This window comes from Triturus cristatus, chromosome 1_2 (assembly GCF_964204655.1).
Source record: "Triturus cristatus chromosome 1_2, aTriCri1.1, whole genome shotgun sequence".
NCBI classification, from domain to species: domain Eukaryota; kingdom Metazoa; phylum Chordata; class Amphibia; order Caudata; family Salamandridae; genus Triturus; species Triturus cristatus.
Genome location: NC_140580.1, coordinates 556,854,426 through 556,926,514, shown reverse-complemented (window position 1 = coordinate 556,926,514; position 72,089 = coordinate 556,854,426). Strand labels below are relative to the sequence as shown.

General features: G+C 44.9%; 1 protein-coding gene across 1 annotated transcript; it reads left to right on the top strand.

Moving 5' to 3' along the window:
• Positions 1 to 15,444: 15,444 nt before the first annotated feature.
• LOC146867620 (caveolae-associated protein 2-like) lies at positions 15,445 to 50,583 on the top strand. Its single transcript, XM_085623321.1, has 3 exons — positions 15,445 to 15,942; positions 50,072 to 50,203; positions 50,398 to 50,583. The coding sequence occupies exons 1-3, from the start codon at positions 15,460 to 15,462 to the stop codon at positions 50,581 to 50,583; spliced, it is 801 nt and encodes a 266-aa protein (XP_085479447.1). The 5' UTR covers positions 15,445 to 15,459.
• Positions 50,584 to 72,089: the final 21,506 nt, after the last annotated feature.

Here is a 72,089-nt window from a genome sequence, read left to right as displayed (position 1 = left end):
AATTACAATTGGAAAAGCAATCTAAATCCCTCCTAAGAAGATACTCAAGGATTCTCCCAGTGCAAATCTCCCCTCCCTTTCATTAAACAAAATATTTGTCCACAGGCTTTAACACAGTGATTTATTAATTCAGCATTAATGGCCTATTGGCTTTAGCATTTACTTTTCACAATGAATATGTTAGCCATATTTCTTTTTTGTAATGTTTTATAATAAACAGATCAACCCTATAGCATTTGAAATAACTTTTCCAATTACCCAGTAAAGCATATTCACTTTATTGTTGGCTTGTCACCATAACCATCTCAGATCTACTGTTTTGAACATAACCTTTCTCAAATGGCAACCTTCAGGCATACAGCCATAAAATAGAAAAATATGTATAACATTACAGTTGGCAAAACAATATAAAATCCCTTCTAAGAAGATCAACATGGATGATCATGGTTCCAACTTTCTACCCCAGGTTGTGTCAGTGGGGTAACCAGCAACATAATCCTTGTCTACTTCAGTAAGTTTGAGTTTCCGATAACAAAATACAATCTCCAGGCTTTAGCTCAGGCCCGGCTCCAGAAATTTTTAGTTGGGTGGGCCAAGGGTGCATTTGGGTGGGCCACTGCGGGTCCAATTTGTTGCTTCCTGTGGTAGCCTACAAGCCCTAGATTACATTATATTTACTTGCAAACAGTCACCATGATACAACGGATCAATTCTGTGTGTATACAGAGCATGTGGAGAGTTATTTGAAAGTAAGAGCAATGTCTGGACTTAAGTGCAAACCTTCAAATTCCAACAGGCCAGGTTTCAAAACAAGTACTTCCAAGCCCGATTATCCACTTTTCTACCACCCTTCTCCTGTGCACCTTATCTCACAGCTGAACTTGGGCCACAGCCCCATATCAGCCTCATCCAGCTCCACTTTCATTATTCCCGTCAAAAACATTAGTAAAATCACCTTCAAACTTAAAACATTGAATATAGCAGTAAATATAATTAGCACACACTTTAAAATATGCTCCACAGTTGTGCTAATGACCTGACTGCTAAATAAATAAAAACAGAAAGTCCATGACAGGGCCGGTTTCTGCACTAGTGCGAATGTCTTTTTTGGTGCCCCACCAATGACCTCTTTTTCCGCAGATACCATTACTACCACCCTCCAACAGTGCCCTTCATCTCTCTGTAGCCCCTTCTCAAATGCATTTCATTTGTTGTATAGCGTTACTACTCATATCAGTGTAGGGTGTCGCAGTACTTTACATCACACGCCCTTTATACAGAGACAATTAATCATACAAGTATGTAAATCAGCCTATAGGGAATGTCACATGAGCCAATGAGGATTACAAGGTGTAGGAATTACACGTCATCCATACCTCTGGGCAGTATATTTTAAGAGAGTTTGAACTGGGGAAGCACAAACTCAGGATTTAAACCATACCCCAGTGGTTGGGGGTTGGCTTTACTAATAAAAATGTATATCGGCCCAAACTCTTTTAAGCAACATTAAAATAATGAAAGACTGGGGAATTTCTAACTATGTAGTAACACAAAAAAGTGAAGTTCTAACAATACCATTCATGTTTGTATGCAGCTCTTTGATGACAGTTCATAGGTCACTGTCCTATGTTAGGATTGTAACTTCTGAATTGCAAGTAACACAAGGATCTCTGTGACAAAGGCAGTAACCCACTAAGCTATCCAAATAAAATACAGCTTATCTGCATTTCAAAACTACCAACAGGCAAAGGATTGCTCTCCTGCAGGATCATTAATCACCAGTTCTCTGGACATTGTTTGTTGATGTCTTGCATCTATGGCCATGATAATGATAAAAACAATTTAAATGAAGCATACACAAAGTATGTACCTTGCTTGGCCTGTGCAGATTTTAAAAATAAAAACAAATAGTAACACATTCTCTGACCTACTCCTTGTGTCACAGCCTGATCTGATAAGCAGCTGCAGGAGTCAGGAAAGGTGAATCAGAATAAACAAACTTCTTTTCTCCAATGCTGAACAGAAATGGAAATATCCAGCAGCACTGGATGGTAGGTAAAAGTTACTCTGTGTCAAATAATTTGTTCCCTTCGCCATGCCCCTGTTGTACTTGCACGTCACAGCCCACTCCTCTAAAAGGAGTTGGGCGATTGGGGATGGCTGTGAGAAAGAGCCCAGGTCCAATCACGCATCTCCCAGAACAGGAAGAAAAACAATGTTCGTAGGAACGTTTTCAATTAAAGTGCCGATTTTGTATTGCCCTTCATGTCCTCACTGGGAGGGCCAAGGCTCATGTTTGGGTGGGCCTGGCCCACCCGGCCCACCCTCTAGGACCGGGCCTGCTTTAGCTTAATGTAAGACCAATCCACCCCTAAGGTTTATTGGCTTTAACATTTAATTTTCACAATAAATACGTCAGATCTACGGCCATTGTCATGTTTTCATAATAAACAGATCAGATCTATGGCACCTGACATAACTTTTTCCAATGAACTAATTAGGACTACATCATTGCTCATTGGCTTTTCTCCAAAACCAATTTAGGTCTACTGTTTTGATCATAATCTTTTACACAATAAAAAAGTACATATAAGAACTCTTTTAGTGAAAGCACTAACCTTCTGCCAATCAAATGCTCGTAGAGAGGAAGATAAACAAATGGTCTGGGCCTAAGTCTCTCACTCAGTACGGATTCTCAACATTTTTCTAGTGATCACATAAGGTCTGCAACAGCTGTGTTTTCAAGCCAGACCTAAAATGTATGCCTCAGAAGAAAGGAAATAGATGGTGAGGCAAGGCCCGGGATGGAGACCGTCTTGTCTCCAAAGGTAATGTACGAAAAGTACAAGTATCATCATTTTCCAGCAGAATAAATTCCCTAGAGGGAGGGGAGGCCTCAATTTGGGATATGAGAGGGACAGTTTTTAAGGGGAATGGAGAAGATAGATTGCCTTTCTTTGTTCAGAACCACAGACTCTGAGAGCAATTCAAAGTTTTCTCCAGATAATAGCTCAACCAAAAAGAGATTGTCTTGGTTGTAAAATACTGTAGCTTTTGCAGTAACCAACAATATTTTATATTTCACACATAAAATAAATGGTAAACAAAGTTCAAAAAATGGCTTGGACTCTTTTGTGAAAATGTTCAAAATCAGGTGCAAAGTGGTGCAAATCAAAATTGGTGTCCAAAATTAAATGATTGTGGAGATTTGATGGAAAATGTTAATCCCCATCACTTTATTTTAAAGTTCAAATTTTTAAATAATGGTGAAAAGCACAAGCAAATCATTCACTGCCCACTGGTTGAGAAACAGCTTGAAACTAGATGATATTTACTACAGGAACATTCAAAACAAGCATTTAAAAAGCCAATAGGTCTTGCTTAAGTGAAGTATTGGCTTTGTCAGTGTTTTTTAGTCGTGTTGCTCAGCAATGTAGAGGGTAAGCCCATGGGAGGAACACAGAGGGGACAGAGTACATGAGGGAGACAGCTGAAAAAAAAACACTGATACTGTTAGAAAACAATTCGCTGGCATGCGTTGTCTTAGGCGAGACCTAAAATGGAATCTTAAACAAAAGAATGACATGGTCCAGAAATGTAGACTTGTCAGGAACTGCCCTATAAGCACAGAGTCTACCTTTTGTTAATCCACATGGTCTAAGGGTAAGCAAGACTACTAATGTATAAGCCTATCTATTGAGCAGGGAGGAAATAGGGGTGTGTATGGTTCTTTTCAGTGTGCATGCTTCTGTCTCTCAAAAATACATTATAAGTGATGTCCACAGATTCCTTCCTCTTTTTCACCTTAATTGCACCATCGTCCACACAATACAACAGGGCAGACACATGAAGTACAGTACCAAGACTAGCAACAAGTCTCCAGTACCACATCCAACTCTGGAGACACCGTGCTAAATTTGTGCAAGGAAAATAAGTGCAGGTCACCTAAGTGTTTATAACAAGCCTCTTGTCTGTGTGTCATATGCCAGGGTTGCCGAATACCAAGACTGTCTGCTCCTGAATACAGTAGTATGTTTTTCATCCACCACCCTACACTTCCTGTCTATTTCTCTCACCCATGAAGGTTCTTTTATTTTGCTTTCTTTCATTGTGACTGTTTTTCATTGATTAATTTGTACAATATTAAGTGCCAGAGCCCAAAGTTTTGCTTAGAAGCCCGCAACTGGTGCTATTGTATGTTGGCATGCCGAATACAAGGCTTTGCAGACTTGATTCCACTTCATGTTACTTTAATTTACCACCAGATGCTCCCTACTCCTTTTTCTCATTCAAGTAGGTTCATTTTCATCCCTGCTGCCTCTGTTGTGTGTTTTCCGTCTTTCTCTTTCTTTCCCCTTGTTTTTTTCTCTTGTCAAAGTCTGATGAGGAAAAATAACTGCGGCCCCCAAACATGAATACCATTGTCCCCCACCTGCAACCATGGTCTCAAATTAAGCACTGTAACTAATCTTTTTCCCTCCCTCTTTCTATCCCACCCACTTGTGTGTTTTCCACTCTCTTTCTTAGGGTTAATGTCTGATGAAGATAATAATTTCCAGTTCTCAAAAACGAGTGTTGGTGCACACCATCAGCAACAAGTGGCATAAATGAAACATAAGGGGAGGGTTAAAGGGCAAAAGGTCACACGGTAGACTGTCATTCACACACCTGTCACATACAAAGCACTCTTTGATGCTGCCCCCAGCACGGGGTCGGTTATGGTGACTGGATCCCTTCTGCAAAAAAAAGATGACAGTAGCTCTTCCTTTGCCTGGGGGAGCAGCACTTGTAGAGGGGAGTTACTCTTACAGAAGTAGAGAAAACATGATTGTATTGCTTAACATTCTAGCATGCTATAATTCTATATATTGCACTATCTTCTATATTGTCAATCTACAAAATATATTTTTTCAAGTACAGCACCCGTTGGCCAAGTTTGTGCATTATGAAACAGCACCACCTCATCAGTGCGCCACCACCACCACCAGTGCAGCGCCAACTCAGCATCAGTGCAGCACCACCTCATCACCAGCGTAGCACCACCTCAGCACCAGCGCAGCACCACCTCAACACCAGCACAGCACCATCTCAGCATCAGCACAGCACCACCTCTGCATCAGTGCACCACCACAAGTGCAGCACCAGCGCAGCACCACCTCAGCACCAGCGCAGCCCCACCTCAGCAGCAACTCAGCACCAATGCAGCATAGCATCACCTCAGCACAGCAGTAACTCAGCATCACTCAGCACCACCTGAGCACCAGCTCAGCACCACTACCTCACCATCACTCAGTGCCACCACAGCAATACTCAGCAGCATCACTAAGCACTACCTCAGCACCAGCAAAGCATCTCCTCAGCATCACTCAACACCACCACCTCAGCATCACTCAGCACAACAGCATCAGTCAGTATCATTTAGCATCACCTGAGCATCAACTCAGCACCAGCACACCACCACCCCAGCATCTCTCAGCACCACATCAGTCTGCCATCGGAATCTGGCATCTGTTGATTCTCCCCTAGTGTACCTCCGCTGCTCGTGTTGTAATTCAGGTACTATATCCTAACCTCCACCCTCGTGTATTCATGTCGCCCATATCCATAACAAAATAAGCCTTGGCATAGCCAATAGGTCTAGCCTTTAGGACCTTCTAAGTATTTAGCCATGAAACACATTATTCCGGGTGCTATAACATCTACTGTTACTTCATGATGCTGCATAAATGTGGTCGTGTAAGAAGCCTGAGAAAAGCTTGCAGGGCTGGGGCAGAGTGCTTAGCAGAGCAATCTGCAGCTGTAACAACTTCACCACATCGGATTCCAAAGCAAAGTAAAAACTAGAATTCAATGTGAAAAAGAATTCTGCCAGCCCAAAATCGTTAAAAAAAAATGCAGAAGTTAGGATATATGGTTAGAAATGCCATAGAGAGATGATGCCCATTTGTAGCTCTTGAATTAGCAGGTGTTCACGTTACATAACTCGTTGGTATTTATTTTACCAACCTAATAAGAATGAAAGGCTGCATAAGCCCCCCTGGCTTTCAAGCCTGTGTCCCACAGATGACGTAAATGCAAGTGCTCCAATACACTGCACAGTTCAAGACTCCTTGCTCACTGGAAGTTTTGGGTGCTCAGAGGAATTACATGGCTCCCGAGAGAGCTCCCCCCTTTTAAATGCACCTCTCATTACTGTTGTTGATTCTTAAGTGTGCCAAATACAAGAAACTCGCAGCAAGAATACCTCATATCTAGGGTGCCACCTGATCGGTTTTCTACAGGCCTAATTTTATTGTTGTATGTATTGGATTAAAACCCCCAGCGTGCAGCGCACTCCTGGCTACATAAAACATACAAATACTCAATAAGCGTTAGTATTTTCTTTTTTTAAGAGTCTTTGTATTGGTGCATTTAGTTTATCACAATTTACATTTTTTAATATTTATGACTAACAAAAAACAAGGCGCAGATGGGCGGAGGTTGGTTGGTTGGGGAGCTGACAAGGAGGAGTCACCGAGCGATGGGAGCACACGCAGGAAAGTGGAGGGTCACATGGAGTGAAGAGACAGGGATAGAGAGGGAAAATCTAACAAGAGAGGGAAAACTCGGGGGAGACTGAAGAGAGTGACACTAGTCAAGACAGGCCATGATAATAAGGAGAGACAAACAGACAGCCTAAATAAAGACCCTCTGCAGACAAGGGGGAGGCAGAGACAGCACGGGCTGAGGGGTCGAAAGAATCTGGAAATGACAGGCCATAGAAGACAGGCAGGGAGAGGGACACATGCACAGAGAGCAAGAGCGCGCCGCTGCTCGAAAAAGTACGAAAGTGAAAGCCAATTATAACAAGCATTTGCAATGCAATAGGTCTCGCATTTACACGAGTTTGATGCGAGACCTATTGCGTTGCAAATGCTTGTTTTTTCACATCCAAATTATATTCATCAACATCTTCTATATCCTCAATTAATTAATAAGGTGGCAAATGTTCATAGATGGATTGACCCTCAAAACCTAACCTGTGCTCCAACAAGTATCTTTTGCGCTCAGGGCGATATATGTTGCCCCCAGTGGCACTGAGGTATTTTGGAAAGGCTCTGTACTTGCTGTGCCACGGAAGGGGTAGGTCACCATGTGTCTAAAAAAAAATGGAGTAGGTGCATTGATACTCAGCATATTGACTCAATGAATGTAGGAAGAAGATTGTGAACCTGGCAAGACCACAACAATATACAACCTGTAAAGTGGAGCAAACAACACTTGTAACCAACAAAAACCTGTCAAATCTATGAAAACACAGTGCCAATTTCTTGTTTCACTGTCAATGTGTGTGCGTGTCACAGTTTAAAACACTCTGGGCACTATTCCAATGTTATACGTGACACAATGCAGTAATCAATCAGCTGTGCTCAGACATCACACGTATGAGTGTGACACGTATGAGTGTGTGTGCATCACAGTGTATAAAGTGGTGATGTGATCTTTTCTCTACATTCCACATTCTAGGTTTCAGTCCTATGGAATGTGAAATGTAGAGAAAAGATCACAACACAAAGGATTTCATGGGGTGTCCTTGCCAAGAAAAGGAGAGATGAAATACATGTAGACTGTAAAGTGAGGCCTGAGAAAGTGACCACTTTCTGTGCCCTTCGCCCTTTGTATGATGCATTATGACTCACTCCATGGATTTCAAGGCTCATTCACAGCTAAATCCTTAATTTATTGGTGGAGCTCACAAAAGGTGGTTAAATTCACTTGATTTTTTAAGGAAATATGTTAGAAATAAACTTCAGATCCACAGTACGGCAGCACGCACCTGCAGTATTGTGAAAGCACCCTCTTACCAAACCTCTGGTCTACTCTTACCATCCGATGCTATGTTTGCATGTACCGTTCGCTGTAACTCTATGCTCTACAGATTTTTGGTTTGTGGGGCTTGTAAATACGAAGCCCTTGGAACCCTGCAGTGCCCCCTGATGCAATGTGGAGTGCATTTTCCTATCCCATTGACTAGTGCCAGAGCGTGTGCAACCTCTTTAAGTAGCGCTAGGAACCTAACACACACACCACACATTCAAGAACAGACCTCAGCGAACTCACAAGAGTTTAATACCTCCACCTGGATTCATAGAGTCCAGGGTCTGTCCCTTCGCCAAATAAACACCCACGCCGTTTCCTAGTGTCATGCTTGTTTACTGATGGTACAGTTTTGCATTGAAGTTGCACTGCCATAAGTGGGAATAGGGATTCTTTTTAGGGGTCAGGTCCACCAATTCTCATCGGATCGAGCATGGTTCAGACACATTAGTACAGTTTTTAGTCAGTCAATCATTAGCCCTAATGGCCTGTTACTGAGTCCTACTAGATAATAAGACATGTGCCTGTGGCTCTTAAGCCCTTCTTAGCACCACCCTGAGGGCCCATAGGCTATAACTTCTATCTTTACAGGCAACGTCGGTAGTAGGGTTTGTGCCCTGCACTAGAATCAGGATCGGCATTGTACAGAAGACACCAGGGATTCCATGTCAAGCTGTCAGGAAGACTGTTTTTCCTCACTCCGAGACCCACACACACTAAAGACAAGGCCACTGGAATTATGTGATTTGGCAACCGCAGCGATTTTTGCATAATTATAGATTTGCCACATAATCCATCAGCCGTCACAAAATATGCAGATTGTAACAAAAAAAAGTTAACTCAAACGGTTCAAAAGTTACTACAAACGCAGCGACACGTGTCTCCTCTCAGTAGAAGGTGCTTCGCAAAGCAGAACTGGTCAACTTTCTGTTGCTTATTGCTATATTTGGGTGTTTAATTGGTACCAATGAGGTGCAACCAATGCCCAGGCAGTGTTATCACGTTTAAAAAACGACTAAATAATCAAGTAATAGTGCTACAAAATGTGCAGCATTATTCCACATAATTTGCCTTTTCTTGTGACATAATTTGGCCCTCTCCTGCTGCATAATTCTAGTGGCCCTGACTAAACGGAGCGGTGGACTTTTGTGGGTGGGGCCATCAAAACATTAATCCATCGTGCTTCTCGGCTGTACTGGGGCAGCGCCCACCGAGGGACAGCTAAGGTGGCCCACCCACCCACAGGCTGATAGCCATGCATGTAAGGTATACGCGTTTTCCACTGACTGTTGTTGACATCAATTGTGTCAAGTTACCACTTGGTGCAAAACCCCTCCTGTCAATCCGGGCCGTTGGGGACCAGGAAAACCAGGCTTCAGGTAAATATTAAGTTTGTGTTCTCGGAAGGAAGAACATCCCGCCATATAGACTTCACATGTCTTATCACCTGTCAGAGTCAAGGTATCACTCTCATATCAACTAAAATTGCTCGCCCCTCCAAAATTCCTAGTACAAACCCTCTTGCACTTGTCTGATAAACAGCTGCTGAGAGCACTCACATCCTGACGGGCAGGTGACCCGCACGCCCCTACCCCTGTGGGGATACTCGCCTTCCTCCTGTGCTCTCGGAAGTCCTTGCGGTTCCATTTCTCCTTCAGGTACTTGTTGGTGGCTGGTAGAAGAGGCTGGTACGCCCGGTGCATGCTGCCAGGGACAGCTGGTTACACATAGCGGGTCACCAACAGGCTTTATTGCAGGGAGGGGGTGAGGGAAGCCGAAAGAAGCTTGCCTCAGGTTACCTTTCAGCGAGCGCTCACTCGAGGAGGTGCGACCGGCGCCACTGGGTCCTAATGTCTACCTGTTACCTCATCTAGGCGGATTGAAAAGAACATAAGGTGCAGTGAGACACCGCAGGGCTACGGTGGCTTTAAGGGAAGGGAATGCTGTCTTGACCGGAGACCTAACATCCAGCATATTGAGGAGGAAAGAAGGAAGTAGGGTTTACTTAAGGCAGGCAAACTTTACTGCGTTTTCTAGTGGTGGCTCAGAAGGATCATATCCTCTCTGAATGTGAACCTTATTCTAGGCGCATAGAAGGAACAGGAATATCTGAGGTTGGCTGCCAACGACAACAAGCAATGCTCGCAGGACGCCTTGCGCCAGCTTCCTCAGCACTGTCTGGGAAAGCGAAAGAGAAAGCACGCTTCCATGCAAGCGTAGGGACAAAAAAATGACCGCGCGTGTGCACAAAGATGGCGTCGGGCTGTCCACATGCGCGTGCATTGTTTTGTCCCTACACGTGCATGTTTAGCTTTGCGGGCGGCGAGAGCAGCCATGTTTGTCCATCTGGACGCACATTCATTCAGCTTTGGCTGAATCGATTACAAAAGGTCCTCTCCATGGCGGAGAGCAGCGCATACGCTGCTTTCGCCAGGCGAGATCTAAAAACAGATGGCCCCTGCGTGCGCCACTTCTCGCTCCCGCAAGGTGGATGCCGCCACAAGCACGAGTGTGTGGAAAAGAGCAGACCAATTTCTAAAGGTCATCTCCTAGAGCAAAGCATGCACGCTGCGCTAGGCTCAAGCTAAAAAGGCTATAACAAACAAGCATAAGACAGGAAGAAGTTGCCAGCATTTCAAGGACAAAAAAAAGACATTTTTTATATACATTTTTTTTTAATAGTGTAGTTCAGTTGTACATAATGTCTTCTTGGTTATATATAAGGTAACAAAAATGCTTATAACACTTTTTTATTAAAACTTTTTAACACGCTGCACAGCAGGCACAATGCTCTAAAACCTAGCTTAAAAACATTAGCAAAGCAAATAGCTCTGGCTAAACACACATAAGGTCCCAAAGATGAGACCTAATGGCTATGCCAATGCTTGTTTTTGAAAGCATTGGTAGAAAAAGGCGAACATTAAAAATTCACCTGTCTTTCTGGATCAGCCCTGCTTCCTAGTGCTTGCACACCTGCTGCCCAGCTCTCCTCCACTATATTACGGAAATGATTTCTCGATATTTATGTGAAGCATCAATTAGCAAAGGCGCTGCTAAATTCAGCGTGGATCAAGGGCTCTGTACGCTGCAGAGTTCTGGGGAAAGCTCTCAGCAGCCAGGAATAGCAGCTCGTCTTTCTGGAAGTGATAGCAGAGGAGTAACGATTGTGAAGGATAGTATTGATTATCTGTCAAATAATAGCCCATAGCGGGGGTCAGTGCTGCCTCACGTAAGTCAATGGCTGCTGCTTTCCCTTTAGAACACACTGGTGGAACATGTTGCAGTATTATAAGCATGGTATCCGCATGTAAGGGGTTATCAAGCGTTCGCTTATGGAGGATTAAGTCTGTTTGCAAATGTTATAATCCATCAACAATGACCATGGACATCAATTCACCAAAACCCCATGGGTACTGGAAGTGACATCACGCACCCTTTGACCTCAATGACATTACAGAAAGTGACACAATATGTGTGGCCCTTTACTCTGAATCTTCCCAAGACGTGATGTTACATGACCATAATTCTGATGACATCACCTAAAATTGACATTGCTGCGTAACATGATAACTGCATGATTAATGTGATAACACAGCACAGATACCTATCAATTTTAGATACCAACAATATCTTAATTAGAGCGCTGATATGAAATGCCAATTGCACATTGAAGGGGGATATAGTGCCACAAACCCCAGAACAATTATGGGAACCTAAATTATTTATGCCACACACTCTTGTGATTGAATGGTTCCCCATGTATACACCTCTATGAAAAATGTATTTATAAATGACAGGAAGAAAAGCGGTTTAAAAAACACCATAGTAGTTATGTCTACCTTTGTAGATATGGACCATGGGGCCTATTTCCAGAGGCCAATTTGGCTGTACACATACGTTTATACTCAAATTTACATCACTTACCCCTGTTGCGAATTCACAAAGGGATTCCTATTCCTCGCAAACGTAAGCCCTCGCACGGGTTAGGAGATCTCCGCCACCACTCAAGCGGTAGGATTGTGGAGGAAACTGGGTCGATACTCATATAAACTCCCATCTTTTCTGTGTCCAGCCTGGAAAGGGTCGTAATTGTATTCTAGGCAAGTGTTTGGGAAAGAGGAATGGATCAGCCACAAATTTGGTGGAGGTGGAACGGAAGGGGCTTCTAAACAGTTACAAATATTTCCCTCACAGAAAACAAGAGAAATAAACAGATGTGCAATTGCACAGGGGAATTCAGTGTGTCAATTGGACCTTTGTTTAGGACCTGACCAAGAGTTGCAAATTCCTAATTTAGCCCTGGGGGTGAGTTTACAGACGATTTATAAGAAAGTTCTGATCAGGAAGCATCAGTAAAAGAAAAAGTGCTTTCTTGGAGGTTCTTCTAAGAGACCCATTTTTAGAGTGTAAATAACAATTTCAAAAAAAGTATATTCGTTCAAGGCCCATGTTTCAAGATTTAAAAACATATCTACGTAAACACACATAACAACGCCGTGTTTATCATTAATCCTATGACAGTTGGATTACTGGCACATTTCAGCAGACAGTGGCATTGAAGGGTAATGGAAATATCAGCAGACACCAACTCAGGAAATTTCACAGCGTAAACACGACACACAGCACAGTCATGACACTCACTGAACTGCTGCATGTACTAAAATACTTTTGATTAAAAAACCATAAGAGAATCATAACTAGAAATGACGAAAAAGTGAAACCACCACCATCAAATAGTAACTTAGGGATCAAACAGGACACTGAATATGTCGGGTGTTCTCTCCCCTATGGTTAATTCCGTAATTTTAGCAAATTTCGGACTTTTTGGAATTCTAACTGTACATCCAGGAAGTTACAGGAGTCATAGCTTTCCAGGAGTTCTCACATGCCTAACATTTAGAGCCTCATTTATATCTTGGCGGAAGGGTTACTTCGTCACAAGGGTGACGGATATCCTGTCTGCAGAATATAAATCCCATAGTATATGATGGATTTATATTTTGTCATACGTAGTATCCATCACCGCTGTGACGGAGTAACCCGTCCGCCGAGATCTAAATCAGGCCATAAGTAACAGTGGCGGCAGCCTCTAAACGGAAGTGGTGGGCTGAAAAAATGAATAAACTTACAGTCTCTGCCGCTACAGCTGCTGTCTCATGCCTCTCTCGCCGCCGCATGCCTTTCCTCCATCTGCTGGCAGCACCGGAAGCATCCAGGCTTCCGGACTCTCCCAGCCAATCACGACGCTGCCTGAGCAGCGTCGTGATTGGTCTGAGTGGCCCGTTTGGCTGCTCAGGCAGTGCCTGGGGAGGCTGGGCATGTTCTCCACAGGGCTGTGCAACACAGCCCAATGGAGAACATGACAAGTGCACATGACGGTTTGGCCGGCCCTAGAGCCCTAGCCATCAAGAGCACGTAGGTAGGGAGTGCAAACCCCTCCTGCTCCCTCTGCGACGAGCCAGCCCCTCCCCGCCTCATCTGGCTGGAGCAGGGAAAAATAAAATCTTAACCTCTTCTGTGCCCATGACGAGATAGTCTCGTCATGGAGCACGGTCGTGCTGTGCCAATGACGAGACTATCTCGTCATGAACCCCACCCACTAATGAAACGCCCGGCACAGGAGGGGGAAAGGGCGTGGCACTGAAGGGGTTAATAACTTCTTGTTATTATTATTTTATTTTTATTTTGCACTGCTCAAGGAGCAGTGGGGCAACGTTCCTCCGCCTTAGCGGAGGAGCCACCACTGCTTAGGCATGAAGGATTTCCGCCACAAACCAAGTAATTTGTAGGCAAAGCAGGACAGGCTAAAATACACCCGAAGATGCTATAGCAAGTGTCCAACATAAGCACGTGTGTACACTTCCAGCTCTGAGTCATAAAAATAAAATTATTATATTTAGCACATGCAAACATGACTGAGTCAAACCAGTTGTGTCAGCTAACACTGACGCTCACCAGGAGACATCTACTGAAACAGGACCAGCTATTTAACAGGTGTCACCGTAGAGCCATATGACAAACTTACATGGCAGACATCAGTCATCCAAAAAGTCATTGAAGCGGGGGTCTTATGAAGGCAGCTACGGCCTAAGGGCGTGTAAAAACATTGGGGAAAAAAGAGTACTTTAATATTATTTTTGTGGAAAAGAATATTGCAGCAGTAAAAGGATGCACATTTCCTTCCACAGTAGAAACATATTTTGCCAAAAAGTCTTTCAGTGAAACAGCAGCTTGGTTTTTAAAACATTTCTTCTGAAATTGAAGGAGCCCGATTCACAAAGGTAAAGTTAGACGAAAGTCTAACTTTACAACTTTCGGGATACTCGTAAATGTCCTTTGGGAATACTGAAAGTCGTAAAGTTCGACAAAAGGGCATTTATGAGTAGTAAATGCCCTTTGTGAATACCGAAAGTCGTAAAGTTAGACTTTCGTCTAACTTTGCCTTTGTGAATCGGACCCGAGGTTTTTTATGAAATGGAAATGAATATTAGCAATTACCAGATATTAAACTATTAGTAACCCTAAAGTGATGCAAAAATAAGTACCTAATGTTGTTTAGTAGTGGTAATTTAATATGTCGAATGCTTATGCATTTTCCAAAAGCGTCAGGCCCATAAAGGATATTGAATTAATGAATGATTGATTAGTTTATTTTTGGCCACATTCTGTTAAAACAATATATACATAAAAATAGAGCAATACTACTAAAATAAAGTGAAATAGCACAAAAGATCAAAATAACATTTCCATTTACACACCTTCATTAAACAAGTATTTGCAAAGCCAATAGGTTTCGCCTTTGCAAGATCTATTGGCTTTCTCAATGTTAAAAAAATCTCAATGCGCCAGCGTTGACCGTGTTATAGCGTTTTATTTTTCTCCATTTAAGGCATGTTGCACAGCAGCTCTGGCTCGGGAGGGGGATCTTAAGCAACACAAGGGAGGGAGGAAACCAAATTGAAAGCTGGGGGTTAAAAAGGATGACAGGAGGCTGGTGGCAGAACGGACGGGGTCGGTGAATACGCATAGCGGGGTGATGTGGGGAAATGGACAGCATGGGTGCTGGTGGGTAAATTGTCGGCAAGGGGTGGGGGAAAACAGACAGCAGCGATGGGGGAGACCATACAGTGCATGCACTCTATGAGTGCATGGCCAAATGTTTTTTTAACAGTACCTGGATGAGCATGAGGCCAATGGAAAGACACTGGCTGCAAACAGGAACCTGTGCTGGGCCCATGGCCCACGGCATGGATAGAAGCCTTAGGGATGTGCAAGCTGTGCACCTGCACAGGGCCGCCAAACCCCAGGGGCCGCCACGAGGAATCGGATACAATACATATTCGTGGCGGCCCCTGGCAGGGATTTGGCGGGCGCAGGGAGGGGTTTCCACTGCCTGCGCCTTACTCTTTCTGCCCCCGGCACACAGTGGAACAGAAGTGAATCCAACGAATCAAGGACTGGGAGGAGCCGGAAAACTCTGGGCGTGGACGGTCCCTGCAGGAGTCGGCCTCATCTCTCGGCTCCAGCAGTCGGACGTCTTCCCTCAACTCCAGGATAAGTCTGACAGCTCCCAGAAGCCTGCGTCGGCGCACAGTGTCCACTATGGCAGAAGCCGCCATCCCGGACTCCTGGAGAAGCATGAACCCCGAGCCGAGGTACAGCTTTGAATCCCCCGAGCTGGTGACTCCGGGTCTCAGCCCGGAGGAGCTGACGTCCCAGGGGCCCTACGCGACCCCCAGCAGTCAGCCCGAGGGGGCCCAGGTGAACGCCCTGACCGTGTTGACCCTGCTGGAGAAGCTGGCCAGCATGCTGGACTCGGTGCAGGAGAAGCAGCTGCGCATGGCCCAGTGGCAGACGGGCATGGAGAACTCGGTGAAGCAGGTACAGGGCCACGTGAGCCGGCTCTCCAAGGAGCACTCCACCAGCAACACGGTCAGCAAGCTGATGGACCGCTCCCTGCACCTCAGCGCCGACATGAAGGAGGCCCGGCACCACGCTGTGGTGCGCAGCGGACAGGTCAGCCGCCGGGCGGAGCGCCACGAGCTGCTCATGAACCGGAGCCCCTTCAAGGTGCTGCTCTTCCAGGTGAGTGGCGGTGAAGAGCACTAAGGCCCTCTATGCGCTTCTCTTTCAGGTCAAAGGCAGGGACCTCTATAGGCAGGATACGAGGCCTGAGTACTGCTGTTCATGACAAAGGCCAGCTTCACCACAAAGAGGCCGTGGCACCTTCGAAGTGCCTCTCTTCCAGGTGAGTGGCGGTGAACAGCACAAGCCAGCTGTGAGGCCTTCTAGGCGCTTCTCTTTCAGGTCAAAAACAGGGACCGCTATATGCAGTTAAAGAGGCCTTCTGAGTACTGTTCTTCATGGCAAAGGTCAGCTCCACCAGAAAGAGGCCGTGGCACCTTTTAAGTGCCTCTCTTCCAGGCAAGTGGCGGTGAACAGCACAAGCAAACAAGGCCTTCCAAGCGCTTCTCTTTCAGGTTAAAGACAGGGACCGCTATACGCTCCGCAGGATGAGAGGCCTTCTGAGTAGTGCTTGTCATGGCAAAGTTCAGCTCCACCACAAAGAGGCACCCTCGAGGTGCCTCTCTTCCAAGTGAGTGCAAGAGGTCAGCGCAGAGAAGCCACGAGACTCTGCAAGCGCTACTCCTTCGGGGGGATGACAGAGAGCACCGAAGGCCTTCAAGTGCTATTGTTTCAGGTTAATGAGACAGTTGGTCGGACACTGGACAGGAGGCTATCAGAGTGCTATTCTTGGTGAGGGCTGAGACCATCACCAGAGAGAGGCAGTGAGAGCCTCTATATGCCGCCATATGAGGGCAGGGGAGTACCACAGAGAGGCCATGCCACTGGAAATTCTCTTCCGTGTGAGGCTCCGACACAGACCACGGGGCCCCTTTTCCTCCAAGTGAGTCTGGGGTGCCCAGGCGCTCTGCAAGACCACACAGGCTCGTCTGTGCCCAGCGAGTGCCAGAGTTTACCACGGACAGGTCACCAGACTCAAGCGTTAGGCACCTAAGGGACAGACACCTCGACAAAAATCTAACTTTGTTATTAGTCTCATAGTTTACATAACAGTTAACATCGTCCTGGTTCGTTCTCTTTGAGAACAAGTTGTGCCTCTGCCGGAGGGAGGCAGGTGCAAAGAGTTAACACTGGAATATTTTTCATTGGAAAGTGTACAGTTGGCAGCTCTGACCATCCAAGGGGCGGGGCTTTGCCAGAAGGGGTTGAATGTGCTCAGTAAAGGAAGGGCGTGCAGCTGTTGAGAAAAGGCTGCCGCTGGAATAAGAAAGACTGCATCATTTTACTGTAGTCTGCTGGTGCGCGTAGAGTGGTCTGTGGGGACACAGAAGTATATGCAACCGCACAGAGCCGTCTGTAAGGAAATGGAAATATATGGTGTAACACGGCGTCTGCAGGGAAACCAAGATACATGCACGAAAGAATTTCAAATGAGTCCATAGGGACGCATACGTATGCAACAGCACAGTATTATGTAAGTGAGCACCCGGAGACACAAGCAGCACCACAGATGGGCCTGTAGTGACCTGGAGATACAAACAGCAGTACAAAGGGATCTGTAGGAACACGGAGATATGCAGCAGCAGTACAAAGGGAGACCTATGCAGAGCACAGAGGAGTCCTGTGGGAACAGGGCACAGATATGCTTGATGCTGTGGGATATTCTCGCCACTAGGGGGTGCACCAGCCGAGAGGAGTCCGCAACAGAAAGAGTTCTGGAGCGGGGGAGACAGAAGGTGGAAGGGTGTGTCTTCTCTGCAGCCGGGGCGGGGGAGGGGTGTGCGGGGAGGGTTGCTGGCAAAACACAGGGGGCAAATGTTGGCAAAAGTTAAACGCTTGTGTCACGAGGCGGATATGCAGTGTCTGCAACGGACATGGCCATGCGTAAGACACCATATTCAATATGGTATCGATATTACTGTTTCCGGGCAAAGAGCTACAGATTATTTCTGTGTGGGGGGGCTATGGGTCTGGGGCCCCCCTGTCATGGCCCTGCAGCCGTCTGTGCCAGTCCCTCACGTCGTGTGTCGCAATGCCCTCCTTCTCCTAAATGTTATCATTCTGAGACGAATCTGGAAGGGTAGGAGCAGCCGCAGGTACTGGTCATCTAACGCTTTTTCTGGACGTTTTATTAAAACACCTTCCTGAGCTCCGCCCCGCCTGGACCCCCTCTTCCGGGGCCCCCTATCTACGCTCCTTGCACAGGGCCACCATGAGCCTAGAGCCATGGCAGGAGGAGGTGAGCAGCTGGCAGGAAGCAGCAGGTGAGACCAATAAGAAGCAAGGAAACCAGAGTGAAGTGTAAGCCAACCAATTGTAAGTATCGGTGAGTAATGGGTAGGCTCTAAGCCCATTCTTAATTAAACTTTTTTTCATTACAATAGCTTTCTCTGACAGCACATACACGCTGTAGGTGAAAACTAAAAACGACCTACAGCTCAGACCACAACAAAACAACACATTTCAAACAGCCTTTGATTCAGATTTTCTCAAAATGGGACCGAACAGAACCATGTCAGGATGTGACCAGTGCATGGGATCATAAAGGATCCTGTTGTGGCAGTCGGTGAACAGGAATCTAGCTAGTCAGTCTTTCAAGAAAGTTTGCGTCTCCTAAATGCCATGGCTACTCAGTGTCATTCACACCGGAGAGATCTGCAGCTGGATCCTGAATGTACGGGAGAAGGGCAGTCAAGGTTGCTTCATCTGACAGCATCTCTTGCTTTCCAGTGCTTTAAATGGGCCGGTACTGTCCGGTACGGAGTACCAGCACTTTTTATTTTGGGAGGGAGAGTACTGGCACATCGCAAGAGAAATGCTAAACTTTTGATTGGTGAATACCGGCACTTCTCAGAAACAAGCAGGTACTCTGCTACAGAGTACCTGCACTTCTATTTTTCCAGTTCAAGCACTGAGTCATGGTTAACTTCTTGTTTCAGTGCCTAAATGCATATTTTGCAGAGCAAAATCACATTCGGTTATGCTTCTTCTACTCTACTAGTTTAGGTGGGTAGAATATTGGGATATGGTATATTTAAATGAAAAACAAATAACACTTTGGGGAAGAATCGCACAAAATCGCCGATTGGGTATAAAGTGCATTTTGCGCAAGCAGTAATCACAAATTTAACCTGGTGAAAATGTGTATGCACGTCTCCCGCAACATCCCGTAGACACTGACATGTCTCTGACCAGCATTTTGCCACAGGAACTTCACTGCTCATGTAAGGCATGAACATTAAACTATAAAAGAACATCTCTGTTCATAGTTTAGGTGGCAGAAATGGACTTCAATTCATTCGCATGCTCGAGCCTTTTCAGGCCCATAGAGGGCCCTGCTGCTGCTATGGTTGACATAAGTTTTAATGCGCAAGCCTGCTGCCATCAGCAGTCCTCACCCCCTCCACCCACATGACTCTTAACCCCTTCTGTGCCACGCCCTTTCCCCCTCCTGTGCCGGGCGTTACATTAGTGGGTGGGGTTCATGACGAGATAGTCTCGTCATGGGCACAGCGCGACCGTGCTCCATGACGAGACTATCTCGTCATGGGCACAGAAGAGGTTAAAGGCATATGCATTTTATAGCAGCTGGAGGGCTTCTGCTGCTCCAATAAGCATGGAGGCCCATCAAGTGGGGCAGCACGGGTGCTCTGGGCCTCAAGGCGATCCAGGAAAATGGCCGATCTCCTCCCTCCTGGGAAGCAAATGATAGTCATAATGGTGAACAATGCGCCCTCGCACCAGTGCCTGCTGTACCAGAGATAGCCGTGCTTGGGCTCCTGCGCGAATCTCGGAGAGCAGCACGTTTACCTAGAGACTGCGCAAGTACCAACATCACATGACCTGCGTGTTCTGCGCGTGTGGCCACAGATACGCGAACAGCGACACTTCTCTGCATGCTTTCATTAACTGGCCACAAACATGAACTCCATTACAAAGATCCCGCTGGCAAGTGCAAGAATGGGGTTGAGATACGCGCTGCATCAGGTAAATCCCGTGCAGTGTTTGCTGGTCACGTTAAAATGTCGACGGCCAGGTGAAGTCCGGTGCATGCCACACCAAATTCCGCATATAATGTTATTTATTGCACATTTTCACTTGTAAATTTCACCAGGTTTGGTATGCCAAAGTCCGCCTGCAGAAAATGGCTGGGGTGAGGTAATAATCACACTTTTCACTATCCTTCTATTACGTTAGTCTTCACCCCAAATCATAGGCGCCTTCTCTTACGTCAGTCTATCTTCATCCCAAATCTTAGGCTCCTTCCATTAAGTCAGTCTGTCTTCACCCCAAATCCTAGGCTCCTTCTATTACGTCAGTCTGCCTTCACCCCGAATCTTAGGCTTCTCCTATTACATCAGTCTGCCTTCACCCCAAATCATGGGCTCCTGCTATTACGTCAGTCTGTCTTCACCCCAAATCTTAGGTGCCTTCTCTTTTGTCAGTCTGTCTTCACCCCAAATCAAAGGCTCCTTCTATTACTTCGGTCTGCCTTCGCCCCAAATCTTAGGCTCTATCTATTACGTCAGTCTGCTTTCACCCCAAATCTTAGGCTCCTTCCATTACGTCAGTCTGTCTTCACCCCAAATCTTAGGCTCCTTCAATACCGTCAGTCTGTCTTCACCCCAAATCTTAGGCTTCTTCTATTACCTCAGGCTGTCTTCACCCCAAATGATAGGTGCCTTCTCTTACGTCAGTCTATCTTCACCCCAAATCTTAGGCTCCTTCTATTACGTCAGTCTGTCTTCACCCCAAATCCAAGGCTCCTTCCATTATGTCATTCTGTCTGCACCCCAAATCCTAGGCTCCTTCTATTACGTCAGTCTGCCTTCACCCCGAATCCTAGGCTTCTCCTACTACATCAGTCTGTCTTCACCCCAAATCTTAGGCGCCTTCTCTTTTGTCAGTCTGTCTTCACCCCAAATCTAAAGCTTCTTCTATTACGTCAGTCGGTCTTCACCCCAAATCTTAGACTCCTTCTATTATGTCAGTCTGCCTTTACCCCAATTCTGCGGCCCCTTCTATTTCGTCAGTCTGTCTTCTCTCCAAATCCTAGGCTCCTTCCATTACGTCAGTCTGCCTTCACCCAAATCTTAGGTTCTATTATGTCAGTCTGTCTTCACCCCAATTCTTAGGCTCCTTCAATTACGTCAGTCTATCTTCACCCCAAATCTTAGGCACCTTCCATTACGTCAGTCTGTCTTCACCCCAATTCTTATGCTCCTTCTCTTACGTCAGTCTATTTTCACCCCAACAGTGGCAGTGCAAGGTTAGGTGGTACCTGGTGCGTAAAATTTCTTGTCACCCCCGGCTTGACAAAATGGCAAAAATATGAGTTTAAAACACATATTTTTGCCATTTTGTCACCCCCTCAGAGATGACACCCAGGGTGGCCCGCACCCACCATGCCTCCCTTCCTACGCCACTGAACCCCAGTTCTTAGGCTCCTTCTAATACGGCAGTCTGTCTTTACCCCAAATCTTAGGCTCCTTCTATTACGTCAGTCTGCCTTCACCCCAAATCTTAGGCTCCTTCTATTATGTCAGTCTGTCTTCACCCCAATTCTTAGGCTCCTTCTGGTACGTTAGTCTACCTTCACCCCAAATCTTAGGATCTATTACATCAGTCTGTCTTCACCCCAAATCTTATGCTCCTTCTATTACGTCAGTCTGTCTTCACCCCAATCCTTAGGCTCCTTTTATTACATCAGTTTGTTTTCACCCCAAATCCTAGGCTCCTATGTTACGTCAGTCTGCCTTCACCCCACACTCAGATTCACCGCGAGATGCTCGCACAGGGCAGCAGAGTATTTATGCAGTAATGGAAGCTTTTCTTGGCTATTGATTTTGTTTTCTCCACACCTGCCACATTCACACCGCCGGAGATAAGGGATTGATCTTCATTGCTCAGACATTTCTTCTGCTGTCGGCCTGCCAGCAGTGAAACAACAAGCCTTTTGGGCTTTCACTGTCATTGGCAAACTCTTCGTGGTGAAGGCCAGGAGACGGTAGAAAGGGGAGTCTGGCCAAGGGAAGTGCTAAGTGACAAAAATGCTGAGCTGCAGTACTTAAGGCTGGGCCGACTTCTTTCCACTCAGGATCATGTTTCATGCTAGACTCTAGGCAAATATTATGTTATTAAAAAAAGAATTTAAAAGTGATCACCCTAAAATCCAATATCCCAACACCAGACATGCCTTTTCATTTATAATCAAGATATCGGAAGGATTGAAAAAATCTGTAGGGCATCCATTAAGGAGAATAGAACATCTTTAAGATACATATAGCATTAAGCACTACCTGTCCGTACATTATAAAGCTATTGCAAGTCACTGAAGAGTTCTGCGACTGTATAGGAATGACGCCGAAGGCCGCGATCCTTTATAACCTAATGGACTCGCACTATAGGGCAAAAAAGTGCATTAGCACTAAAGCTATGTGTCAGACGTCCACCATTTGTGGCTTTTTAGCCAACATACCTTTGCATTGTGGGCTCGGTGTACACATGCTAAGGGCAAAGGCAATCTACAAGTTTTTAAATTCCTCCCCTGTCAAAGAGGTTCTCACTCAAAATAAATCCCTTTAAAACAGGTACGAGAGTTTTCCACCAAATAAAAGCACCTCAATTAAATTTGACATACCGAAGGTGTTACTCAAAGCTTTGGTGCCAATAATACATACTGAATTTGTGGTCGAACAACATCTCCAGCTGAGAAGAACATGTAGGGATTTGAAGTTCTAGGCTATGCCGGCAAGTGGCAGAATCTTGACCAGAATTGTGATTCAACTCTTACAAGGCTGACCGAAGAAGTAAACTGGTTTCATTTAAGGTACACAATGGCCACCGTTGAGTCTTGGTCTTTTTCCAGAGAAAGTGCATATGGCATCTGTGCAACAAACAAATAGCAATTAAGGTATAAAGAATGTAGTCTTCCAAACCAAAAGCAATATCTGGGATTAGACAGAAAGGGAGGAAGGCCATTAACCAGCGGTCCTCCTGCTCTACCAAACATGCAGTCCCACCACCCCACTGAGAGGTGGGGGACCCCTGGGTTGCTGTTGGCAGCGCATGCACTGGCTCTACCAATAACAGCCTCAGACGCAGTGGTTCATCTGCCAATGGACTACTAGGTCATAGCAGTGACACAACATCCTATTGAGGGCTGGCGACTGTCACTCATTTTACCTGGTCATGTATGCAATCCATTTCCCTACCCATGTCTACCGTGCAGAAACTAGCATGGGGGAAACGGGCCAGAGGCACTAATAAACACATAGGCACACATAGCACCAGAAGGACTAGAATTGCCAAATGCACTTATCGCGCTAGAGACTCTAGGGGCACCGGATGCAAGATAAGAACCAGAGTCACCAACACCAACAAAGGCACTGGAAGAACCAGGATCACTAATAGTACCAGAAACACTAGTAGCACCAGAGGCACTAATAACAAAAAATGGCATAACGACACCGGAAGCACCAGTGGCAGAGGCTCTAACAGCCGTTGAGGCTGTAGAAAAGACTTCTCCAATGAGCAGCTTGTGAGCTACTGGCAGCTCTCCAGCCACCTGTCATAGCTCTCCTGTGTGCAGCCCTGCCCCCTGCATGAGAAGCTTTTACTTGGCTGAAGCAGCGACTGTGAAACGTCAGTTTCTCGTGGTACTATACTACTGTGGCATTGCAACTGGATTAACCTCACGGTGACATGTGTTTGATTTCCCAGCTTCCAGAATGTATGAGTATATTGTTAATGATAATGCACATCTTCTAGTCAAGCAAGGACATTTACAGCCAATCTTTAAAATCTCTTAACACGAATGGCAATCTTTTTTAGAGAACATCTGACTGCTTCTAAAATGTACTCTCTGGGATTAACAGAAAATGTCTCAAGATGGATTCAAACATATGGTTTTGTACACTGCCCTCTAAAACTGTATTTGTTGTGTGAGATAACATATAGACCAAATCCCCCCCCTAGTTACATGTAAAGATTACAGATAAATGTATCCTATTGACGTACCTTAAAAACGTTGAGTCAGTGTCGAAAAACGTAAAAATCCTGGGTCCTATGTGGCTTAATGACAGGCCAAAAATCCTCTTAAAATGTCAGAGGTCAAGATATACATCTGATATCGCAATCAATGGTTAACCTAGCCAAAATTGTGATGCATTGGCTAAGGGACCGCATGGAAACCTTTTATGAAATCTGGGGGCATATTATCAAGGGCAGTTCCGCCGCTTTAGCGGCACTTTTAGCCGCTAAAGCAGCGATAATCCCATCGCCCCATTACCAAGGCGGCGCTAACATGCATCAGCGCATGTTAGCAGCCGAATTACTAACGCCACGTATCTCAGCGATATACATCGCTAATGAGATGCAAAGTAGGCGTTCCCTCCTAGGACAAACAGTGCAATGCCCGCAAAACCTACATTGCGGTATTACCAACGCCGCCCCTGAACAGCGAAGCGATGAGAAAAAGCGCGCTAAGCTCCCATCATCGCAATATTCTATCGCCTGAATAAAACCTGTCTTGCAATTAATGCCTATGGGAGGTGGATTGTAAGGTTAAGTCTACACTCCCCTATTACCAAGCTTGACATTAGCGCTGTGAAATCATCTCAGGATTCCACACGCTAATGTTCATTATCGCAATCTATCGCAGGATTTCACATCGCCTGTCAGCTAAGCGTTGCTAATACGCTGCTGACACGGCGATGAAATCCAGCGATAGCCGGCGATAATTAAAATCGCGCTAAGCGCGCATTGCGATATTTATCGCGGACTGTAGATAATATGCCCCAGAGTCTCTCTGTCATTTCATACCATGTCTTGCACTCATTCATTTATCTGGGGAGAGTCTGAGCCTTATTTAGATTTCGGCAGAGAAGGACATCTGCTAAAAAGTAGCAGATGTTCCGACCATCGTATTTAGCACGCCGCTGACATCGATGCATTTATAATATAGGCATCCGCTACATCTGGTACTTCTTGCCTTATGTCCTGCATATGCCCAGCTGTAAATACAGCCTTTCGTCCTCTCCTTAAAATGTGCTGTCTGATCTTAATTTTTAATGTTATTGAATATTTAGTTGACACCAGGTGCCTAGTACAATGGAACTAGATATCTCAGCACTCATCAATTACAGTGTATTGCAAAGCCGCATCAGTCTAATCTCTACATTCACCTCGTAATTCAAGAATTCATTCAATGGTTCAACATGCATGATTTGCTATTTATTATACAACGTGTACAACATTGGATTAATACATGGCTCTGAGAGAAATAGGTTCCGCCCATTTAATCCAGCTGGATTTTTAATTTTTGAGCTCTGCTTTAATTGACTGGGAGTGCTAACCTCTAATGTACGCGTTTTAAGATGAGTTCTTATACTATCAGATGCTTCGCAGCTAGGGTAAGAAGCTCAGGTCTGGTTGTATGGGAGCACATATGCACGCCGTGTGCGCACACATGTGGGGGCTGAGCACGAGAGACTAGCGTCTAGCTCACCCCGGAATCTGCGCACAGGTAGCCATTTTCAAAATGGACCCTTCAGGGATAGGTGCTGACCTAGTGTAGGCCTATTGTGAGTGGCACTATTAATGCGAGGAGTTTTATCTTTATTAATTACTGAAAAGTGTGTGTGCTTGACTATACTATATACTGTAGGCAAAATCTGCACCAAACTACACCTTCACCATCATGAAACCTAGCAACTAGCACGATGCAATGGTCACATGGTAAAAATTAACCCTAAGTGCAGATACAATGTAGCATTTGTTATAGCTGCACTGCTTGTGACACTTCAAAATGTATCACATTTCTCTGACTCGGCTTTTAATAGGATTGCAGGCCTCTGTTCCCACTGCTGGACCAGGTTAACTACTTTACTCAACAGCTGAAGGACAAAGGCGTACCCACACATTAGCCATTAGCCAATAATAAGGCCTGCTCCAAGGAGAGGAGAGGGTGGGGATGGAATTTGCCTGTGCTGGTTACTTTTAACACTGCACTTGGCCAGAAAAGGCTCACTTCCACAGAAAACTAGCACTGACAAGCCGATGCAAGAACTATTGACTTTGCCAATGTCTTTTAGTCATGTTGTACACCAGGGTGGATGCTATTCAGCATTGCTAAATGTTTTAGGCATACAGGAGAGTGGTTTGGGGTGCGTGGAGGACTATAGAGTGGTATAAGCTGTCATAGAGTTTTGTAGAGTGGAGGGTCATTGAGTGGAGTGTTGCAGCATTGTAGAATGCAGTGGCATAGATTAGAATGATTCAGAGCAGACTGGAGTGGCCTAGAGTGCATTGGGGTACAGACAGGGCCAGACTGGCCGTAGCGGGCACCGGGAAATCCCCCGGTGGGCTGCAAGGGTGGGGGCCGGTTTTGGGCCCCTGGGGACGTTTTTGTTACAGGGCCGTTTTTGCAGCATAGCAGCTGTAACAAAATCGGCTGAAAACCGGCCCTGGCAAGGAGCTCGGCCGCACCCCCAACCCCCTGGGGGGCTGGCCGAGCACTTTGCCAGAGCCGGTTTTGGTTCCCATTCCGGCCCTGGATACAGCGCATTGGTGTAGAGTGCAGTGGTGCAGAGTAGACTACAGTGGTATACAATGCAGTGGAGTAGAGTGCAGTGGCATAGAGTGCAGTGGTACTCTGTGGTACAGAGTAGAGTACAGTGGCATAGAGCGGTGCAGAGTAGAGTGGCATAGAGTGCAGTGTTGTAGAGTACAGTGGCGTAGAGTGCAGTGGTGTGTGGTGCAGTGGCATAGAGTGTAATGGCATAGAGTAGAGTGGTGCAGAGTTCAGTGGCGTAGAGTGAAGTGCTGCAGAGTGCAGAGGCATAGAGTACAGTGGCATAGAGTGATGTATAGTAGAGTGGCGTAGAGTGTATTGGTGAAGAGTGCAGCTGAGTGCCATACAGTAGAGTGGTGCAGAGTAGAGTGCAGTGGCGTAGAGTTCAATCGTACTGAGTGCAGAGGAGCAGAGTAGAGTGGCATAGAGTTCACTGGCAGAGAGTGAAGTGTTGCAGAGTTGATTGTTGTAGAGTGCAGTGGTTTACAGTGGTGCAGAGTGTAGTGGCATAGAGTACAGTGGTGTATAGTAAAATAGAGTGGTGTAGAATGTAGTGACGTAGAGTGCAATGCTGTAGAGTAGAGTGGCGTAAAGTGTAGTGTTGCAGAGTAGAATATAGTGGCATTATGTGCAGTGGTGGTGAGTAGATTGACGTAGAGTGTAGTGGCATAGAGTGCAATTGGTTTTGAGTAGAGTGGTGTGGAGTGCATTGGATATAGAGTGCAGTGGTTTAGAGTAGAGTGGCGTAGAGTGCAGTGGCATAGAGTAGAGTGGTGCAGAATCGAGTAGAGTGGTGTACAATGCAATGAGTGGAGAGGCATTGCGTAGGGTCAAGTGGCGCAGAGTGGAGTGGAGTGGCAGAGAGTGCAGTTGCGTAGAGTGGACTGTTTTAGAGTAGAGTGAAGTGGCGTAGTGTGGAGTGGTGCAGGGTAGAGTGGAGTGGTGCAGGGTAGAGTGCAGAGGTGTAGAGTAGAATGGCATAGAGTGTAGGGGTGCAGAGTAGATTAGAGTGGTGTAGAGTGGACTAGCGTAGAGTGCACTGACAGAGTGGAGTGTAACAGAGTAGAGTGCATTGGCATAGAGTGTATTGGGTAGCGTGCAGTGTTTCAGAGTAGTGTGGCATGGAGTGGTGTAGAGTAGAGTGGTGCAGATTAGAGTGGAGTGTCGCAGAGGGGAGTGGTGCAGAGTAGTGTGGAGTGGCCTAGAGTGGAGTAGTGTAGAGTGCAGTGGCAAAGGGTGCAGTGGTGCAGAGTGATGTAGAGTGCATTAGCATAAAGTAGAGTGGTGCACAGTAGGATAAAGGGTGTGGAGTGAATTGGTGTAGAGTGCAGTGGTGTAGAGGGGAGTGGTGCAGAGTGAAGTGCAGTGACTCAGAGTGGAGTGGTGCACAGTAGAGTGCTGTGCCTTGGAGTGGTGCAGAGTAGAGTGGGGTGGCGTTAAGTGGAGCATGCATGGTGTGGTAGCGCACTGCCATTATAGACAATACATTTTCAATTGAAATGACCATTCCATTTGCACAGACATACAGTTTTACTGATAAAAGTGTACAGCAAGCAAACAATAATCTATAGAGATGTCATCAATAAGTGTATTGATTTGTTTTGATTGTAGTAAAATATTTGTTTCCACCATACTATCAGAATTACAAAGAATGTCTGCACAGTTCAATACAGACATTTAAACTTTGTTGTGTGCTAGAAGAAAAAGCCTTTTACCACAAGATTGTCACATAAATCCTCTCACTTTTAAGTCAGTGAAAGAAAAGAAAAGTAAACACCAACCCCCTCGGAACACAGAGCCTGAAATTTGGCCTCTGTCTTCGAATGCACAGCAAATATGACAAGATAAGAAGAAGAAGATTTAAAAGCCTTTGTACAGAAAGAGAGCACTCAGAGGGATATATTAAATAAGGAATGCTCTTTGCTAGGAACAAACTCAAGATGGAGGGCCTAAAAAGAGTACAACCAGCAAACAGAAAGCAAGCAAATGTGAATTACAAACCACAAAGCCAATGGCAAGCAATGGGTGGAATGCATTCCCAGGGAAGTTTTCCAAATGTCCCCAACCAAGAGGAGCCCCTGCTGTGTTTGGCTACAGAGTTTGGCACTCTGGGAGGCTTCAACCTAAAAAAGGAAGACATCCAAACTCTGGAGCCAAACACTGCAGGGTCTCCGCTTTGAACGAGTGAAGGAACCAGGCAGCTGTGGCAGTAAGGGGCATGGCTTCATTCTCTCAGAGAGGTCTTTCAACACACTACTTCAAGTCCCCATGTTGGAATGTCCCAAAATGCTGTGAAGTTTGGGGCAGGGGTGAAGTGAGGATGTATCATCCTAGCAGTGGACAGAGGTGGCTACCTTCTAGAACTTTCCACCATCCTTTGAAAACCCCTCCTCAATGGAAAAACTTTAGAGAATCTGGGGGAAGTGACACCACATGAATGCCCAGCTAGAAAAAAGAAGATACCTGACTCCTGCTGCAAGATGGATTCAAGTTTTTTTTACTTCAGTGGGCACCTGGGGACAAGCATTTGTTTCTCCGGGGCCAGTGGTGCTGGCCCCCTTACACCTTCTGGGGGTAGTAGACAGATGGACCTGCTGGAGGGGACCCTGGAGCATTCTCCAGGATCTTCTGTGGACTAGTCCTGCAGGAGTAGTGCGACTTCCGCTGCCCTTGGTGCAATGCAAGTGGCCAACCAGGAGGCTGTGGGACCTGGAGGGTGTGGACAAGGAGAGCAGTCTGCCTTGGGGGTGCTGCTGAGGAAGACCCCAGGAGAGGGGACAGATGCTCAGGTAGGAGGAAAAGTCCTGCGCTCCGAGGAAGTATAGTAAAAAGCTAGTTCCAGGAAAATAATAAACATTTAGAAGCCAGCAGGCTGCCACATGTTCTGGTGGTTAGAACTGGCCACCGGTAGAAAAGTGAGGCTTCCCCATTCCAATTGGCCAACCAGGGCCTGCGAAAAGCAAGAAAACAGCTTAGCCCCGCATGGCTCGACTAGCGCTCCATTTATGTTTTGAGGATACCCCTGGGATGGGTCAAATGCCACAGGGGTCAGAGCAAGCAAGATGGGATGGGGAATGCATGAGTCCGCCTCCCTTATCATTCCCGAAGGGCCCAGTTCCTGGTGAATTAAAGATACATAATATGATGAGAGCTGCTGCACTCCTTAAACATTAAATCCGGGGAGGCCGGAGCTAAGGAGCAAGATGGAGTATGTACTCAGCCCCCATGCCTGTGTCTCAAGGGCAGGGAACACATTGCAAAGCAGCACCGTGCCTGCATCCATGTGGGTGGGAGAAGGGAGGTTTCCAGCTCTCCTGTTGTCAAGTGACAGTTTCATCTGAACGAGGAACTAATCGGACCACATGGTATAGGGCCCTCCACGTAATCCCAGAGTTCAAAACATACCACAAGTCCATTATAGGGCAGTGCCACATGGTTTTTGAGAAAAAAAATAAGATACAGCACAAATTTGGTTAAAAGTTCCCAAAAAAAGAAAAGAAGCAAGGAGTCAGAGGTTTCCACAGCGGCCTCCACATAATCCCCCGTGGTCCCGTGAGAAGGTTGTCAGAATTTTAAGTGCTTTTGCTTTGCGGCTTTGGAGTGTAATGATTCCTTTAGGCTGAACCTAGGGGTGAACTTGCAGTATGTTAAGAATGGAAGAAAGACTCACTCAATGAAATTGTAATGCGTTACTGAAATTCACATGGTTGACACTGAATCCCTACATGTTTTAACCCCTTCAGCGCTGCGCGGATTCCCCCGCGGTGCTGAAGGGTTCGAGCGCGGGCGGGGCCATGACGGAACGGTTCCGTCATGAGCACAGCTCAACCGATGCTCATGACGGAATCGTTCCGTCATGAGCATGGAAGGGGTAAAGAAGGCCATTGGAATACTTTAAAATGTTTTATTGACAATCCAAAAGTTAACAGTGAGACATGACATGCCTTAATGAGTGTCATTGTTGGTGACTTTGTGTTGCATTAGTCTTGTATGACAGATCTTCATTTATAAATGTGGTGACATCCTGACAAAGCCAGTAGGTCTTCTACTTGATAACTGCACCCCCCATGCTGTGTCTAGTGAATGGGGAGGGGTATTTTGGCAATGGGGTTTAGGGCTTGCTAGGGGTATGAACTGTTAGAGGGTGTCACCATAAGAATTTCCACCTGCCATCATGGATATATGTGTGAACTGATGTGCAGAATTGAGGAGGGTGTAAATAATATATATTTTTTTATTTATTATTTAAAAAAAGCACTCACTGGACAATAATGTATTGGGTGTTTTTTGTTGCTTGCCTGTGTACTGGGATACTACCCCACACCACCTCTCATGAGTAGGTATTGAACTGCCGTGCCTCACTACCTTAGGAGAGGGAATTGCTACAATGGGTTACCTGGTTCCAAGTAAATGGAGAGTTGCGGACATATTATTTGTGAAAAACCCACATTCTTTGTAAATAGTAACACTCTTTTTTTACAGGCGCACTCTGTATATTGGCAATAGATGTCTGTCTACACTGAACACAGAAAAAAGGGCATTTATTTCTCTCTTTTCCTGGGCTGTGGTCGTGATGTGCAACAAGGAACACCCTGCTTCAGCTTCTAGAACTTTTTGCAAAACACTTGTTCATCACTTCTGTGGCCGAAGCATGTGTGCCGGTATGTGAGTCTTGGGAGATCCCTTCACACAAATGTGTTCAACTACACATTTGATGCCACTGTTACCTTTCAGAACAATACAAGTTTATGGGCTGCCATGGGTGCCACTGATATGTACTCCCAAATGACAAAAAACTGTAAACAATGGTGCACTCCAAAAGGTGCATGCTTTTACTGTTGGGCCAATTTGCAGTGTGTCATTTTGACAGCCTACAAAGCCATATATCAATTCCGTGTTTGCTGGAATCATTACATCTAAAAGTACTGCAAGATCAACTGTGCAGGACTCTTCAGAGAAGCGGCAAGGCAAGGCGTGAGCCTCCCATCTCTACAGAGTCTAGTGTGTCATGCACTTAGAACGGACTATCTCAATCATTGGCAGCTGGTAATTTTAGCAGGGAGGAAGGTGGAGGCCACAAAATAACACATACACACTCGCTCACACCCATTCAATCGTTCATACACATAAACACACACCCATTCGCAACACTCGCTCACAAATACACATACATACATACATGCACGCATCAAACTTTACAAAAACATACAACTTACCTTCACTACAGCCCTCTAGGAGGGAAGTCTCGGAGGTCCCAGGAGGGTTGGGAGTGCTGCCTTCTCTCATTGACTACCCTTAGATTAGCCCATGAGGGAAGGCCGATCACTTGTCACAGAATGGGAGGGAGTCAATGAGACTTCTGACCCCACCCCTCTCTGTGGCGAGGTGTCAGTGATTGATACTCGGTCCTGTACACTTCAAGGCATAAAACTAAACTATCCAGGTCGGAGGCTATTGGCGACGCTTCCCCTCGTCATGAGGGGGATGGCCTTAGGCACTTTAGCCAGACTGAGAAGGTCATGCCCACGGGGCTGTGAAATCGCCTGAAGCAGGCCCCCCGACCCGTGCGGACAATTGTATGTGACTGAAATATGTTGACCAATCACATGGACAATTCAGTGCGTTAGACAAATAATTTGTCTTCCCACGCACACCACTGTTTTTATTTCCCTCCATTGCGAACTGAATAAAGATACAGTTCAGGCAATGTGAGGTCCTTTTAACTCACCACACTTGAGCACCCCCACTTTTTATATCTCTGATCACTACTGCTATAACCAGCGGTTTCTCCTCCGGGTGGAGGATAGCATACAACAAAAAAGAAACCCAATGATGATGCTGTCATGTTTTTAATAAGGCGGAGAATCAAGATATGTCGCCTCATGACCTCTGTACGTGAATGAGGGTTTTTTACAGACGGCAAGAGCATCGAACCCTGGTTACACAGGTACAAGTGGTACATTTGAATTAAACACTGGCTCGGCGTTGGAAAAGCTTCATGGATATCGCACAATTAACATTGTCAGCCAGCCATATTCTACAAGTATAGTAATCACGCACAGTCTGCTGAGTCACAGAGCCTTCATATCTATCATATTTATGCACTGTGGGCTTGAAAGAGGCGTGGGCAGACTGTTGTAAATAAGATAATCATAAATAAGATGGAGGGGGTCCCAGTGTCAGCAGTAAGGGCATCCCATTGCACAGGTCCATTCCATAATCCAGCACTATGTCTTCATGCGGTCAGCTAGCAGCATTCGAAAGGTTTCACGGGTAGAGTGTTTAATAACTAACAAGTGCAAGAGTTTTATTTTTGATGAATGCTTTGCAAAATATTTGGGCACATCTTTTTACCTCAAAATCTCTTTTTTTTACATTGTGGACTGGCATTGCATCTTTTTCTTTTGGCCTGCGAGCGAGTGGGAACTTCTAAACTTGGAAGGAATAAGTCTGGTCTCCAACATCATGCATGCATGAACAAGGAAGAGCGCAAGGAACAGAAATGGCCAATCACTGTATGACTTCATAAGAAAGCCATCCAGTGGTTGCCCATGTTTTGACCACTGGAGCAAAGGCCTTACGGTGTGTCCTGAGCCAATCTTAACACTGCCTCATTGCAGTTATGGTGCCAAAACAGCTTGAGAGCAGTGGCAGGATTGGCCCAGACAGACGAACATAGTGCTCAATAGGAGCCTGAGAGGCTGCAGCTGTAATGGCATCTAGTGCGCATGTCGGTAAAAGCCAGCATTCCAACCCAACATGCACACTTTGAAGAATGAGTGTGGACTCAGTTGAGCCTGAATGTTTAGTGTGCTGCAATCATTGTGAAGCCACGCCCACTCGCCCTGCCCTCCTCACTCATCTTGCAGGATCACGGCTCGTGGCTGAAATAAAGCACAGCCGCGGTCGTAAAAACAAATTCTATATTGTTTGAAAAGTGTTATTCTGGGGCGGGGGGGGGGGGGGCAACATAAATAGGGAGACAACGCCCCTGGCGTTCTAATAGAGAGGCCACCCCTGATTTGAGGATGTGCACCACTCCTCGTGTTGTTTCTGTTCTGTGCTATTTCCCTATTTGTAACAGGCGTCTAAAACTCATCTGTGTTTAGTTCCAGGCTCATCTTTTTAAATCTGCCATTTGATCAGCATAGTTCATCTGTCAGAGGCTTTCAAGGAAATAAACCACATACCTAATTTGGAGCGCACTGTTAAAGCTGTGCTTAATTTCAGCCGGTGGATGCACGTGGCCCACCAACACTTATTTTTGGGGACTGGCATTTATTTTTTCTCAAAAAGCTTTGATCCAGAGTAAGATAGGAAAAAGACCAAAAGAAAGAAACAAGAAGGAGTAAAAAGACAAAAAAAACTGTGAAAAAGGAAGAAATCAGGGATGAAAAGAGCCTGCAAGAGAGAGATAAAGAGGCGGGAAGTGTCTGGTGGTGGATTAAAGGGGCATGAAGTGAAATCAAGATTACATGACTTGATGCTGCACCCTGACTTTTGATAGCACCAGTCCTGGGCTTCTCAGCAAAACTTTGGAACCAGGGACTTTTTATGCAAATTAAGCACTGGTTATGAGAAGCCTTCATTTCTACATTCATGTTCCATATCTTTCAAAAGAGGCGGTTGAGCTCTACTGGGTGTGCAGGGACTATCGGTGCACACTCTCCTGCTCGGCTACAGGTAGAAAACGGAAGTAAAGACAACCTATCATTAATGATGCCTAAATACTCCGACAATTCTGAATTCTCATCATCTAATGTTTATCTGAGCCTCCTCAATCTTAGTTTATTTCTTTTGCTCAATCCACCTTGCTTTCCTTCAAGTTTGGCTTTATTTAATTATTATCCTTCAGATCTCGGCTCAGATTCTGACTGCTCCTCTCTGAATAATTGATAGCCCATTTCCAGAGCCCTCGGATCGATACTGTGTTCCTTTCATCAGATGACGCGCTCTCCTCTGTGTCTGCCCGGCCTCCTGGATCACAGATGCGTTTTCCTTTGGCCTTGGAATGTTCAGAGAGAGGGGAAGAAAGGGCCACACAGGGTCTCTGAAAGGCCTTCTTTATACTGTGGGAGCTGGCAAAAAACCTGAGGTTGGATAATGCATATTTGGGGACAGCACGCTTATTTTATGCTCTAAGGACAACAAATGTGCACCCGTCATCTAGCACCGAGATAAAATCCCAGAAAGCGTACTTATGGAAAAAAAATGATAAAACCGCCAATAAACACGCAGTGATGCTACTTTCACGCTGTTAAACATTCTTTGCAATTTTCAGTTCGAGATTGTGTACCGATATATTCTCCAGTGATATATGGACATATTTTCCATGTGCTTGAAAACTGTGAACATAAGTATTTCTTTTTTGGGAAAAAAATCCCCCAAACAAAAAAAACACATTGTTTAATTTTCTGCCTTTAGCCAATTTAATGATATAATTGCCCTACCTGAAATGTAGGTTTGCTACTGTGGGCACATTGTACCTCTAGAAATTCTGCATAACAGTGGCATGCCCAAAACTGGGTGGATCGAACATGGTTTTAACCTCAAAGTGTATGAGGCAATGTGTCCCTAGAGACATGAGCATTTCAAAATACAGTCAATAAAAAATGGCCGACTCAAAAAGGGAGCTGGAAATTAGACTTTTAGGAAAACCCATGTAGGTTTAATAAAAGTTAAAGCACAGTAGAGAATTGAGAAAAATGCAACTGCAGCAGCACTCTCATTACAATGCATAGAAATAATTTGTGATCAAGGTTCTCGATAATGAGAATAGTAGAAAATAATAGGCAAAATCAGAAATAGGTCAAAAATGTGCAGCAAAATCAGAGAAAAATCAGGTAGGATCCCAAGGAAGGTCTCCTCCTCACCCCCAAATTTAAGGGTTTATGTATAGTTTGTCTGCATAGAAAATTACAGAGACTGCAAAGTCAGCATGGTGTGAACAATATGCCAGCAAATCATAACCTCCTTTCTCAGTGTCACATAATCCTACCATCATAGCAGTAACCTTCTATACGAATATTAGTTCGCCCCTTCAGACCTAAAGTCATCTGGAAGTGTTTGAACAAACTAGTTACATAATAAACAGAGAACCATTGTGAATTAATTCATTGCGATGTGCTAGCAGGAAGAACCTTGAGATGTAGCAAAAGGTTTCTTCGAGCAAGTTCTCAGAGAACAATATGTCATACAGAAATAAAGAATTCATGTCTTTCTGCAGCTGGGGTCAAGCGAGAAATATAAACACAGAACGAGCATCATGATTCGGCATCCATTTTAAACAAGATGGTTTCTAGGCCTAACGAATGCCTAGTTATATCTAAGTGTGAAAAACACTCTCTAACACATCAGAATGATTGCATTTCAGTTGCAATAGCTTCATGTTAATATGCATGCATGAATTCAAATGTAGAGCAACCAATATTAATGTAGCTTTCAGTTCAATTGTAGGAAGCGATACTATGTTGACCCCTCTTTGCTCCAAAACATTACAACTGTTTGCCTAGGTCACTATCAGACACTGACCTGTTCATGCCAGTAACACTCTTAGTTTGTTTCTTAATGAAAAGGACTGACATTGCAAGCTGGTGTTTTGTAAAGTAATAACAACAATAACCATACTGATACAACTGCTACAGCTACAAATACCACTACAATACAATTAGTAATACTACTAGCAATGCCTATAGTGAAGGCTATTATTATTATTCATAATGGCATGAACTATATAAAGGCACCTCTAAATGACACATATTATTATCAGCATCATTGAATTATTACTGCTGAAAGGCTGAGAGTACTTATATGAACTTAATATATGTATGTACAGAGGATACATAATGGGCAACCATGTAAAGTGCATTGGCACAGTATTGAAAAGAGCTGGCTAAACAGTTATCCCTTCCTGTTAAAACCAGAGACCCTAGAAAGGGTATGCCGCCATGTGTCATAGATTTTATGAGGGGTGGTGGCCGCCATGGGACAAACTGAGCGGTGAGGGGAATGAGGAATGGACCTCAAAGTGAACTCTATTGGATCTTGTTTGTGAAAGGCAGAGATTTCCTTGGATTTGCCACATAAACGAGTTCAGGCTCAAGTGAATGAAGATCTTATCCCTCCAGCACATAGTCTCCCACTCCCATCAATGTGTCCAATCAACTCTCAGCACTCAGAAACAGCAGTGGCTAGAGACTAAGGAGTCACCCATCATTGCCCAGGTTCTTCAAAAGCATTGGTAAGTCCTAAATGCAAGAATATTAACATTGATTGTCGAAGACAACTAGGCTCATTTAACAAATGACTTTACTTTTATTTACTGACCCTGAGTTTCCATGGCGTATGTACTTATGCTCCTGTGTAAACCTTCCAGAGTTTTTAAGGAATGGAAAGGGAGGATGAGAGAGTTGGGGAAGCAAGAGGTGGCAATACCTTAGTCTCTATGGTTATGGTGTGTTCTAGGGCCTCTAGAAGGAAACAGGACGGTAAGACAATAAAAGTAAGGTGTTTTCACACCACTGCATATAGCAGAATGTTTTCTTCTTGTCTAAGGTGAAGGGAGCAATCTACTCACAAACTATTCGTACCTGACTTGGCATTGAGGGACGGCATTGTAGCAGCAGGCCACCGTGGGTGTCTGATTGGTGTGTGGGGTATAAAGGTCTTTCCGAGGCAGTCAGGGCTGCACTTTTGCTGTGCCAGGTGGAGAGCGTGGAATGAGTAGCACTGCAATGAAGTCATTCATGTGTCTTATGCAGAAAGATGGTGAAAGCCAATTTGAGGTTTACCCTGTGACCTTGTGAGGAGGCCTCCTTGCAGATGGCTTATGATAATCCATGTGAGACGTTAACCATGGATATCTTGTGAGGCTTCGTTAGTAAGCAAACGATCCGATGAGGCCTTTGTTAAGGCTGTAGAAAATGTAATGTTCTCTCAGTGTTGACTTAGGCAAGAAGGCGACTTTGCCATTGAAGATCACTCAAGGTTCTATGCTGTCTGTATTGATGGTGGGGTAGGGTCATATTGACAGGGCGGCCAATCGGCCATTGCCTGAGGGTCCTGTGGCAAAGGCTAGCTGGTGAGACATTTTTTCAGCTGCAAATAAACTCCCAACATTTGCCTCGGACGCCTTGGCCACCGACACAGGACCCGAAAGGTACCTGCTAGCTTAGAACAGAGGTAAAACCTCAGTATGACCAAGTACAGACCTTTGGTGGGTCATTGTCATGTACAGTAGGACAATGGGGCAAACAGAGCAGGCACAACCTGTGATGGGTATCTCCCCATCCTGAGACACTGAGCGTGAAAATGAGGCATCGGTAAGTGATAATGCTGTTTTTGAGCATCACAGCTAGCATGTTACGTAGGGGTGGAGTGAAAGGGGGTTGTGCAATGAGCCAGATTACACGTGTTGGCCATTTAAGAGGCTCTGCATTAGTCTCCAGTAACAAACAGATGAGCCTCGGTGTCTGCTACCACCTTGTCATCTTCAAAACTGCCAACCAAATTGAGCAACTTCAAAATCAATTGTTTTCTGACAACATTACTGTGAAAACATTCATCCTGGGACAACATAACAAAGGGGAGGGAGAATGGATATTGTTGGGGAGTAACAAATTAGAATGAATGAGTGGTGCAAAAGGGAGACAAAGGGAAAAATGAGGAGCACAGGGTGGAGAAGAATGACAAAAAGAAGGGAAGAGAAAAGGAAATTAGGAGAGAGGAAAATAACTCCCCTCCAACATTTCATAACAAGCATTTACAATGCAATGGTCTCGGCATTGTTAAAGTTGGAGCTATTGGCATTGCTCATGACATTATTTTTGTTTATGTTTTTGTTTTTAAAACATTTTAAAAAAACGTCTCTAGTTTACGTCACTATCTAACTCACATGCACATATACACACTGGCTTGCACGACCACAAATAAAAAAGCCCCACGACCTATAGACACGATACACAACTGGTATCTTCTTTAGTACCCATCGAAATAATGGACACATAAGTAGTGTAAACATGTTGTCAATACATATATGATGCGTCGCGCCAATAAAGTATTGTTGTAGTACATTACAAATATAACCAGAGTAATTACGTTATTAAAGTATACGTTCTTTCCTCAATTACCACCTAATCTGCGAGAAACTCCGGCGCTTATATCAACCCTTTCCCCTACAATTTTAAATCCGTAGGTGCGGTGCAGCGGCGGCAGGCCGAAGATGGAGGCGGCGCCGAACGGGCCGAGTTCGGCCTCGTCCAACCCCCGCAAGTTCAGCGAGAAGATCGCACTGCAACGACAACGGCAAGCGGAGGATATAAATTATATATGATTTAGGCTTGATATGACACACAATTATAAAAGGAAGATACACGCTGATTTAAACATTGCAGGGTCCGCTGCCGTATTAGGTGGAATCTTTGGATTTTGATTTAATCAGGAGTTTAATGCTTCAGATAAAATGCTCTGTCTGTAGGTGAAGTCGAAGGTATTTGGTGTGTGATATTCTAGAATCCAGATAAGCACATGCTGTGTAGACTTTAGTAGCATCTATTGAAATAAGTTGTCACTTGCTGTTCATCCGCCTTCATCAGTCGCATTTTACATATTCAATGGGTCCGAGCAATTAAGACTCACGTTTGGGTGTGTTTATAACTTGATAATCGAGAAATAGGCAAAAAAATAGTTTCATGTTAAAGGATGTTTTTTTTTTTAAATTTATTTGTGATGGGACGACTTTACTGTATATATTGCGTTAAGGTTTAGCAATCATACGAAACCATTTAAAATAATTCAGTTCAAGAATGCAGTGCAATGTAAAATGAAGCGCACTCAGACGAGTAAATCTGGAACATGGTTTTAAAAAAAAATATTTTAAACGTGTCCCATTTCTCTAGATAATACCAACTACTTACAGCTAGCCGCAGGGTGTGAAGTAAACTCGCACATAACAGGCCTTTGAGCACCATAAACAGTAAAGCCGATCCGAGCAGTTTCTCTAATCGTTGTTGAAAGTACCTGGGCTGGGGATTACAGTAATGCTTGTCTCCGAGGGAAGCAGGGGATTCCTGTCACGAGATAGACAGTTGACCCAATGAATAGCAAGCGCACGGATCTCTCGGCCTGCGTGAATTAGTGACGTAAAACGTTCATACGAGGACGTACTTCAGACGTGCATGATGTTTATGTTTGCGGCAGGCCCAGGGGCCGAGGAGTTCACGCAGAGGCAAAGATATGAAATTACCTGCTAGGAGTTGGTGTGAGACCGGCGAGAGGTGTGTAAAATCTCTTACATGACAGTAAATCAGGCATTTGGCGCTAGATTGCACCTGTCCTCGTGTGATTAGTAGCGGGCTCAACACTTCCTTCTCACAGGGCTGCGCGCGCTCACCTGCATTGTTTACTCCATTACCTGAAACACAAACTCACTTTGTTGCTGCCTCCATCATCGCCTGGAGCCCTCAAGGGGGAGTGTGAATGGAGGGTCAGGCCTTTAAGCAAGTTTCTGTCACACTGCGAGCCCTTTAATCAGTAAATTGTCCCCGTGGGGTGCAAAGAGCCACCTAGGGAGGTATGTTTAGATACCTTCGGGTGGATGAGCCGCCTCCATTTTTCACGGGAGCCGAGAGCAGGGGGAGAGGACGCCATGAACACCGCCGCCTTTCTCCGAGGCGAAGAAGAAATGCCTCGGAGAAAGGCAGCGGCATTTCCGGATTCGGGGGCGTGTTTTGCTTTTCTCTCCTCTTGCCATTGGCTGGAGGAGATAAACAGAAAAGTTGAAAAAAACACGCACCCGAATCCGAAAAGGACGGGGCCTGTTCGGAGTGACGAAGCTCTTCTCCAATGGCTGGCCAGCATTCAAGAGGCCAGCCAATGGAGAAGAGGGGAGAAGAGGGGCGGGTTCAAGCCCCTCTTCTCCAAGTCATTAAATCTCGGAGCGAGACTGCGCAAGCGCAGCCTTCGAGCCGAGACCTAAAAAGTAATTATCCACAAGCTTGGGCCACTTTTCTGTTTGATGTCCGGGCCTAATTTTGATCCATATCTGATCCTGAAGGGGGTGCATAAATCTGGGCTATGAGAATGATTCGCATGTCAGGGCCGTCTACCTCAGAAGTAGTCTCTCCATTTTGAATATAGTGAGTACAAAAGCCAATTACTGTGAGATCATTCCAGGGCTTGGGACCAGAAACTGGAGAGCGGTGTCCTTTACATCACAGATTTGATTTAGCAGTCTTTCAAAAACAGTAGGTGGGCACTCTACGCAAATTAAGCCCCACAATAGGGCATTATGTGCATGATGCAGTATGTACAGGGGGCTGATAAATCCTGGGTCAGACTGGCCTTTAAGGGCAACCTGGCAGTGCCAGAAGGGCTGGTCTGACAGATGACTATGTTGGCAGGTTTTTTTGGCTTGGGTTAGAGCCTAGGCCTGTTTTATGGTTTGTGTTTCCCTGATATTACCACAAACATTGCCTGCTGCAAGCACAAATGCATGTAGTCTCCCATACCTTGTAGAACACCTATAAAATATCTTCACAAGTTCAAAACATGCACCTGACGTATGTGCAGCGTTCTCAAGGAATTCAAAGTCATACTTTAGCAGGCCTTAATTAAATGGGCTTTAGTAATTACACCCCAAAGAGGTGACACCGCAGCCACCGTTAAAATGCAAACACATAACATGACACAGTGCGTCAATCGTGATGACCTTTCAATTAACTTGAACATTCCAATGCAGCAGGGAAACATTCCAGTGCAGCAGGGGAGCATTGGATGACAGCTGGGCAAGTGACTTTGAGAGATTTGAGTTTTAAATGTTTAAGTAACAGAAGGAGAAATAAAAGCTGCCTTGATTTGGAATGCGTGAGTTTCTAAATCTTTACTTATATTTCAGTACATTTTTTGTATGCCTTAGAAAATCTTCAAGGGGGTGTTATGTAATAAGTAAATATGTGGTAAAATGAAGATGGGTACCACTTGGTATAATTCAAGTACCTTTTATTCCATATGTCGAATGCTCATGACTTAAACACGTCCTGTCTAGCCAAGATCCAGGCAGCAACTGACAACTGTCACTGCTAGTACATTGGGTGGAAAACTTCCAATCTGGAACTTATGACGTCATAATGCATCTTGGATATTTGCACGTGCTTAATCAGCTACAATGCTACCTACCAGAAATTACCATCATTCTTTTCTTGTGACCTCAAGGCCATCGATTTGGTCCAGCCATCCAGGAAAGCAGCGAAGGACTTTAATAACATCGTAGACAATGAATAGCTTGACATTTTTCATCACACGAAATAGTGTATGAAAGTCTGCTGCCATTGACAACACAAGATAACATTTTGTCACTAGGACATATATGTCCTGCATGGGTTCCATGCTGTTTGTACCAGGCCCCCGCTATATCCACCTAGATCTATGTCAGTGCTGCATCCACTTATGGTACGTCTGCTGCCTTCTCTTACCTTACGATTACTGCTGCACCCTCGTCTTCCTAAGCCCTGCCGTTCTATGTCTGTGCTCTTCCTTCTACTCTTAGCCCTATCACATTCTTCTAATTCTAGTTCACTGCTGCATCTTCCTGTCCTTCTAGAACCCTATCCCTGTCTAATGTTTCTAGGTATCTGCTGCGTCATCCTACTTGTGGACTCCTGCCCTCCTCTTCTAGTTCAAGTCAAGGTCAATGGTGCATGCTTCTACTTCTGGAACCATGCCACCTTCTCCTAGTTCTAGGTCATTGTCGCAACCTTGAACGTCTGGGCCCCCTCCCCGCCTGCTCCTATTTCTAGGTCAGTGCTGTATTGTACTTGTAAAAACCTATTGGGTTTTCTAGTTTTCTTTATCTCTGTATACCTCGAGTATCCTAAATCTAGCTTACTGCTGCAGCCCAAAATTCTAGATTACTGCCTCTATCTCTTACCTCTAAGTCACAACTGAATCCTTCTGGTTTCAGAACCCTGTTGCCTTCTCCCTTTTCTGAGCCACTGCTGTATTTTATCACTTCTGGATCCCTGTTGCCGTCAATGAATTCTAGGTCACTTTTTCACCCTCCGACTCTTATACTCCTAGACCTTCTCCAGTCACCTTCTTGGTCACTGCATTCTGCTACGTCTATACCCAACTGTGCTCTCCTAATTCTAAGTCACTGCTGCAGTCTCCCACTGATCCATCCTCCCACTTCTAACTTTTCCACCTACAATTACACTGCCACCCTCTCTCCCGTGTGGAGCACTATTGATCACTGTTGCATGCTCCCATTTCTGATCTCCAGGGATCTCTCCCCACTAAAAGAACATTGGCCCCTTCTCACACTTTGTTCCACTGCCGGCATCTTCCACGTTTTAAAGGCTAAGATCTCCCTCAAGTTTTAGAATGCTGCTGCCTCCTCCACATATGGGTTGTGTATGTTCTTCTCTTTTGAGGGCCTGGGGCACTCCTGTCATTCTTTCACCAATGCTTCTTTGATTCCTCCCACTGGAGACCATGATTGCTTACCATCCCTTGTGGACCACTGCTGCTTCTTCTGGACTGTGGATGGGGAGATGAGAGGCCCTGTCCGCCTCTTGAATGCTGCTATTGCTTCTCACTTCTGAATAGCTGATGCCTTGTTCTATACCGCAGACACCTCCTATATTTTGACTACAGATGCCGCATCTCCACCATTGTTCCTTTCTCATTATTCCCAGAAGGCCTCTTCAAACTGCTGGATTACAGACGTCCTCTTACTTTGGATTGTTCCTGCTTTTTACCCAAGTAATTGTACCCTTCAACAGATCGCTGATAAAGCCTCCCTCCCTGGGATGGGCTCTGGATGCATTTCCACCTTCGAGCCAGCGATGTCTCATCTAATATAGGGACTGGAGAAGCATCATCCAAAGTATGCCCTTCTCCTGCATTTGTCACTTAGGACTCCTTTCTGTTACCATTCTAAAATCCTAAACACATCCTTTAATTTCTGCAACTCCACTGATTATTTCAGCTTCTAGATGACCCATCCCATGCATTGCTGGTGGTTGCTTTAGTACAGCAATGTTTGCATTACGTCTGGGCAAGACGTGCCTTCACAGTTCAAGAGTTGGGGTACCTATTCCAAGTCAAGTACTACTGCTTCTTTTCCAATGTAGCCAAGATGGAAGCGATAATACAGGCCATACAAAAGTTGTAAACAGATTTAGGCGATCTATGTCACTAGATATATGCTGCAGAAAAACAACCAATGACTTATAGACGTATGTTGCTGCACTGTCATCCAGACCAGGGAACCCACTGGGTTTGATTGTGGCAGTTCTGAATACTAGATCTCTGCAAAAACACCATCTAGAGATTTTTACTCTCCTTAAGGAAGGGTATATTGATATTCTGCCCCTGACAGAAACTTGGATGGGAGACGCATCAGCCCCCGATATTATTTCCTCCCTACCAGGGAATTTTGACGCCATTTGGCACAATAGGCAAGATAACAGAAGAGGGGGGGGTGACTCTTTTTAAAACCAGTCTTACGGCTACCATGTTAATATCAGAAAGCTCTGATAACTCTGAGATTTTAGGAGTTAAGTTTACCTTTAACTCCTCCTGTTTCGTACTTCTGACAGTTTATCGTCCCCCGGATGCAACCACTGGCTTCTGCGATTACTTTGGCGAAACTCTATCGGACCTTAGCACACGCTATAAAAAGCTTATGGTCGTAGGAGATTTCAACTTCCATTGGGAAAGAATCCCACGAGAGCCACAAGCTAAACTAATCGACATGACAATGTCGAATTTAGGATTTCACCAATTGGTAAACTGCCCCACTCCCATCAAAGGGCATACCCTTGATCTGGTTTGGTCATCTAACCAGCAAGACAGGCTCCTAAATATTCTCCCATGTGCTTGGTTGGACCATTCCTTAATCTCCTGCTGGGTCCCTGTGGATAGCTCCCCCACCCAATCTCCTTCGGAATGGAGGAGAGTGCGAAGCTGGCATAAGATCCAGACGGGAAATCTCACAGACACTCTTCAGAGACTACCCTTATGTAGACCGGAGGGGGGCTATACCAACATTGACATAGCCAGCCAGTCCCTTAGTAACACCCTCCAATCAGCTATTGACCATTTAGCTCCGGATGTATGTCGTTACAACGCACACTTTTACAACGCATGCACTTACAACGCATTTTTTACAACGCAAAATCCATTACAACGCACTACACTTACAACGCATGGCACTACAACGCATTTTTAAAAACTACCTTTACAACGCATACCATTACAACGCATAATAGTAAATTGCATTTAAGGTAAGTATTAGATAGTATAGGGGTAAAAATTACTATTCTAACTCCAGGGGGTGCAACAGTAGGGTAAGTGTTGGATAGTATAGGGGTAAAAATTACTATTCTAACTCCAGGGGGTGCAACAGTAGGGTAAGTGTTGGATAGTATAGGGGTAAAAATTACTATTCTAACTCCAGGGGGTGCAACAGTAGGGTAAGTGTTGGATAGTATAGGGGTAAAAATTACTATTCTAACTCCAGGGGGTGCAACAGTAGGGAAAGTGTTGGATAGTATAGGGGTAAAAATTGCTATTCTAACTCCAGGGGGTGCAACAGTAGGGTAAGTGTTGGATAGTATAGGGGTAAAAATTGCTATTCTAACTCCAGGGGGTGCAACAGTAGGGTAAGTGTTGGATAGTATAGGGGTAAAAATTGCTATTCTAACTCCAGGGGGTGCAACAGTAGGGTAAGTGTTGGATAGTATAGGGGTAAAAATTACTATTCTAACTCCAGGGGGTGCAACAGTAGGGTAAGTGTTGGATAGTATAGGGGTAAAAATTACTATTCTAACTCCAGGGGGTGCAACAGTAGGGTAAGTGTTGAATAGTATAGGGGTAACAATTACTATTCTAACTCCAGGGGGTGCAACAGTAGGGTAAGTGTTGGATAGTATAGGGGTAAAAATTACTATTCTAATTCCAGGGGGTGCAACAGTAGGGTAAGTGTTGGATAGTATAGGGGTAAAAATTACTATTCTAACTCCAGGGGGTGCAACAGTAGGGTAAGTCTTGGATAGTATAGGGGTAAAAATTACTATTCTAACTCCAGGGGGTGCAACAGTAGGGTAAGTGTTGGATAGTGTAGTGTAATATTATGCGTTGTAATGGTAGGCGTTGTAATGGAATGCGTTGTAAAGGTAGTTTTTAAAAATGCGTTGCAGTTTCATGTGTTGTAAGTGTAGTGCGTTGTAATGGATTTTGCGTTGTAAAAAATGCGTTGTAAGTGTAGTGCGTTGTAAAAGTTGCGTTGTAAAGGTTGTTCCCCTTAGCTCCAGAACGCAGGGAAAGAATAAAGCCCAAACGTAAGGGGGCTCCCTGGTTCAATGAAGCTTTGCTGGTAAACAGACAGAGCCTGCGTAAAGTGGAGAGACAGTGGAGGAAAGCCTATGACTCCACTGATCTAATCCTTTATAAAGCTGCTCTGGCCCTATATAAGAAATATATTACCGCTAGGAAAGCTGAATACTATGAGGCTCGGATTATAGATGCCCCTAATAAACAGAAGGAAACTTTCAAGATCTTAAATGAACTCAGCAAAAAGGTCGACGCCAAATCAACCTCAATACCTTTTGACGTCAATACCCTACAGACTTTCTTTCTTCAGAAAGTGACAGATATTCTCCATGAGATCGACAGATCCCCTATCGCTCTGAGTACCCAGGAACTAGTGCTGCCTCCCACCTCATCAGTTAAATCCCTTAAAGACTTTCCCCCTCTGGACTCAGAAGCTCTGGCATCACTGATAAACAAAACCAAATCTGGTTCACCGGCCGATCCGTGTCCACCTATGATCTTCCAGATGGCCCTCCCAGTTTTGGATTGTCAGATCCTTACACTTCTTAATAACTCCCTGGCCACTGGCCAGGTACCATCCAATTTGAAGGAGGCCAGAGTTATCCCCTTACTGAAAAGCCAGGAGCTGACAAGGCTGAGCTGAAAAACTATAGGCCTATCTCGCAACTCCCTTTCTTAGCTAAGGTCATGGAGCAGCATGTCTTGAAAGTACTATCCGGCTTTCTTGAAAAATCTGAGCTACTCCATCCACGCCAGGCCGGCTTCAGAGCCCACCACAGTACGGAGCTAGTTATGTTATCTGTTCTTGACGATCTCAGATTAAAGGCTGATAACAGAGAACCGAGCGCCCTAGTACTCTTAGATCTCTCCGCAGCATTCGACACGGTCAGTCACTCTATCCTACTGACTCGACTGGCGGACTTGGGATTTAGGGGTCCTGTCTACAATTGGTTAAAGTCCTTTTTATCTGGACGCTCGCAAAGGGTTCAACTCGGCGATCATACTTCAAATAGGGGTGACATCCCCTGCGGCGTGCCTCAGGGCTCTGCATTATCCCCTCTGCTTTTCAATATATACTTGCAGCCCTTAGTGACTGCACTGTCCAAGCTGGATTGCCGAGTTTTTAGCTATTCAGACGACACCCAGCTTATCCTGAGGATCGACAACTCGGCCCATGCTCAAGAGACAGTTCAAAACATCCTAAGATTTACTACTAACTGGATGACGGTTGATTCCTTGAAAATTAACCCTGACAAAACAGAGGTTCTCGTCATTCCTGCAATTAACAACTCCTGGAGTGGCTTGTTCTGGCCCAAAGAACTCGGGGCCCCTCCATGTCCGTCACCAGTTGTGAAAAGTCTGGGAATTAAGATCGATTCTGAACTCTCTTTGAGTTACCAGGTCTACTCAGTGGAGAGCATCTGCACCGGCGTCCTGAGACAACTGAGGAAACTGGTCCCCCTCCTATCAGTTTCTTCTATGAAGTCCATAGTTTCGGCTACTATCCTTTCGCGCCTCGACTATGGGAATGCGCTCTATCTAGGACTCCCCTGAAACTTACGAATCGACTCCAGGTTGTACAGAACGACGCCGCTAGACTGATTTTTAGCATTCCTAGGAGGACCCATGCTTCACCCTTGCTGCGCAAGCTACACTGGTTGCCTGTCAGACAGCGCGCAAAATTCAAAGGCCTGTGCATTGCTCACAAAACCCTTTATGGTCACGCCCCTAGCTACATAAGGGAACGTCTAGTTAAATATGTGCCAGGGCGAGTACTTCGTTCCACAGATGCCTTTCAGTTAGTCTGCCCTCGGAGCAACTTGGTTACCAAGGGTGGACGAGCTATTTCAGTCATTCTGCCTCGACTCTGGAACCAACTGCTGGATACCTTACGAAAGGAACCGGGTTTGCTCCCTTTCCGGAAGCTGCTAAAAACTCTGTTGTTTAAAGACACATTCTAATTCATTCACCACCAGGACTGTCCGCTCCGGCTTGCATGCGACCTCTTCTCTGTCAAGCGCTAAGAGACCTGTCGGTATATACGCGCTATATAAATAAACATACAAATACAAATACACTTCAAATTCTTTAAATTCTTTAATCCCCACTAAATTACACAAGATAACAACTCTGTAACCCATGAGTACAGGCATTGCCACAGCCATCCATCAGAGTTGCTGCACCTAGCCTGGCATTGCAAATTCAGTCAGTAAGTAGGTGGCAAGCAAGATCTGCAAGATAGTGAACTAGACTAGTGGTTCGAGGTTCGGGACTGACAAAAAAATTAAATAATATTAAAGACTAATAAAGTGTATATGAATAAAGAACCCAAACATGGAACTGAGAATTTTAAAACGCTCCATAAATGTGAAGGAATTTTAAATTGGAGGCAAGTATTAAGTCCTGAGACTGATTTGTTGGGACAGTGCAAATGCATCAAACAGAGTATAGTTGGACGATGAGTGTCCTCAGTCGAATTTAGAAAAACCCCAACTTTCCCATTAAACTTTAAATGCTGATCATTTGTTCTAATGTTTGTGAATTAAATTGAATATTTCATCATTTGTGTATTTGTTTGAATGCTTGTTTCTGTATGTTTGTGTACTGTTTGCGGTACAAATCACCAACATTTCTTATTTTTGGGTCCTGGCTTCCAGGTCCCTGGTTATCAATAATGTTTATTTATGTGAGGGGTCCTTGGATTTCAAAAATGATTAAGTGGGAGTCCGCAAAAAGTCAAAAGAATCACTGAACTAGACTTTTCCAGTCTCTCCGGCCATAGAGTCACTAGGAAATGTAGCTGATGTGCCTAAACCCATAGACGACTAGCCGCATTCTTTAGCATCACAATGGAACAAAGACCCAGTACCAATCATAAACAAATGGATAAACAGCATGACACGCTGTAGTATAAATGTGAACACACTCTCAAATCTGCTATCCTCTACTACCAGACCTAAGGACAGATTGGCACCTATTTCAGATGGATAGATCCCAAAGCACATTGAACTGATACCGGATATTGTAATTGATAAAATACACTTGGTGGGTACGGAAACACTGCATAGTGTTGTGCTAGGCCCTGATACATGTGTATAAAATTGCCTACCTAAATTGAATTAAATACAGTTTTCTTTGTACTAATATGTGCGCTCGTATTGTAAGCAATGTTTCCACAGTGGCCACTTTCCCTTTGTGGATCACGCAAATGTCTTCTCTATTACATCTGGAGTGATGACGGCTTGTGAAACTTCTGAATTCAGATCTTGTGGTCTACTGATTATGTCGTCATAGCTGGCTAGAGATATCACCGTCCACTACCTTGTCCACCTACAACCTAAATGGACCATAGAAGATCTCTACCACATCTGCCACAAGTATCCCCTCCCAGCTTTAGTCTCTTACTGAGTCCTCAATCTCTTGAATTAGCTTTCCCTACCTGCAATGTGCGGCTACCTTTAACGTCTGCCTATTTACTACCTTGTACTGTTATTTCCTTCCATTTTGGAACCACTACTGTCAACATTCAGTACAGCAACCCTGCCAATGCATTCTACTTCCTGGCATTTGCCTGCCACCCCATTTACTGTCATTATTGTACCCTTAGATGCTACCACCCCCCCACCCCACCCCCCACGGATGGCTTTGACTGCAGCTTGCATCAAGGTAAATTTTAGACAAACAGGTGTGCACATTTCCAGCCTCACAATTAACAAAAATTGCATTTTAGGCCCAGTGTGCCAATAGATTTGTATATGTTGCCATTCGTCATCATGATTTGCAGCACTGAAACTGGAGAGCGAGGCTTCACACCAGATTCGCCTGCTGTGTGCTATACCAAGGTTTAGAACATTCAGCATATAAAGAAAATGAATACTACGAAAATGGGAGCTAGTTTAAATTGAATAATGCGGGTACATGCATGGGGAATAAAGGCTTTTGAGAAGGGGGTAGATAGAGAGATACTGTGCAAAGGACTATTTTAGGTTGCTGTGGAGAGAGGAAGAGATGGAAGTACATTAATGGACCAGCCACTTAACAAAGCTGGGAGGGTCTCACAGACTCAGCATTATTGCAGGTTTTCCCTAGCTCTCTTTTTTCAATACCCACGTGTCTGTATCGAATGCTCAGCCCTCTCTCTCCCAGTCATAATAGGATTTCACCCCAGGGTCCCTGAACTGGTTTATGTTTCCATCACCAGCATCCTCCCAGACTGTACTGCCAACACATAATGGCTGGGTGGCCACGCGCATCTATTATTCATGGCAATAACTCTCTATCCAGCTCTGGAGTGGTGATGATGATGAAGAGTCTGAGGAAGAGAAGGCTCGGCTGCCTGATCCAAGGGTAGAGAAGCCTTTTCAGTCGGAGAGCGGTCTGTGGCGCAAGAACTCTTTTCATGGGTGTCTCACCAGAGTGAGTGAGTGAGTGAGTGAGTGCGTGCGTGCACTGGGAAGGGTCTTTTTTCAGCTGATAGACTGGATAAGGTGTGAAAAAGAAAAGGCCCCGGACAGAGAAGCAGACCTTGGGGGCCCTGAGCCTTAACCAAGGCTCAGAGCCCTGCTACCCTACAGCCTCGGGTTAGCAGGTGTGCTCCTTTTCTTTCTCAGGACGAGAAAATGGAAGGGGTGGATGAGGTATCACTTGTAAAAAGCCATGTAAAGCTCAAGGGAGGCTGGAGCCTGAAGCTTGGCTCTGGCTCAGCTCAAAGTCCTTCTGGAACCTCCAGCTCAAATAAGCCGAGCTTTCACAGGAGGCACACTGACTACAATATGGAGAGCCAGGTTCATATCTGACTTTGGGTTAGCGTCCTGTGAATCCTGGCAAATCTCCAGGTGCAGAAAAAAACGTGTTATGTAGTCTGTCTCTTTGGTGAAGCACTCGTATGACTGTGGGTAAGGTTCTAACTATATAAAACCGCCCAAAATAAAATGTGGATTCCCATCTGTTACTGACGCTCTAATCTCATCCTCCAAGAATTAAGGACAAAGCTTTAACTTTTGATTTTAGAAAGAGATTCCCATAGGGCGGCTGAATTGCACAGTATGGAACTGGTAAATTTGGGATCAGTCACTGCTTCACCAAATTGTGTGATCCTAGGCAAATACTTTATTTTACCAGAAATCCTTTGTTGTTCATATTAGAGCAGCTTCAAATACGTGATTCCATGTTGTGTACCAAAAAATTGTCTTGAGTTTGATTTAATAGCCTATGATGTTGCTCCATCTATAGTAAGAATCCAGGCCACATTTAAGGTAAACATAGTGACTGGCTTGTTTCTAAGTTCACTAATACAATTATGAATAGGGCAGGGGCAGGAATGCATGTCAGTTCATGTTTAAGAACTCTCCATTTTAATAAATACCCTTCAAATAAGCTGATGTACCCGGGTGTTAACAAAACACACTTTCTTGAATTTTGAAGGCACAGTATCCTATTCTATTGTGATTTTTCTTGCATGGTTTACATGCCAAATATTTGGGGGCTTTGCCCATCCATGGGTTCTAGAGCCAGACATGGCACTTGGCGCAACTCTTTGGGTCAATTTGTTAGCTTGCCCACATCTAAAGCATAACACAAAACACGCTCTTGGACAGCCAGTATGTTTTTAGAATGCATGCACACAGCGTAACTATATGGCCACATGTCAAAGCAGAGTACACATGCATGCTTTTCAATCAATATACCTGTAAGCACTAATTCACATAAAGGCATGTGGCATCCATGCACAAAGACAAACTTGTAGACGCCAATGATTAGCAGCAGCAAGGGCCACATGGCGATACGCACACACGGCGCACAGGCTGACGGATGTGTAACATGGGAGCTTAGAATGATGTCTATCACTGGAGCATAGGGGGTGTACATTAAGGAACCACTATTAATGCACCTCTGGAGAGCAAGGGTTAGTGTGCATCAACGAAGCACTTGGTGATATGCCTCGGGCAGCATTGAGTGATGCCCCTCAGGAAAACACTCGATGGTGTGCTTGGTGGGATCACCGGGTGATTGTGCATGACGTGTGCACTGTGTTGTGTGGATCATGGGAGCACTGGATGATGAACAGTTCCCAGGCAGAAAGTTATGTGTACGGCAGGGGCATCAAGTAGCTTAGAGCGATTTTCAGTAGCGGGCAAAGGTTGATGTAAAATTGGGTACATTATGATGTACAATGGAGGAACATTTTGATATGTTGCGTGTCATGAGACCCCGTCAGCCAGTTGTGGGATTTTGTTCAGTAGGATTTTTCATGCTGGGATTCTAAGCCTCCTAAATTTATAATCGAAAAAGAAAAATTACAATCCCCAGAATGCAAAGTTCTCTTGGGTGAAATTCAGAAATGTTGAAATATGTCACATATGAAATGGTATACTTGGCAGCTATAGATATTGGATGGATGAAACACAAAAGACATACATTTTCTTTTTATGATTAGGCGATGTTCACACGTTTTTGTTTTGCTGCTTTGAAGTATTTTTGCTTGTTGTGTTGCATTCAACATAAAAGTGTGCTCTAGATAAGAACTATTAAGGCTTCCATTCACTATGGGGCATATCAGCAACAACCGTCGATAATTATCGCTAAGCGCACTTAGCGCTAGGATAATTATCGCCAGCTAGCGTGGATTTTTATCCCTGAGATAGCGTGCTATTAGCAACGCTTATCTCAAAAGCGATAAAAATCCTAGCGCTAACTGCCAAAACGTGAGATTATCGCTGTAAACCCAGCGATAATCTCACGAAGTTTGGCGTTAGCTTGATGATAGGGCCTCACATGCTTAGCCATGATATCCACCTTCCATAGGATATCATGGCTAAGTCAGTCGCGAAGCAGGCGTAAGGAAAGTAGCGATAACAGGGGTTATCGCTACTTTTCTTGCCGCTATGCTTCATAGCGTGGGGCTTGATGATAGGAGAAATGTCGCTTAGCGACATTTCTCCAGTCATGTCAGGTCAGGAACGCCCACTTTGCATCTCATTAGAGATGCAAAGCTGGGCGTTAAGAATTCATGCGCTAATGCATGGTTTCACGCGATAGCGTGACCTTGCTGATTAGCCGATAAAATTATCGCCGCTTTTCGGCCGAAAGCGGCCGCAAAAGCGGCGATAATTTTCTATCGCCACCTTGTAGATATGCCGCTATGGTCCTCTCATACAATGTTATGAGCTGTTTCCAGATTGCTCCAGGAATTGTGTAAGCAAGCATACAATCAGCATATAGTAATGATATATTCTTAATCGTTTCCCAAAAACCATGAGATCTTAAACATTTTGCTTGGTTTTGTTAATTAAGTTAAAATAGAGTCATCCATAAATATAATTATGAAAAGATGCTGCTACACATAGAACAAATAAAAAAAAAATACACATTATTTTAAATGATTTCACTTTGCTGTGCTATTCAACATATTGGATCTGTCTGGAATGTTTACTTTTCCTAACAAAATAAAATGGCCTCATACAAATATTCCAGCCAATAAGACTAGCCTTTAAGCAATTCAGTTGCTCTTCAAGCAAGTGGATTGAATATGCTTACAACGAGAACACGGCTGTCAATGCTTACCTTCAAATTGTTGCTGTCAACACAGAGCTAGCCTTTCCCTGACAGGAATCAAAGAAACCAGCAGATGCTTTCTGAAGACTGTGGAGCAGAAGCCTGACTTTATCCTGAGGTATGACATTAACAACCCAACCAATTGCACGGTCAGCGGTTCCACTTGCAACACCAGTTGTATCTTATTCTTATAGCTAATAGCTGCCTTCATAAAGTCAAAAATAATAACTGGATACATAAGTGAAGAGCTTTGGTGAACATGTAATATGGTGGAGGTAGAAAACATACCTGTACTAGACCACAGTAAAAGCTACGTAACACAGAGGTAAGATCACATATTCTATTTTAGAGGTTGGAGCTGGCTGCAGAAGATGATATTAGCTGTGAAACTGCAAAACCGGTTTAGTTGCTTGATTTTAAAGGTTCTGGGCGTCCACATAGCAGCACAACTTTACGCAAGAGAGGGCAGTAGGCCACACACTCTGAGTAACAGAGATAATAAGGTCTGATCACACTATCACAAAAACATGGTATACCGCTACCACCGCTTTTTGTGCTATACGCAGGACAAGAACGGTAGACCTCTGCGAATTATGAGAGCACGCTGTGTGCACACTTACAGGTCACAGGGCAGACCAAGGACTTTGCCTAATTGGGGACATGCTTAGACCTCTGATCACATACTAGAGTAGCATGATTCTGGGGCCAAAATAAAAGTAAGGACACCATGCAGTTGGGCACTCAGGGCAGGGGCACGCATCCAAATACCATGCAGGGGTCATTTCCATTCCAACACAGGGCCTGAATCACAAAGGCAACTTACACTTTTGTGTAAGTTTATGACTGTTTGCTTTTCACAAAGGTATTTCACTCGTAGTATCTTTACGATTGCAGAGTCTTTGCACATAAACATATAGGATTGTCCTATCTTTTTATGTGCGAAGACTCTGCAGCCATAAAGATACTAATAGTAAAATGGCTTTGTGAACAGCAAACAATCGTAAACTTACACAAAAGTGTAAGTTTACCTTTGTTAATCATGCCTACAGTGGTTTACACTTTTTTCCTAAGACCTTTTTTTCTCTATAGGGGTAATATTTTCCTTTTAGGGAAAACACCCTAATTAAATATGAGAAGTGCTCTCCTAATTTCCCACCCAGGAGATATCGAGATGCAGAACCACCTGCTCTTTGCATGAGTAGTTTTCTGTGCTTTTGGAGGGTGGAAAATGCCTTAGGAAACTTTGGTGGCTGTCCACTCCTTACACATGTTGTATGCTCACAATTTCCATGCCCACCCATTACCACACCTTTGCTACTGCTATCCATTCTAAGAGGATGTCAGGTTGTATGACTTTTCAGCTAGAGTAAGTAGAATGTTCATTCTTAGGAAGCCACAAATCTCCATTCTATGAATCAGTGTTTGGAATTATTGACTGCAGTTTCATCTTTTGAGCATCTAAGAGGCACTTTAGTGAGACAACGTTAAACGTTCAGCTTCTAAATTTAAGAAGATTTGGGATGAAATTGCTGTTGGTGAAAACTCCCCAATCATAACTGGACCTGGAATTTTTGCCAAGATCATTACCAAATCCACTGTTGCCTGGAAAAGCATCAGCAAATTCCATAGCACTGACCTAACTGTCAGCTGCCCAGGGATTGCAACAAATAACACATTTATTTCGTATTTCTTCTGAACTCCGTTCATCAGGCAATTGAAAAACAGTATCTGGATGTTTGTGCGAGTAGCTAACCCTCTTTTATTTTCACTTGGATAATGTGATGGATGAATTCTGAGTATTGTGTCGGGGGAAAATGTATGCAATTATATGAAGCAAAACACTCCTTCCTTTAATGCTTAGAGAACAACATTTAGCACCAACCTACTGCTCAATTAATTGACACTTAATTTTGATTAATTGAGAAACCCCCTTAAGGAATTCTTCCTGACTTTCTCATACAGAGAGCAATTAGTGCAGAACACGGGCTGCAATACCAGCATGACAGCAAGCAGTGTAAACAGATTTATCAAACACATTAGGAGGAAACCAATGTAATGGAACACAAGTGGAGGCGAGGGAAGCTTTAAAACAAAGCCTGGAGTAAACCCCTGGGCACAGAGGACTAGACCGTCAATTACATACATTAGGCCATCTTGGGGATCCAACTTCCAGCAACAGGAGGGACGACGCAGACTAACAGGGCGTTAACTGTTAAGTGTCCTAATCCAGTGTTTTTACTTCAGTCTCTCTGTTAACCTTGGACAGCAGCTGTACCCCAAGCAACATATAGGATCAGAATCAATGTTTAACTTAGACCCCAGCCCCAAATACCTCAACAGTAAAAAGGGGAGTGTTCTCTGGCACTTCAAACTCACAAGAAAGGAGAGCTTGGAAGTTTGTGCAAGAGTCACGCGATGGGACCAACAAGGCTTTGGATTGTGCCTGTACTTTTATATGAACTAGATTTCCCTTTGCAAAGATAATGTCCAATTTCTCTCTCCACAAAACTGGGACTCCCACACCTGCCAACTCACAGGGTGCCACCATGTCTCACACAATATCGGCTCCCTTCACAAGGTCACGTGGCGAGGAGCCGAAATCACACGGTGGCAGGGAGAACGAGCTGATGACTACTGTAAGCGGTGGATTTCCGGCTCGCTGTCGGAGGGTGTAAGTGGCAGATGCCCATTAAAAGGTGTGAAAATACCCCAGGACATCGGCAACCCTCTCGTTGACCCTTTATATAGTTTTTTGGGGGGATGGCGGGGGACTCAGTGAGGGGCCTCTTGGATAGCTCTCGTCACCAGGCCCCACCCCTCCAAGGCCCCACCCCCTCCTCACACAGTGAAGTGATTTTGCAAGTTGGCAGGTATGGACTCCCGATGGGTGGATTGCAGTTAATTGCACAAGGGTTAATAACTCATTCAGCTGCCCGTGTGGAATGAGCATGACACTGTGAGTGAGTACCATTCAGGCAGAGGCAGTCTAATGTGTGCAGTGGAGTGTGATTGTGGGAGTACCAATGACTCTGATGGAATAAAGAGAACTGTGAATGGTGAAATCAGTAGCCAGATTAAAAAAATGCTTTATGCCTGCAGTCCTCTATTTTAATATTCTCAGTAAAATGTGATTTTTTAACATCAACATTGAACTGTTGTGGTTTTTACTTATAATGAGGAGTGCTAACATAGAAAAACAAACAAACAACAAGCACTGAACACAAACAAAATCACTGTGCTTTGACAGCCTGTGCAATGTATGATTCTGAGATAAAATACATAGCAATAAGACAATACAAGCCAATAATGAAAGAATAAGAGCTGCCAACATTTGGTTTCTGCAAACTACACAAGCATTAAGTGTGGCTTCTTCCAAGGAGACAATCTGTGTTTTAACCCGCTTATTTTTTAAAGGCATGCTCATATGAATATGTAGTTCCAAAATGATTGTGAGTAACTGAATATGTGAGTAATAAAAAATGGTTGACAATTCAAAGAGTGCAATAGAGTGTGATCCCAGGAAAATGTGTGAAATAATCACCTTGGACCTCATTTATGAGAAGTGACGCATCGCTGCGTGAAAGCAGCGATGCGTCACTTCTGAGTGCGCCCTCCTTGCGACACCAATGATGCGTCATATTTATGATATGACGCATCATGTTGCAAGGAAGGACAGATACGTCAGTATAACTGACGTATCTGTAGGCGCAAAAAGTGGCGCATTGCTGAAGTTGTGTCGGAAGCCTGACGCAACTCCAGCAATGTTCCTTTCACATGGGGCAAGCCCCATGTGAAAGGGCCTGCGTGACCCTTACACCTGCTATGAGGCAGGCGTAAGGTTTTGACGCATTGGCGTCCTGGTAGTGGCGCAGCAAAATCTCATAGATTTCGCTGCGCCACTCCTACGACCCTTTCTTGCAGGGGTACGCCCACCCTGCATACATTATACCTGACGCAGGTATAATGTAGCGCAGGGGTTAACGAAGTGAAGCATCTACCTAGATGCGTCACTTTGTAAATATGGCGCAACATGGCGCATGTTTTACGCCACTGGTGCGTCACAAAAAGTGACGCACCGGTGGCGTAAAAGTGACGCAGGGGCTCATTAATGAGCCCCAATGTGTGTAAAAATGGGCCTCCCTGCAATCCTCTACTCACAAAAGAATAGAATGGATACTTAGTCACTACACAGCAACCTTGTGTTTGAATGCGGTGAAAGATTTGCAAAGTCTGAAATCAAAGTTCTCCCTACCTGCTCATGCTGGTTATCGATTCTTTAAACACTGCAGACCATGTTCCAGAGAGACTACCGCTCTTATATTATTGATGTAAGATACATAAAAATATAGGATACCTGTGGAACTAACACCGCTCCAAATAATTAGGAAGTGTCTACGGAGTTTTGGTAAGTATTTAAACATGTGTAATTGCACACCATGCACAATAAATGTGTGAAACTACGTAGGATTGTGCGAACCCCTGGTAAGGTGCAGCTGTCAAAACCTTCCCAGGAGTACTCCTGGAATCCTTTGAAAGTTCCAAACATTCTTAAAACTGCACATCTGTAAATCTTCAGGTGCTCATTAACACAATTTTGTGAATCAGGCCCTCGGAGTGTCATGTGTTATTCTTGAGTGCTTGGCGCTATTGTACAAATGGTGCACTCGGTCCTTTTGTGAGAAATCAGCAGGGGGTGCTGCTGGATATGTGTACTCCATGGTACAATACAGATTGCCCAATATGATAAGAGGTCATCAAGAGAGCTTTTAAAACACAAGGGGTTTCCTACACCTTTTAAGACCAAAGATAGAGTGCTGTGCTTTCCTAAGTATTCAGAAGATGAGCAAGTTAGGGCCTGTGTTTTGTTTTTCTCAGTGCTTGTAAATGTGTAGCTTTAGACTTTATGGATCTGACCCACTTTTTAGATGTTATCAAATCAATCTGGATACTGGAACTCTCTCAACTCCACAAAAGAGGTCCAGTTAAGACTCACTAGAAGTACTTTATATTTCAAAAATGACTTTGTGATATTCTGTACCTCTTGAATGTAAGATACCTTTTGCTGAAAACAATTTGAGCTTCTGTGTACTTCACCTTTTGTGTTGTCTATTGGTGTAAATACTACTAGGAAGAAATTTGTAAATTTGTCACATTCACCAATGAAATTTAAAAGAACACTTGGTGCATGATGTGCAAATTGCACTGGACTCATTGGGACACATGCATCATTGAAAATTCCGGTCGCAAAGGGGCAGATTCTGCGAATCTGCCACTTTGCAACCAGTATTTTTGCAAAATCGCCATTTAAGTAATCGCTAAATATTTGCGATAACTTTAAATTGCGATTGCATTTAGGGACTCGCAAATTGCGATTCTCTAAATGCAATGAATTAACAACAACAAATATTGCACTTTCTCAATTAAGAAACGCAAATTACCATCAATTCCAAGTTGATGGTAATTTGCGAAAACTTTGAAAAAGGCACAAAAGTGAATTTTTCAATGTTCCATGTTACACACACACACACATGCCCCTGGGGCATGTGTGTGTGCAACATGTGATAGCAATGCAATTTCAGGGGTGCATAAGGGTGTCCTTTTGGCACTCTTGCACCCTTGAAATGGCATGCGCAATTTGCCAGTACCTATTTGGTACTCGTAAATTGCACATGCAATTTCCATTGATTCCTATGGCCCTCAAGGCCCATAGGAATGAATGGGAAGCAATTCCTTAATTGTGATTCGCAATTTGTGAGTCTCAATTAAGGAATGTGTAAGAATCGCAATTTATTTTGCAATTCCTACATGCATAACCATTTGCGATTCCTAAATTGCGATTTCTTAAAAATCGCAATTTAGGAATCGCAAATGCAAACTTTGATGCATGTGGCCCATTGTTATCTCTTGGTTGCTGTATTTTGAGGAGATTCTATGCACAGCAGTAATTACTACCACTGGGATTGTCTTGCCAATTTTAAGTATCCTTCGAAGGAGAGGCTGATTGCAGATGTACAGCTATGAACCGGGCTGCCACTTTGATCTGACATAAACAGGCGCGGAAAGAGCTATGATTTTGTGTTTCTCCTAGTGAAAGGGCTATGATGCAAAGATGCACTTGCAGCCTATGATGTTATATTACAGTACTCCTGACACAGGGCAGAGGCATGCTTTCCAGGTAATTTGTGAATAGGTGGAGATACCAGATAGAAGGCCCTTTGATTGACGTCTAGACAGGGAAATCCGCAAACTACATGGAGTGAACACCATTCTAGATTATTGCAGACAATTACACAAGGTATGTTACAGTGACCCTGGGGTGGCCATGGTTAACTATTCGTACATCTTAGAATCTCTGGCTGTGAAAACGACCTTGTGTAGCGCTTTTCAATGAGTAGCACAGTATTCCAGAACCCAAAAGTATTAGATGTGCATTAGTGTAGGGAAATATGAGTAAATTTGAGCAGTGGACATGCGAGTCCGTTAACTGGATTGAACGTCTTCGCATGTAAAGGCCGTTGGGTAAAGTTTGCACTATACAAAACTCCAAAAAATAAAAACGTGACCTGGAACTGGAGGATCTTCTTCGGCACTGTGCCCCTGATGTATAGAATTAGCCTTTTTAGCACTGTGCACCATGGCTGAAGACATCTGATTCAACTTTACCATTAATGATATGGCAAGTATTAGCTCTACCAAAATCCACAGTCCGTCTTTTACATGACAGGGATGTATGATGATACAACGTGTACCATCACAACGCAGTATGTTACATCGCGGTCTTGACAAAGCAAGTCGTTACATCGACTTGCGCTGGAGGGCGCTGGACTTAGGAATAGTGTGAATTACTATTCCAACTCCAGTCTACATACAGTAGGGAAGGTGTTGGAATAGTAATTCACACTATTCCTTAGTCTAGAGCGCCCTCCAGTGCAAGTCGATGTAACGACTTGCGTTGTCAAAACCGCGATGTAACCATACCGCGTTGTAATGGTTTTGTGGTAAAGGATGTCTCCCCATGACAGGCATCATCACTGTAAGTTATTCTATTACTAATGAAATAAGTCACATTTCACTGGTAATAAGTGGGATGGGTCTACCAGTTTTGTTTGGAAGTGTGAACCAAATGTTATATTGTTAAGGCATTCTGAGGCTTATTTATGAGCCCCTTGCAACACTTTTGTGCCGCTGTTGCGTCACTGTTCGTGATGAAGTGGCGGCAAAAATAATGCACCATGCTGTGCATTATTTACAAAGTGATGCATCTAGGCAGATGCGTCACTTTGTAAACCCCTGCGCCACATTATACCTGCGTCTGGTATAATACACGCAGGGCGGGCGTTCCCCCGCAAGCAAGCCTCGTAAAAGTGGCGCAGTAAAGTCTATCAGATTTCACTGCACCACCTCTAGGATACCACTGAGTCAAAACCTTATGCTTGCCTCATAACAGGCGGAAGGGTGATGCAGTGCAATAGGTATAGGCTTCCCTCATGCATTGCTGGAGTTGCGTCATGCTCATGACACAACTCCATCAATGCATGAGTTTTGTGCTGACCTTTATGTCAGGATTCCTGACGCATCTGTCAATCCTTGCAACATGGAGCGCCGTACAGTACATACGGCCCATCCATGGTGTCACAAGGAGGGCGCACTGAAAAGTGTCACATCTCTGTTTTATCCCAGCGATGCTACACTTTTTATAAATGGGGCCCTTTGTGTTTACCCGGGGAAGCCAGAGAGATTACTCAGTGAGTGAGGTTCTCCCCACTGACAAATGTTGTGACATTTGATGGTGTTAAGTGTGGTATTAAGAGCCACAGAAACAGACAATTATTATACATTGGTGGCTCGCTACATGAACGTTCTGGGCCTGATTTAGACCTAGTGATTGGTCCACTGGGCTGCCAGGTGGGTGGAGGCCTTGGCTTCTGCCACCCTGCCAGAGGACTGTGCCTCAATATTTAGAGATCCCCACCTGCCTGGCATAGATCTCTGAGCTGTGAAAAAGTTGTTGCTGTCTCTGCGCCCTTACCTTCAATTAATGTCTCCTGAGCAGCCGCCATGTTTGATGTGTCTGCTCGGCAAACCTTTTTGGCATTTATAAAAACTCCTTAACAGAAAATGTGTGTCTTTAAAACAGAAATAAATCCCCCACATGCGGGAAATTTCTCCCCGCGTCCGGGCTCATTCTGCCTTTTCTCTGTCCATCTCTTAATATTGAACACGGCCAGGGAAAGTGAGTGACAGTCACCCTGCCTTGAAAAGGGTGGGGAGCAGCAACTGTGACATGGATGCCCTTAGGAGGACAGGCTGCCGGACCAGAGGGTTGCACTGGGCCAGCCAGAGTCGGGGGGGAGGGGGGGGGGGCAGGAGCACTGCTGATTTAAGGCAATGTTTTCCCTATGCCAAACTCTAACCAAGGCCCTTTGCTTCCTAGCCACATAATAACCCCTGGACATTACAGCAACATTGCCCTGGTAACAACAACTGCAGTCTTTTCATTTTCCAGTGTCCTGCTCGTGTCCGAATGCTGCTAGCAGGGTGCACAATTCAGGTTTTGCTCAAAGGCCTCATTTTTGATACGCTGAAGGACAGGCCTAAACAGAATTGGGGTATTTGATCACCACAATTCAAGTGTAAATAGAGCATAATTCTGGTTCATATGTAGAAACTCTTTCTGAACGATCTTCTTTACAGCCAGGACAGCACGAAAAGATCTCCACACTGCTGTTTTATAAATTGAGTGCTATGCTTAGTTTTATTTTGGCTGCCGTTATAGCATCATTCTTGGATACATATAGCAGAAAATTAAACAAGCAATTAGAAACATTGCAATTGGGGTTTTGGAATCTGGTGTATGTTTTCATCTGGTGAATTCCTGACATATGTGTTCTATAGTGCGATGAGAGGTCTGTGTAAACAACTTGTCCCTTTAAACGGCATCGACCCACACGCCTGCAACGAAAAAGATAAATGAAACCCGAGACAACTTTTCAGCCAGGAAGCACTTAAAAACAACCTCTTGGGGAGATCCCTAAGTGAGAAAAAGGCAAGGATGCTCCCTTCAGGGGCAGACAGGGCTGCTGCTTGAGTTTAAGGGGGAAAGGGGCATCGAAAAGCCAGAAGGACTGATCAATCGCTTAGGTGGGCCAATTTAGAGAGTTCCAGAGGGGCTGCCAATGGTAGTGTGAAGATAACTCTGGTACCAAGCCCAGTCACTCCAGGCAAGACAGCATCCTTTCTGCAGGAGAACAGCTAAGTCTGCTGTTCCTCTGGAACAAGCCAGGAGGAGGGTATCCGGTGCCTGGCGACTCCAGGCGGGGCGCAGGAACAGAACAATACTCCTCAACTGGAGGATGAAGGTTGAGGGTGGAATTAGTAGACACTCCCTCCTCTAAAATCTAGAGCAACACAGATCAGTCATTGAGAGGCACTACAAAGCCTAGCATCTAGAGGCAGCTAGAGTACTGCAGGGGCAAGGTTCGTGAGTGGCCAACCCAGCATGGAGACCAGAGAGTAATAGCTATCTGATAGGAGGGCACCGCCTGATGTGAAGCCTGTTGTCTGACAATTACTGATTTATGTGGCACTACTTATTGACCAACACGAGTGAGGTGAGTAGTAGTCCCCTATCAGGCAACAGTGTTCCATAAGCCAGTAGTCCCCCTCTCAAGCAGGAGTCCCAGATCCAGGAGACATTTCCCATCAGACAGTGGTGAGAACCTCCTAGCACTTCTCGGCGGGGTTCCGGACCTTGACCAGGAGAGTATTAGCATTTCTCAGGCCTCCGATGGCGTTAAGGAGACAGAACAAACACTACTGACCAAGCTTCCTATATGCACAGTGGAGAACTACCAGCACTTCTCAATAAGGCCAATGCCTTCTCTTCTCAACAGGACTGCCATACATGTAATGTGACAACATCTCTGTTCAGCCGGGCGGGTACACCTTTAAAAGGACAGTGCCAAGATGTCTCAGCAGAGTTGCAGTACTGTTAGTGGGGCAGTATGGTCACATGTGCAGACAGACTGCTAGCCTTTGGGACTTGGAAAGAACTTCTCACCACAGCTGATGTATAGCTAATGTAACAGTATCGGCAATTCTCAGTAGGGCTCCAATACCTCGCTAACTGAGGAAGGCTCAACTCCTGCCGGAAGACTGTGCACACCACGCACACTTTTTTGTGGCAATTTACAGATGTGACTTAATAATGCTTCAAACTGAGACTAGCTGCTGAAGAATGGGAATTTCTAACTTTCAGTTAATTACTCCAAGTAAGCTATTTCAAGCAAGCTAAAGACAATGCTCACAAAATATGAGCAAAATTACATTCTCTCGCATAAGAAGTCCAATAATGCCCTGATTTCTCGATGTGGTATCTTAGCAGATGGGCTATATTACTAATTTCTATGCCAGGCTATCAATAAAGGATTTGTTGGAATTACATAGGCAGCCCGCCAGCCTTAATGAGGCTTTCACCTTTGCCCTGTGCCTAAAATGCTTACTCAATGTTATAGAATACCACGCACACCTAGTTTAAATAAAATGAGCCAAATTTAAGGGAGTTCTAAGCGTGCTGAAGTGGAGTCGTCCTCTAAACCAAGGCGAAAGAATACAAGCAATAGTTGCACCACTCAGCAATGAGTGGTGTCCCTCTTATAGCACAGCGGTGATGGTGCGACGAAGTCGCAATTGATCCAAGTGGAGTTCAACAAGGTAAATCTTGAGTTTTTTTATTTAACAATAATATCCATAGACAGCATGAATATTTTGATGATAAAGCTGCTTAGGCAATTCCAAATAGCGTTTAGAGGAAACAAAAGGAAAATCCCCAATGCATTTTGGGTAGGTAACCCTTCGTCAGGAGGAATCCTAAAAAATGTAAAGGTAGGAGTGAGTGTCACGACCCCCTAACAATCTGCAAACAAGTTTATGGCTACATGTAAAAATGCGTGTGTTAAATCCTGTCGTTATCGTGAAAGGAAAAACCGGATGAAATGGTGAAAGATAGACCATGTATGGTGAAAAATGTCCTTAAATATGAACCTGATCCAAAAAGGAATTAACGTGACTGACTGAGTGAGAGAAATCCGTTAATAAAGTTTAAGAAACAAAGGAAATCACCGTGATTACGAAACGATGAGAAAAGTGCAACGAAAGAGATTAACGTGCCTGGATAAGTGGGGAAAGCTTAAAACAAACAAATCACCGTGATTGCGAAGCAATGAAAAGAGCAACGAAGAAAATAACATCCATAGTAGCCCAAAGATAACCGAAAAACACTCCGTTACACATGGATTTTAACTTTAGTTAATCAGGAGCGAACGTATGCGGTGCTCGCGTTGACCAGTTACAAGTGTCAACTGTTGTTCATGCTCATTTTAAACAGTGAAAACGGGCAGTTGATGCCAAATGGCGGCCATCTTAAAGCAGGTAAATACGACAGAATGTAGAACCGTACTAATAACGCCAAACAGTGGCCTTCTTAGAGCGGGTAATCACATTAAATAAAGGTATAAACAAGATGAAGAGCAGACTAAGAAAATGTTGACAGTAAAACAAATTTACGATAGGAAAATAAAATAAAGTAAAGAAAATTAAGAGTGATATTTGCAGAAAAAAAAAAAAAGATGTATTGACGTGTGCGCATACAATTATCAATCACAGTGGTTTGTTTGTTTTAAACTTTACCAACAAGCTTTCCCCACTTATCCAGGCACGTTAATCTCTTTCGTTGCACTTTTCTCATCGTTTCGTAATCACGGTGATTTCCTTTGTTTCTTAAACTTTATTAACGGATTTCTCTCACTCAGTCAGTCACGTTAATTCCTTTTTGGATCAGGTTCATATTTAAGGACATTTTTCACCATACATGGTCTATCTTTCACCATTTCATCCGTGTGGCATTTTAACTTCACCATTATTTCCGGTTTTTCCTTTCACGATAACGACAGGATTTAACACACGCATTTTTACATGTAGCCATAAACTTGATTGCAGATTGTTAGGGGGTCGTGACACTCACTCCTACCTTTACATTTTTTAGGATTCCTCCTGACGAAGGGTTACCTACCCGAAATGCATTGGGGATTTTCCTTTTGTTTCCTCTAAACGCTATTTGGAATTGCCTAAGCAGCTTTATCATCAAAATATTCATGCTGTCAATGGATATTATTGTTAAATAAAAAACTCAAGATTTACCTTGTTGAACTCCACTTGGATCAATTGCGACTTTGTCGCACCATCACCGCTGTGCTATAAGAGGGACACCACTCATTGCTGAGTGGTGCAACTATTGCTTGTAAAATGCTTACTCGACACCCTATTCTGGACAGATGCCTAAGGCCGTATCCAAGGTGATCATTTCAAGGTTGTTGCAAATCTCCCCAAATTCTTTGTGATGCTTTACCATCATACCTACAGTGGCTGCTTGGAGAGGTGGTGGGTGTAGGTTTCTTGTCTCATCATCCAGAGTTGTTCTTGTAATTACAGTCCCCATGTCCTCCAGCTAAAGCACTCTGTGGAGGCTCCCAGCTGGGCGACAGGCTTTACATATGCAATAAACACCATAGAAATGAATGGAGCAGCATAGCACACCAATATGTAGTGCGCTTATAGCACAGTAGGGAAACTTAACCACCGCCAAGTCAATTTATGTTATCCAGCCCTAAACACCCACACTACATAGGGTTTGTGATCTCTGGATTGTGCCAGACAAATTGACAGGACTTGCAAGGCCTGAATATATAGATGAGACCCCACTGCAGAAGTATGTGCCCAAACTGAAAGTGACAAGTTTCAATCCCGGCAGCCCCATCATAGCCTAATATGGGAATAATAAAAGGAGCGCCTCTGCACTGTGCAGTAACTCGTGTAATTTGAGATATCACTGAACCTGTGGTGAGCTGCACTACCAGGACTGCCTTACAGTACTTCCACCATGAGTAAACACTGCCCCTCAATATTTTCTCCGGGCCATTTCCACTGCCGCCCAATCCATATACAGCCGCAGAAAATGGCATTAACCCAGCCCCACTAACAGGAGCCGCAGTACTTAGCAGTAGTAATGGGCAGCAGGTACTGCGGATCAATGGCAGGTTGGAGCATAATGAACTGAAGGCGGGATCTGAAAGCATGGCCAGCATTGATCTCCTGCCCCGGGATGCGCGGCGGGCACGAGCCGTTCGAATGCTCCTCGCAGCCTGCCCTTGACTCGCCATGTTCACATCCACACAGGAAGGGCCGGGGCGACTCCGCACTGGAGAAGAGAGCAGGCCATGGGTGTAAAAGTGTTGCGTGCAAATGACCTCTCCCTTGTGTGAGCCAATAGGAAGGCGCTCAACGCAAACGTCATGTTGGCAGATTTTTGGTTTCCATATTTTGATCATCAAATTTTCAATATTATTATTAATTAAATTGGCAACTAATATGTGTTAGCTTATCTCTGTGAATTCCCAATGTATTCACTGTGGTTAGAGCTAGTCTTGTGGTAGAGAGGGAGATACACCCACTGCGCCACCTGAATCTTTCCTTTTGGTCTCTCTCTCATACTCTGCCAGCACCACTCGGCCCTTCTCTTGCTCTCATACCATCTTCCAGTTCCACATCCGCTCCCTCTCTCTCTTAGTCCCACTCCATGCCAGCCCCTCTCACGCACAGTCCACGCACTCACTTTCTGCTAGTTCCACTCCCTCCTTCTTCATTGCACCCCCAGTCCAACTCTCTCTCCCTCACAGTGCAGCCCCACTCTCTCCTAATTTTGGTCGCTCCTAGATTCATTCTTTGACTCTCTCCTAGATCAACTCTCTCCCAATCCCGCCCGCTCCCAAACTTGTTCACAGTGATTCCAACTCTGCTCCAAAGCCACTCTTTCACAGGCCTGCTCTCTCTCATTCCCTTTCACTCACTCACTTGCAGTACTTATGCTGGGCAGTGCAGGAAATGCGGTGATCCAGCTGCACTCTGGGTCCGGCAGCGGTTCTTGAGACGGACTCTTGATCTGAGCCAGGCCCAGTGAAATCTGCTGAATTTGTCCTTGTGTAATTTGCCGACCCATACAGTAGTGCCTGCACACTGTCTACTTTACATTCAAAGCAGCAACCTGCAGGGGGTGAAGGGATTTATTACTTTGACTTCCAGCTGAACTTAACACAAACGCCTAACGTGAAAGTACCATCAACCCTCCCTTTTTAGGAGGCATCGTCTTGCATAGGAGCTACCTGCAGCCTAACACCTTGATGCCAATGTAATGGAGGGCAACAAAAGCACTCAGCTTGTTGTGACTTCACACGTGCTTAAGGGAAACCATGACTTGGAGGCAGGGTTTTCACTCCATTTAATCCCTAAATGTGAGTGATGAATGCACTGTAATAATGTCAGTTGTATCTGAGTGTACGAGTAATTACATCCACAACACAACTACCTCTCCAAATATATTATATATATATATATACCGTCTACATACATACATACATGCATACGATAAGACTGTCATTTTCCTTCTAAGCACCAATAATCTGGAAGCAACTTCCTGGATTACTTAAAGCTGAACCGCAATTGGTTAGCTCTGAGCAAAGGGCTAAAACTTGCTTCACCAGAGGCCTCTATCCAGTGGAGTAGCGGCTCGTGGAGGGAGTACTGCGGGGCGGTGGGCGGGGTGGGGTATGAGTAGGGTGGTGGGTAGTAAACTACGGAATACGGCCGAACGGAGGTATGTAAACAAATAAATAAATTAAACAAATTTCGTTGCGCGCGCTGCATCACATTTGGCAATGCAGCGTGCGCAATGAAGTTTGTTTTATTTATTTATTTGTTTACATACCTCTGTTCGGCCGTATTCTGTAGTTTACTACCCCCCACCCTGCTCCTCCCCCGCCCCACAGCCCCGCAGCACTCCCTCCACGAGCCGCCACTGATCCAGTGGGAGTTACTGCAAAGCAGCCCCTCTGACCTACACTGTAGCTCTCCCTGTTCTCAATCTTGCACATTTGTCTGCTCCCTCCACTGACTAGTATTGCTGCCCGCTCATATTGCTTGTTAAGTGCTCTGATGCTTCTGTGGCTAGGTCTGTGCCACATAAATACACCAAGATATAAAAACAAGTAGTGCCCACCTTAGGCAGCATTGCCCCGTGTTAACAGTCAGCACTGCCCATGCTAGTCGTCACTACTGGCCCATTTCTATCAGTGATCACTGTCCTCTGTTAGCAGTCAGCACTGCCCTGTGTAAACAGCCAGCATTACCTCGCGGAAACTGTCAGCGCAGCCTGTGTTTACAGTCACTGCTGCTAACATGGGACAGTGCTGCCTCTTAACTAACGTCAGAGGTAACATACGGCCACTTATCACTGCCCCGTGGAATCAGCCAGCAATGCATGCAGTAGCAGTCTGCACTATCCTGTTATGAACATAGCACAACACGTGCATGTGTAGTGCACAGGTGCACCCTTTGGGGCATCTTGCCTAGTAATAACAGCCGTCTCTTGTTACCCAGCTCAATGGTACTCGTTTATTGACCTCAGAAGGATGAATGGCTGAGGGGCTCTCATTGGATTCGAATCTTTGGCCATGAGGTCAAACACAAACGCCTGCCGGACCACAAGAACAGCAGGATTGGTCCCCTCCTAGCAGTCAACCCTATCATGTTAGCCGTAAGAAGCTGTCAACACTGCATGTAAGCAGTATGTAAAGTCCTTGTTATCAGTTACTAGTAGTTAGTAATAGGCCTTTTTTGCCCATAACTCTGTAATAAGGCTTCTTGGCACGTATCCACTTCAGAGATGTGGTTCTTCATTAGCGGGAATCACTCTTCAGACAAGGCTGCAAGTTAATGAAAACTTTTTTTTAAGTGCTAGAAACGTTTTTAAGATGATGGAACTTGCAGAAAGTAATTGTTGTAACAAAAAAGAATTGGTAAAAAAGTGATGACAACATCACGGGAATGCATAAAAATAATAACAATGGCACAACTGATAAAAATAAAAAGTGAGACAAAATTCTGCTGTTTCACTGTGTTGCCAATTCTCCAACACATACTCTGAAAGTAGGCATGTTATGATCCCCACTTGTATATTTGTGGTAGAACATTGCATACAGAAATATTGTCCTATATCACCATTGTCCTACATATTGCTTTCCAAAATGTTGTTCTATTGGTTACAGATTTTCTATTATCAACTCACCTTTTGCGAATTTTCGGGAAACAATATTTAAGCCATGATATACAACACCATTACGAAGCTCGCCGAGCTATGTCGCTTCTGTTGTGACCAGAAGGCACATATGTCCCATTCGAACACATTCAAACGCCTAACTATACTAAATATAGTATTGTACCCATTAAACGGCAGCACCCCTGTATTCCAGTTCGTGAGGCTAGCTTTCATATGCCTGACGCAACGTTAGGGCCGAATACGGGGCAGTACCAATAACCCAATAACGAACCACTAAACACACTTTTCACAATCAATGCAGCAATATTCAGTGCCCCTCAGCTGAGGCTTCACTTTACCTTCCACTGCGACTGGTTCGAAGAGCCCAAACTGTTCCAGAACTTTCACAAACAGAACCAAAACCACCAGCACTGCAATCACCTCAAGGCCTTCCAGGTTCATGGTGGACGGGGGTCATGACCTCGCGCCGCCCGCGGCGTAGAGAGGTGCCCTCCGCTTCTGCCCGCTAGACCTTCCAGATTTCAGAACCCGGCTTGTCCGAGGCGCTCGAGCAGGTGGGACGGCATGTCTGCAGGGTGACGAGGAGCACCTTTCAAACCAAAAAAGTCCGAATAAGAGGGCCAACGAAGCCTCCTCGGACGTGAGCAAGCGCCTGTTAAACTTCCTGCCTTGTGCGCGTGGGAAGCCTCGAGGAGAAAGAGGCGGCCGGGGTCTGGCAGAAAGCAACATCTGCAGTTTGCCAGCCCCGGAGCACTCAGAAAGGAGAGCGGATGCTGTGTGGGTCCTGATGCAGGGAGGCCGGAGCCAGCCAAGTGTCTGCCGCTCCCACCGCACCTTGCTGGAGTTGGGCTGTCTACAGAGCGCGTTGTGAGAGCGGGGGCTGGGGGGCGAGGGAGTGGAGCGAGAGGCATGCCCTCTCACTCCAATGACACTTCCAGCATTGATTTGCTTAATGCAGTTGCCACGACGACCACTGATTGATGCTAAGAGTTTTTGCCTCACATTTAGTGACAGGCATAGCTGGGTTAAACGCCTTACAAGAAAACCAAAACAAACACCGGTGCCCTCCTCCGAGCACCTAGAAAGTGGGTGTCCTTGGCACTCACGAGGGCACAGACTGCACTTCGATTCCTGTGTAGCGTGTTCCTATGTGACAGGAGTGCTTTGCACAAGAAGCTACATGAACACTTCAAGCACTCGAGTACTTGCTGAAAAATGCAGCAATAACAAAGGCACCCGACTATGGTGGGTAAAAGTACTCCTTCGAACGCTGAGACAGAGTTGGGAGTGCCCCTTCTTGTTAGGGCGCTTCCGAGAGGCGCCTTTGCAGTAATAAGGGGTTATTGGTGGCATTTGCAGTGAGGACAGCTATACCCGGTCACTTCGAGAGAGTGCATTTAGGGTGCACTGTGGGAATAGTGGCGTGCATAAAAACGCAAAAGGTTTTTTTGTTGCTTATCACGTAAAATGGGTCGGCTTGAGTCCATAAACAGGCCCGGGCACCCCAAGCATTCGTAGGCGGCAAGCCCTTGTTTGATCAGTACCGGGCGCTTATTTGTGGCCAAATACGTGACAAAACAACAGATATCTCACGTGCCCATCGCCCATTCTTCCCTCTCACCTCCTTTCTTACCTCCACCATGCTCTTTCATTTATCCATCTCCATCCCTCCGCTCGTCACACCTCCTGTAAACCGTCTCACCTCTTGACCCTGTTATCTTCACACACCTGGTTTCCCACTCTTTCCTGCTGTCTAGCCTGTGTTCCTCTCTTTTCATCTCCACTGCTGTTTTCTTCTGTTTGCTGTTTTTCTTTCTATTTTTTCCTTTCCCACTTCTCACTTCTTTTGCTCCCCTTCTTTTCACTCTAGTCTTTCTCTCCTTTCGTCCTTAGTCCTTGTTTCCCTCTGCTCATGTGTTCGCCAATTCATTCTTCCTCTCACCCCTTCTTCACGTTTTCACCACTCACCTCCTTTTCCTCAGAGCCAGCCTTCGTGTCTCTTTTTATTCCCCTCTTCTCCCCTCCCTCATTTGAGCTATTGAGACCTGTTCTCTCATTTTGTCTCGACTTTGCTCATTTCCCCTTCTCTCATACCCTCCTCCTCCTTATTCTCCGTTAAGACTTTCTCTTGTGTCCCTCTCTGCAGTCCTCCTACAACCATTGTCATCACTTGTTCCACCAAACGTTTCATTCTCTCATCCCTTATCGCTTTGTCTTCTCTCTCCAGCTCTGGTCTCTTCTTTTCCAATCCCTGAGCGCGTGGAGAGACTGTGTCTGAGCGGTATGATCATGTTTCACACAAACCCTGATCATGGTTTCTTGCTTTACTACGACCCTAGGTTGCCAACGTTTCATCTTTACGTCACAGGACACTGCTCGGGCCGAGCTTTGAGTGGCAGAGTCCTTTTCTGGTTTCATGTCACTCTGTAAAATCAGGCCCCCTGGGCCATATTATCAAGAACGAGCGTAACATTATCGCCGCTTTAGCGGCAGGAAACGGCTGCTAAAGCGGCGATAAAGGGCTTGATAATATGCCCTAGAGAATTGCAATAGAAGCCCAGCTTCTGGTGGGAAGGACAT

Excerpts from the sequence above, each read along its gene's own strand:
- LOC146867620 (XM_085623321.1), top strand. The coding sequence starts at position 15,460 with ATGGCAGAAGCCGCCATCCCGGACTCCTGGAGAAGCATGAACCCCGAG. Across the intron at positions 15,943-50,071 it reads TCAAGGTGCTGCTCTTCCAG|CTCTGGAGTGGTGATGATGA; the intron begins GTGAGTGGCGGT and ends CTCTCTATCCAG. Across the intron at positions 50,204-50,397 it reads TTCATGGGTGTCTCACCAGA|GACGAGAAAATGGAAGGGGT; the intron begins GTGAGTGAGTGA and ends TTTCTTTCTCAG.